At 37.4% G+C, this 64461-nt stretch overlaps 1 protein-coding gene across 1 annotated transcript; it reads left to right on the top strand.

Annotated features, from left to right (window-relative positions):
* The first annotated feature begins 9231 nt into the window (after window positions 1-9231).
* On the top strand, window positions 9232-11014 carry LOC128661421 (tigger transposable element-derived protein 1-like). The gene has a single exon (XM_053715676.1). The coding sequence runs from the start codon at window positions 9232-9234 to the stop codon at window positions 10999-11001; it is 1770 nt and encodes a 589-aa protein (XP_053571651.1). The 3' UTR covers window positions 11002-11014.
* The last annotated feature ends 53447 nt before the right edge of the window (window positions 11015-64461 follow it).

Raw genomic sequence — 64461 nt, 5'->3', positions numbered from 1 at the left:
CTGTATTATTTTCAGTTTTTAATAAAATAATACTTTTACTTTACATATCATGCAAAAAACTCTGTTTAAATGTTCCTTTTTTCATATGAATGCATTTTTTTAAACACAATATCCCTTTAATATCTGCACTGAAACTTTACCAGAGGTGCCAAGAGTCTGTTTTGACTTTCTTTTTGTAACGCTACAGGATGCAGTGTCACATACGTCACTTTCCTAAAAAGTCATTGGGTGTCAGATGAAGTAATGTCCTTTCCACGACACTGCAAAGTGGAAAATGCATACAAATTCTCCATCCATGAATTAACGCCTCGTTTTTTCTTGTTTTTTTTGTAGCTGGAGAAAGAGAAATAGTTCCTGATATGTCTTAAAATATTCTTAATACAAAGAATTTGTAAAATTTGAAAAAGTTGAAAATATAATTTCAATTGGTAATTTTAAAGATGTATTTTTTGAACATGTGAAAATACATTTTTGATAAATTTCAATATCTCACATCACAAAACTAAACTATTAAATTGCAGCCTCTCTAGGGCAGACTAAATATTAATTTGTGGAAATTGTACTTGTACTTGGGGAGAGCTGCACAACTTTATATGTAGTGTAGAACATGAATATTTATCAGCTAATATTATTTTGTGAATGGAAGATGTACGCATACAAATAACAAATTAAAGGGGCACTTAAATCAAAATTAAACTTTCATGATTCAGATAGAGTATGTAATTTTAAACAGCTTTCCAATTTACTTCTGATGTGCAGTCTTTTTATATTTACACTTTTTGAGTCACCACCTCCTAATATACGTATATGCATTTGTGATTGGCTGATGGATGTCACGTGCTACAGGGGGTGGTGGAAATAGACATAATATTGAAATTTGTCAGAAAAAAAATCTACTACTCATTTGAAGTTTAGACTACGTACTATTGCATCGTCTTTTTATCATTCATTTGTTGATTATGCAAATCTACTGTATTTACCGGTCCTTTAAGTGTTGATGGCAAACACATTATTTTGCCCAGTGCTGCTGTAGAGTGATATATTATATGCTGACATGTATGCTACTTATAACAGTAGTTCCAGCCCTAAAAATTTGGGCAGCTTATAAAGGTTGCCCCAGTGCTACGTTTCATATGTGGGGGGCTCATTGTTTCTTGAACTTATTAAATGAACGGACAGCAAACTTAAAACTTTTTCCAGTGTGACATAACTTATTGCAGTCTTTGATTCTAATTCCTGCTGTGATATTGACTAGGGCATATAGGGAATATATATTTTTTAATTAAGAGAGAGCCTAAGTTTCACCAGAGGAAGGGGCAGAATCCTGAATCGTTCTGTGACACCTTGGTCAGGCAAGCGGTATTGTTTCTTTAAAGTGATATTAAATCCTGGCGTTTCTGAAACACTAGGATTTACCAGTGCAACAAATAAAGGGGACTTTAAGTCATGAAATATAAACTACTTCATGTTGACAGTTCCTTTATTTGTCTATAGCGTTTGCTGCCCTGAGCCACGGCAGAACGCTATTTATCACTGAGGGGATATTAGCCAATAGCCGTGTGGGCCAGCTGGCATTATGATGGGTAGCTAGCATGCTATGGGCTAAAATCACCTCAGTGATAAATAGAGTTCTTCCGTAGGTGACCGGAGGCGCTCAATGCGGTGAACGCTGCAGACACATAAAGGAACCTTCAGCATGAAGTATTTTATACTTCATGACTGAAAGTTCCCTTTATTTGTTGCCTTGGTAAATCCTAGCGTTTCAGAAACGCTAGGATTTACAATCACTTAAAGTTTTTATATAGCTTTTATTAGTGTGTTATGTATGTGCCAACACCAATGTAACATTGCACATTGATAGTGGATTTGATACTTGTCCCAATAATTTTTAAAACTAATTTATTTTATATAAAAGTTTTTTTTCCCTTTCTATAAAGTGGGACCAGCGCTTTTAATATTGTATATAAAACACACACACACACATATATACACACACTACTACTACTAGGGATAGTAAAGAAGAATACAAATCTATTCTCTTATATTGTTAAATAAAAACATTTTAAAAAAAGGTAACTGAAATATTGTTTTTTTCCTATTTCTGCTAATGTGTTTTACATTAAGGTGCTGCTTGAATAGACTGTGATTATTGTTTCAGGACTTGGACTCCAAGTAATGTTTATATATACCTTGCCTGCTGTGACAATAATAATATGCCAGTTATAGACTGAGGTGATTATTGAGGTAACTGGACAACAATTACTGGAAGTAAAAAGGCCTAAGTTTCCCGATTGTGGTCCCTTAATTAATTTGGATTACTTGTTTTTTTAATACTTTCATTTAAAAAAAGAAAACTTTGAAGAGACTCCTCAGAGATTTGACAGCAGATGTCTGTAGTCATAGAAATGTGAACAAATATAAAAGGAACAGATGAGGAGCGTTTATATTACCATTTGCCTTCTCATTTTAAAGTATTAATTACACCAGCTACAGGAAACCATCCCTTCCTCAACTGTTGCAAACTTTATGAATTGGCCCCATATGGAAGCTAAAGATTATTGAGAGAATGATTTCTTCAAGTAACTCTACAAAATGTTAACTTTTATTTTATAAATGTATTTTCAAACAACATAGAAACTTAAAACTACAATGATATAACAGACATTTTAAAAAATATTGCTGGATGTGTAAGTAATGGACAGGCTAGTTAAACTGACGGATATACTTTATAAAGAGACACTCAAGTCTACAAAAAAATCATTTTTATTGTAAAGTAATCCCTGCTATAATTATTTTATTTATGATTCTTGAAAACTCTATTTCTTAATGCTGCAAAATCACTGTATTCATTTAGCTAGCACCATGAACAGTAGAAAATTGTATAACAGAATTCTCTGTTCTATTAATTTATAAACCAGGTCTTTTTGTTTTGATTGATAACAATTAACAGATTGTGTTCCTTAAAGGGACACTGAACCCACATTTTTCTTTTGTGATTCAGATAGAGCATGCAGTTTTAAGCAACTTTCTAATATACTCCTATTATCAAATTTTCTTCATTCTCTTGGTATCTTTATTTTAAATGCAAGAATGTAAGTTTAAATGCCAGCCCATTTTTGGTGAACAACCTGGGTTGTTCTTGCTGATTGGTGGATAAATTAATCCACCAACAAAAAAGTTCTACCCAGTGTGCTGAACCAAAAATAATCTTAGATGACTTCTTTTTCAAATAAAGATAGCAAGAGAACGAAGAAAATTTGATAATAGGAATAAATTAGAAAGTTGCTTAAAATTGCATGCTCTATCGGAAAGTTAGACGAAAGAAAAAAATTGAGTTCAGTGTCCCTTAAACTATGTAAGTAAAGCTTATTACCATTTAAGGTCTAGTTTACAAGTGGCACACTATTTATCACTCCTGCTCAAGAAAAAAACCTTCTGCTAGAAGTAAACTTTTTGCGAGTGCGGGTTAGTGTGCATATTACAAGTTGAAAGTAAAAGTTTGCGTGCGAGCAAATCCTGACGCATGCTAACTGCAGAACCTCAGATATTGTGACCGCACAAACTTTTTCTCTCCATAGACTTTAATGGAGAGCGCAGAAGAAAAACAAACACTTATCACTTGCACGCCAACCAGACAAGAGTTATTTATATGTCACATTCCAATATTCTTCACATATAGGACAATGTTATTTTTATTTTTAAAAAAAATTACAAAAATTATATATATATATATATATATATATATATATATATATATATATATATATATATATATATATATATATATATATATATCTGTATGTACCTATACCTGTATATCTATTCCTATGGATATATAGGTATAGATATTTATTTTGCATTAACATCACATATATATATATATATAGAGATATATATTTAATAAAAAAATGACATTTTGTCTATGTGAAGAACATAGGAATGTAAAATATGCATAACACACACAGCGCACATGAAATATTTGTTATCTTAAAGTGCGTTATTGAAATACTAAATTTAAAATATTTTTACAGCAGCCAGAATAATTTTAAAGGGACAGTCTAGGCCAAAATAAACTTTCATGATTCAGATAGAGCATGTAATTTTAAACAATTTTCCAATTTACTTTTATCACCAATTTTGCTTTGTTCTCTTGCTATTCTTAGTTGAAAGCTTAACCTAGGAGGTTCATATGCTAATTTCTTAGACCTTGAAGCCCACCTCTTTCAGATTGCATTTTAACAGTTTTTCACCACTAGAGGGTGTTAGTTCACATATTTCATATAGATAACACTGTGCTCGTGCACGTGAAGTAATCTGGGAGCAGGCACTGATTGGCTAGACTGCAATCTGAAAAAAGGGGCAGTTTGCAGAGGCTTAGATACAAGATAATCACAGAGGGTTAAAAGTATATTATTATAACTGTGTTGGTTGTGCAAAACTGGGGAATGGGTAATAAAGGGATTATCTATCTTTTAAAACAATAAAAATTCTGGTGTAGACTGTCCCTTTAAGTACATATTATTAATGTTTTTTTTATTATTTTATATTTTACATTCCTATGTTTTTTTTTATAACTAAATATATATTTATAGTTACATGTAATAATGTTAAAGTAAAATATGTATCTATACCTATATAGGTATATGTATATACAGATATATACAGAAATATGCATTCAAAATAAAAATAACATTGTCCTGTATGTGAAGAACATTGAAATGTTAACGGGACATTAAACCCACATTTTTTCATTCATGATTCAGATAGAGAATACAATTTTAAACAACATTCCAATTTACTTCTATAATCTAATTTGTTCATTCTTTAGATATCCTTTGTTAAAGAAATAGCATGGGTGAGCCAATCATACGAGGCATCTATGTGCAACAACCAATCAGTGGCTATTGAGCCTATCTAGATATGCTTTTCAGAAAAGAACATCAAGAGAATTAAGCAAATTAGATAATAGAAGTAAATTAGAAAGTTGTTAAAATTGTATTCTCTATCTGAATCATTAAAGAAAAAATTTGGGTTTCATGTCCCTTTAAATATTTACAGTAAATACACAGTAAAACACCTTATGAAATATTATTATATAATTATTATTATAGCCCTTTAGCATCAAATACATTGCTATATACCATATACATTTTAACACTTATAACACTTTTTTATTAATATTTCTATGAATAATTTGTATCAGATAGTTTATATGTTTGTGTAACAGTATAATTTAATGTAATTATGTTGTGTTTAATGCAACTTTTTAGCCCTAACTTGTGATACGCATGCAAATTAACGCACTTGCGATATTTTACAAACGTTAGTGCTGAATTTGTTTGGCCGTGCTATTCTCTTAATAAAATCACTTCAATGCATTTTGTAAACATCAGTACATCACTATGTAAATTCCCCAACACAGTTGAGACAGGACTTAACAATATTTTCATTTTGATGATGCATCTTGCATTGTTTTATTAAGGAATACTTTTTTTTACCTTGCAGAAAATTAAAGGTAATTCTAGATACATGAATGCAGCTTTTTTGGAAATAGGGAAGTGAAATGTAGCAATACATATTAAAGGGACATTAAGGCAAAATTAAACATGTGATTCATATTGAACATGCAGTTTTAAATAACTTCCAGTTTGCTTCTATTATACAATTTGTTTTGTTCTCTTAATATCCTTTGTTTGGAGTAAACATTGGTAGGTTAATAGGAGCTTGCACACGTGTCTGTAGCAGTGTTTGTAACTATGCATAAGATTGCTATAAATGATTGTTTCTCAACCACGGACCTCGAGTACCCCCAACAGGCCCGGTTTTCATTATAGCTGAACCAGTGCACAGGTGAAATAATCAGCTGATGAGTGAGAGCTGGTTAGTAACCATGGTAAACATACATTATTAAGGCATTAGCATAATCTAATAGCTGAGAGGCAACAGCTCTGGACACAGAGTCAGAGCCTTTCTGTAGAGACGTATGTATTATAACCATAATGTACTAAGATAAGACTTAGTTAAACAGTTGCATTAAAAGAGAATCTTGTCTGCTGAGTAAAGTATGAATCTAGATAAACTACATTTTTCAGGTTGTGAACAATTAGGCAGTTAAGTAAATATGTAACTAAACAATTAAACAGTCAAACATTGAGATCTTAGAACATAGAAATGGCTTGTCTATCAAGTTATTAAGTAATTTATGTACCAGTGTACCAGCCGTTGAAAAAGGAATGGTTACCTTGATTTGGTTGGAGGCACTCCTTTGAAGATCAGTTAGGCTAAGAGGTAGAAGGACCAACTGTACCCTAAAACTCATATTAGTATTATAATTAAAATTATGAAATTATAAGAGGGGTCAAGGGGTATGGGGTCTATCATATTTGTCATCTTTCAGCACCCTGTGCTACGCCGGGTTTGTATTTAAATATTCTTCCCACAAAAATGTAATGGAGTGATAATCGTCCTGTCGGTTTGTGTATCCGTAATGATATTTTTCTAACCGTAGGCGATGTGTTACTGATTGTGGGAAGGTCTGCTTTTTTCCAGTTTAGCGGTATTAATTTTTTTGTGGAATTGATCATTAGGGTTAATAATGCTAGTCTGAACTTACATTTAATCTTAGGGAAATGGTTGAACAAATACGTCCAGAATGTGTAAGGTAGAGGGACTGTTATTATTGATTAAATTTCTGTTCTGATAGATTCCCAATATTTCTCAACAATTGGGCATTGCCACCATATATGAAACATGGTGCCCATTTCTTTACAGCCTCTCCAGCATGTCGCTGGGGTGGTAGGAAAAAGTCGGTGTAATCTCATAGGGGTGTAGTACCATCTACATAACAATTTCATATTCATTTCTAATGTGGATATGGAGGACGAGGATCTGCTCATATGCAGAAAGATATCTAGCCATGTTTGTGGGGGTAGGGTATTCTTCACTTCTGCTTCCCATTTAGCAACATAGGAGGGCAAGGTATTTGAATATGTTGTAGTTATCTGCTTATAAGTGAGCGAGAGAATGCCTCTGCTAGGATGCTCTGTCCTACATAGGTTTTCAAAGGGGGTAAGGGTACGTATTAAATAAGTCTTGGAAGGGTGTGTTGTTAGGTAGTGTATTACCTGTGAATATGTTAGCCAGCTCGAGAATTTATCTCCACAGCTGGATGTGACGTCTGCCTGAGTTTGCTCTTTCCCGTTTTGAAAGAAGATATATGCAGGTAGGGCCTCTCGAATTCCTGCACTGTTAATGTTATGTGGTTTGAATTGTACTGGGCAGGATGGATTCCCCACGAGAGGGGTGAGAGATGAGTATATTGTAGATATATGCTTATGTTTTGTTATAATCTTATCCCACATTTTATAAGTTTCTCTTGTGGAAGTGGGGGTTGTGTGCTGTAAGGTTCTTCGATTGGGCGGAAGCCAACATTGACCACTAAGCGTGGTGTCGTTAGTTAAGTGGTGTTCCAATTGAACCCATTCTTTATTGGAAGCGTGTTTGCACCAGTCCACTACTCTGGTTAAAAAGGTCGCCTGTCTATACTGTTGCAAGTTCGGGGCACCTAGGCCTCCTAGTTCTTTAGAGCGATATATCGTGGCTGTCGCGATGCGTGGCCTCTTGTGGGACCATATGAAAGAGTTTAATATTTTTTGAAGTTGGAATGTCATGCGGTCAGGGAGGGGTATCGGTAAGGTCTGCATAAGATACAATATTTTAGGTAGGACTTTGCAGGCTGTGATATAGGAATAAAGGTTCTGAATATGAGCCTCGGGGGGGGGGGGGTTTCGTTATATTATAAAGGTCGGTGTAATAGTCATGAAAAGTACGTAGTATGTCTTGTGTTGTGACTGCTGGTGATTTATGATGCGGGCGCTGAATTTCATAGATAAATGATTTGAACCTTCTATTGCTTTCGTAATAAAATAAGCTATTTGTCTTCCTACGTAGTGTCTGATATTCTATGTCTAAAAAGTTATCTAAAGCTGCTCGTGCTGATTGATATTCTTGTTCTATAATGACATCAGTCAGGGTCATTTTTAGTTTATGGTCTAGTCGCAAAAGAGTTTCAGAGAGATCTTTATATTGCTGGCGTGTATGGCGTTGAACTTGGGCTTTCAATTTTATTAGTTCCCCCTGAATGACACATTTGTGCGCTTCCCAGATCTTATAATGGTCTGCTATAGAGTTAGTGTTAATTGTAAAGTATTCTGATATAAGGGAGGCAAGTTTGGTGACATGGTTGGGGTCATTCAGAAGGGTTTCATCTAATTTCCATATATATGGCTCTGTTGGGGTTTCTGGCCACGAGAATTTTAATTTGACCGCTGAATGGTCAGACCAGGATGTAGGAGAAATGTCACAGCTATGCATAAAGGGAAGGCCTTTCTGATTTGTAAATACAGGTATACCCCGCTTTACGTCGATTCGCTTTACGTCGTTTCGCTAATACGTCGCCGCCGCAAACCCGGAAGTAGTTTCTCGGCGTGGCACAGCTCAGGACTTAGACAAGGAGTAAGGAGAAAAATTGCATGCGGTTTTACAGAGTACGTTGGGAAGACTTTAGGGTTGCTAAAACTGTGCAGTACAGTATTGTACTGTACCAGATACTGTAATTTGGTAAGTCCAGTACAGTATACCGGTCTTCATAAGCATTACAGTATTTTTTGTACAATTAAAGGTACAGTACTGTACAGGATTATTTGTTAAATCCATACAGTAATTGTACCGTACACACAAGTCTAGTTCTTCATAAGCAGTATTTTTTGGCCAATAAAGGTACAGTACAAGTACCAGTATATGCTGTATACAGTATTATTGTCATAATACCTTTGTGCTTACCTTGAATAGTACAGGTAAGCATTTCATATGCCTCCATCTCATATACAGTACCATACCATAAAACATAACCTACTTTAGTACTGTACAGTATTGTTTGGCATGGTTTGAGATCTCCACATAAAATAAGGATCTGTCATACAGTACAGGTACAGTAGAGTACTGTACATTAGGTTATGGTATGGTACTGTATAGACTGTATGAGATGAAGGAGGCATATGAGATTATTACCTGTACTATTCAAGGTAAGCACAAAGGTAAAACCAATCATTGCAATAGGAGCAGACAATCTTTTTTTTTCATGTTTTTTTTTCATACAGTAATTTAAAAATTCACTCCCAGTATCATCTCTGTTTTGTATTTTAGTCTTTATTTTATTTCTACATTTCTACAATGGCCCTGGCTCCAGGTGATGAAAAAAAGAGGATCCGTAAGCCTCTTACATTGAATCAAAAGTTGGAAATGATAAAGATGAGTGAGCAAGGCATGTCCATCTCAGATATAGGCCGCAAGTTAGGTTTGGCTCGCACAACAGTTAGCACAGTGGTGAACGCTAAAGAAAAATACTTAAAAGAAGTAAAAAGTGCTACTCCAGTGCACACAAAAGTGATTCGCAAGAGAGACAACCTTATTGCTGAAATGGAGAAGCTGCTAGTGGTTTGGATAGAAGATCAAACCAGCCACAATGTTCCTTTAAGCCAAGCCATTATTCAAAGCAAGGCACTATCCTTGTTTAATGCAATGAAGACTGATAGAGGTGAGAGTGCTAAAGATGAAAATTTTGAAGCTAGCAGAGGTTGGTTTAACAGGTTTAAGGAAAGAAGTCATCTGCACAACATTAAAGTGCAAGGGGAAGCAGCTAGTGCAGATGTTGAATCTGCAGAGGCTTTTCCAGAAGAGCTGGCTAAAATTATAGAAGATGGTGGTTACACCACACAGCAAATATTTAATGTTGATGAAACAGGCCTTTTCTGGAAAAAAATGCCATCTAGGACATTCATTGCAAAGGAGGAAAAGTTAATGCCAGGATTCAAAGCTGCAAAGGATCGACTAACACTGCTTTTAGGTGCTAATGCAGCTGGTGATTTGAAGCTGAAGCCTATTATGATCTACCATTCTGAGAATCCCAGGGCTCTGAAAAACTATGCTAAATCTAGCCTGCCTGTTTACTACAAATCAAACACTAAAGCCTGGATGACTGCAAGTCTATTTACAACATGGTTTACAGATTATTTTAAACCCACAGTTGAAGCCTACTGCAAGGAAAAAAAAATTCCTTTTAAAATTTTAATGCTTACTGACAATGCACCTTCTCACCCACGAGCATTAATGGAAATGTACAATGAGATTCAAGTTGTTTTCTTGCCTGCAAACACCACATCTATTCTTCAGCCTATGGATCAGGGAGTGATTGCAACCTTCAAAGCATATTATTTGAAGAAGACATTTACTGCTGCTATAACTGCCTTAGATAGCGATGCATCTGATGGTGCTACACAGAACAAATTAAAAGCCTTCTGGAAAGGATTTACAATTCTAGATGCTATTAAAGCAATTAGAGATTCCTGGAATGAAGTTTCAGAATCAGCATTGAGACGTGTGTGGAAAAAGCTAATCCCCACCTTTATGGATGATGTTCCCGGCCTTGAGACTTCGGTAGAGGAAGTCAATGCTAGCGTTGTGGACATGGCTAGACAACTGGAACTAGAAGTGGAGCCTGAAGATGTTACAGAATTGCTTGCATCTCATGACCAGCCATTGACAGATGAAGATTTGATTATGATTGAAGAGCAAAGAAGACTGTTTCTTGAAACTGATGGTTCTACTGATGAAGACCCAGTTTGCATTAGGGAAATGCCAACAAAAGAATTAGAGGAATATGTCAATTTAATTGAAACGGGTTTGGCAGGTTTGGAGCAGATTGATGGCAATTTTGAAAGAAGTTCTTCAGTTAATAAAATTGTGTCAAATGGAATTGCATGTTATAAAGAAATACTTCGAGAAAGGAAGCGTCAGTCCATGAAGCAAACTTCTTTGCTATCATATTTTAATAAAGTCCCACAGCCATCATCATCACCTTCAACATCAAGACCTGATGAATCTTTGTCAAGTTCTCCACCTTCAAAACTGATTTGCATTGAAAACTCAGATGATGAATCATAAGCAAAGATAAGCAATAAAGCACATACCACTGTATTGTACTGCATGTTGTACTGTACAGTACCTGTATACAGTATATGTATCCCTTTCTACTGTCTGCATAACTGAATACAGTAGTGTACTGTCTTTTGTTGTTATTAAACTAAACTTAGCACTATTGCACACCTATATATGTTATTTCAAACATGTTTTTAAGCTTGTAAACACACTGGCAAGTGAAAAACAAGTAAAAAATGCATTGACTCACTTTAAGTCGGTTTTCACTTTACAGCGGGGCTCCGGTCCCTAACCCGCTGTATGAGCGGGGTATACCTGTATGTAATCAAGTCTGCTGTACGTTTTGTTCGGATGTGAGAAGAAGGTGTTGTCTTTTTTATCAGTATGTATTAGACGCCATGTGTCGTATAGGGTTAGCTCTTTTAAATTTTTCCACAAGTATGTGGTGGTTTTCTTTGAGACCGAAATATTGGGGTTGGAACTATCCTTCATTGGTTGAAGAGGGAGGTTGAAGTCCCCAGCCAGAAACACTGGGCCAGTTGCTAAATCCAGTATTTTCTTGAACATAGTTCGGAAAAAAGGCAACTGTTTGGAGTTTGGGGCATATGCGTTCACTAATGTTAAAGGGCGACCGTACAGCTGTCCTGTCAGTCCTAAAAACCTGCCGTCCCGGTCTCTATCTATACGGGTCACTGAAAATGGGAGGTCCTTTTTAATTAATATGCTAACTCCGGCTTTCTTATTAGGCCCTGAACTATGAAAATGTAAGGCATATGCTTTCCCAAAATATTTCGGTTCTTTTTTTAATTGAAAGTGGGTCTCTTGCAGAAACACTATATCTACTTGTCTCTTGACTAAATCTGAAAGGGCTTTAGAACGTTTAGATGGCAAATTTAACCCCTTGGCATTTTGTGTTAAAAGGGTCAGATGATGTCTGGTGTTACCTTTGAATTGTGTCATATCTACCTACTTGTGGCGCTGAAATTATCAGGAGTGCGGCATGGTACCTGGTACAGAGTCTGAAAAATATCACTGTGTGAAATCCATTTCCTAGAAGATAAAGAACATCAGTACAAACATAGTAAACAATATTAACAATGAACATATATAAAGAAAAACTAAAAGGGCATATTAAATTAGGATTCGGATCTCTCGTCCTAATATAGGGCATACTGAGAGTGTTTAATAGGGGTGCGAACTACAAACCCTATTGACATTTCTATAAAAATATCACACAGTCTGGTAAATATGCAAGATAGATGATACATTCTAACGTATCTGTAACTAACTATTTTAGGGGGGAGGGGAGTGGTTTGGCAGTATAGCATCATAGGAAAATATAGACATTATAGCACTTTCAGAAAATTTTATCTCATGTGGTTGCCATACTTCTATTATAAGGAAGGCGGATTTGTAGGATTCAAGATGTATTAGATGACTAATAGCAAACTAAAGATAATTTAAGCAAACTTTAGATATTCAGTGCAAACATAGGTAAAGTACTTGCTGCCATGCTGTAACCCCAGCATGCAGGAATGAAGATCCACATATTTTAGGGTAAGTTAGCAAGAGTGTCTCAGGTAGATGAGCCGGGCTTGGTTGGTGAGGTTGTCACAGATTTTCCCTTCTTTGCGACAACCGTATGCCAGCTTGATATCATCTCGCTTGGTCGTTTGTTGGGAGGTTGTAAAGAACCATTCACAGCCGGAGGTTCAATAGGGTCAAGTCCCAAGGATGAACAGAAGTCTGGAATGTTCTCCGGTGTTCTACAGATTAATCTAGTGTTGTTCCTAAGGACCCATATCTGTGCTGGGAATCCCCATCTATAGGGAATCTTTTTGTTTCGGAGTAATGTTGTTAGTTGCGAGAATTATTTTCTTCTTTGTAAGGTCTCATATGACAAATCCTGATAAAACTGGAGTACAGTTCCTCTAAATCTTATCGGTTGGTTCTTGTGGGACTGATTTAATATCATTTCTTTGTCTAAAAAGTTTTTGAATCTAATAATGATGTCCCTAGGTGGGGCTGTATCAGGAGGTTTAGGGCGGAGTGCACGGTTTGCTCTCACCCATTGTATGTCCGTTGTGTGGGATGTTTCCTTTACATGCTGGAACAAGGCTGGCAAGTATACCGGAAAGTCTCGTGGTAGTACGTCTTCAGGAACTCCCCTGATTCTCAAGTTCTTTCGCCTACTACGGTTTTCCAAATCCTCCAGTTTTTCTTGGAGACCTTGTATAATTTCTTGTTGTGTGGAGACTTGTTCAGTTAGAGTGTTAACATCTCCCCTGAGCTGGTCATGGTTGTTTTCTAGCGACTCCATCTGAAACCCTAGGGTGTGAATGTCTTGCGATAGCACAGCCATTTCTTCCCTTATACACATTCAAACTATGTCCGCTATGTCTTGCTTGTCTTGCTTAGATGGTAAATTATTCAGTAAAGATGCGGAAAGCTGTGTTTCTGAGGTTGGCTGTGTTGCATTAGATTGAGAACTAGCTCTAGGGGACTGCTCACTCTGACTCATTTCAACACGTGAGGTCTCCGTAGGGTCAGTTGTATGCAAAAAAGAAGTCATTGTGAGAGTTTTAATAGGAGTACTTTTGATAGATTTATCTGTTCTGACAGTGCGTCTTGCCGCCATTTCTGGTATATACACTATAAAAGTGAAGAAGTAAATGCACTATAAAGTGAAGAAGTAAATCAGGGAGAAAACTGAGCTGCAGTTAAAGGATTCAATGTCACTTGCACCTTTTGATATGCGTGGAGTCCACTGTGTCGTTATGGGATTTGCTCTAAAGTCCACACTATTTTAAACCCTGCACTGTTGATGATTCCATTAGTCTCTTTTCGCATTTATGAAAGCGTGCAGAGTGTGAATTCTGAGAATTCTATTATTGTCCCTTAGGCGCACCACATGAAGTTCAGTATGTGTGATTCCTTGATCTGTCCCCAGCTTTAAGCAAACATCCCATTAGTGAGACCACTCAATAAATTATTTATGCATCTGCCCCGGCTATGAGGTGTAACACGGGAGTCTCCGGTAAGTTAATGTGGGCCACGTGGTTGTGCACATAGTCTCACCTTTTGTTCTTACCGAGCAACAGTACCCGGTTTCCAGAGTTGCCAGAAGCGGAGGTGAAGACTTGTCTGCTGTGCCGCTTGCCTTAGTGAGGTCGTCCGATGGCTGTGTCTCATCCGGTGGTCTGTGTGTGCTGGGGCAGGCCTTGTCGCGGCGATGGTGTGTCCGTATCACTTCCGGTAGAGGCAGTGGCGCAGTTAGTTAGGGAGCGTTGGAAATATATTGATAGATACCTAATCACTGCTCACATTGCAGGTTAAGAGGGCTCAATCTTGTCAGCAGGGGTTCACACGTCCAGAGTGACCCTCCATTGTCAGAGATGAGAGTATAATACCAGGTTTAAACTCTTAATACAGGGCTTGGTTCACGGAGCTCCGGATTTACACTGCTCTCATGGCAGCTTCCGGCTCCGCCCCTCCTATTTATATTGTTTTTATATTGTATTTTCTGATCTTGTGAGTTTGTTATTGCATTATTATTTATAGTTTAAGTGTTTGAAAGATTTCTATTTGTGAATTCACACTTACATATATACTAATATTCTACATATATGAGAGGCCGTTAGGGACATAATTCAGCTTTGCTTATACTTAGCTTTCGTCACAGAATTGGTTACATTATATAGTGAGAAATGGATTGTGCATGATATAATGAAATGCATAGTCTATATAGTGAAATCCATATGTCATATACTGAAATCCATGTATTATATAATGAAATTGATATACTATATACTGAAATCCATATATTATATACTGAAATTAATATATCATATACTGGTATTCAGATTTTTTTGTGCCTAATACAAAATATTAAACTAAAATAGTTTTATAGTTGGACAGCTAGAAAATAATCAGATGATGTTGAGAGTTAAAAAGAGAAAGGAATATTGTCATATTTATGTTAAAATTACTCAGTATCAATTCTTTCATGTTTCTTGACGATTTTATTAAAAAAAAAAAGAAGAAGATAATAAACAGAAAAGAAATTTATTTATTGCTAAAAATTACATTATGCCTGTTAGTATCTAAAAGCATTTGTATTGTCTAACTCTGAAAGAGATCTGAATTTTCAGGTCTTGGATATCAATATGTAACTGATATAGCTAAAGGTATATAGCAATATGTTGTGTACTTAAAAGATACATTTGAAGAGAATTTTTAACTAATATAATAATAGACAACCAAGGTCTACAGCTCATGGTTTGCTACCTCTGAACCCAACTAAACCGGATCTGGAAGGAAGAAAAACATTGCCTGAGGTGCAGGAGAAAGAAAATGGTGGAACTGAAACTACTATGAAACACTGCACAATTAAAGTATATAACAACACACACTGAATTGTAGAAAAAAAAATAAAAACAAGAAATTTATTGAAACATATGAAAAAAGGCAAACACATGAAAGAGAACTTTAATACTGACATTATAATGCTATATATTGTCTTCATGACTATTGCTTATTCTATAGAAAATGAAATAAGATGGAATTAGACTTCCAAGTAGTGATGTCGCGAACCTAAAATTTTGCGTTCGCGAATGGCGAACGCAGAACTTCCTCAACTGTTCGCGAATGGGCGAACCGGGCGAAACGCCATAGACTTCAATAGGCAGGCGAATTTTAAAACCCACAGGGACTCTTTCTGGCCACAATAGTGATGGAAAAGTTGTTTCAAGGGGACTAACACCTGGACTGTGGCATGCCGGAGGGGGATCCATGGCAAACTCCCATGGAAAATTACATAGTTGATGCAGAGTCTGTTTTTAAGCCATAAAGGGCATAAAGCACCTAACATTGCTAAATAGTTTGGAATAACATGCTTTAAAACATCAGGTATGATGTTGTATCGATCAGTAAGTGTAAGGGTTATGCCCGCTTCACAGTGACAGACCAAACTCCCAGTTTAAAGGGACAGTCTACACCAGAATTTTTATTGTTTTAAAAGATAGATAATCCCTTTATTACCCATTTCCCAGTTTTGCATAACTAAAACATTTATAATAATATACTTTTTTTTATTTTTTTTTTATTTTTTTAAACATAATTTTTTATTGAGGTTTAGTTAAAGGCATACATAGATCATAATAACCAAATCTTATATCAGATGAGGTAAAGCTTTCAATGTTACAGGAGTAATAAAATAGGCATAAAAAAGACATATAATATATAATAGCCGATAAGTTACAAAGCCTGCAAGCATTATACAAATAGAATACTGATCTTTCGGGAACCTTCTATATGACACATCAAATCACTTTTGAACCAACAAAAGAAACAGGTTGTAATAAAGCAAAAGAAGGAAATTGTACCTAAGGAGATCACTTTTGGATCTCATTAATAAACCTCAATTTTTTTTTTTTTAAGATTAACAACAGATTTGTTCTTGAGGTCCCGAGGACTCATACACCATAGAACTAGGAGGGTATTAACTGGGACTATTAATGAATCCCCAGGACTATTCATAAATTGTATAGATTATTAAGGTAAATAAGGGAAATATTGTGGGCTAAAATTAGCTTGTTGAATGGGTGCTTTTGGACCTGTTAGTGTAAAGTAGTTAAAGGTTGGTATTGTAAGCACCAATATGAGTAAATATATAGATTTGTTGTGTAGACATTATGGTGGAATATGCAGGTAAAGATAATTAAAGTATGGCATAGGCAAGATAAGCCATATAGATAGCCCTCCAACATTAGGGGGTACCTTAGGGGGGGGGGAGAGGAGGTGGTAAGCTGAATAAGGTTTATGCAATTTATATGGAATACCATAAATATGGTGTTAATAGTAACAGAGCAGGTCCAGCCTGCCCCAGGAACCTATCTACTGCGGCTATGTGGCAGAGCTGCAGATCACGATTGCTTTGGCACCTAAATCAGAATATTGGCTGTTTTTTGCCTTTTTAACTATCCAGCACACCTGAGCCAATTATATGTCCAAGGAAAGTAACTGTGTAACTTTATAACTGAATTTGTTACTGAAGAACTGTAAAGCTATTAGGATTGATACATTTGTGCCTTTTAAATATTTAATTCACCATTTATCTTAGAAATTTGTTGCTTGCCATATGTTATCTATAGAATTAATTCCTTTATACCTGAAATTCTAGGATTATATGGTTCTAGTCTGTTTTTATAAGTGTTGTATAAGGGAGACGTCCCTTTATTAATTAGGAAAAGCATTTGCTGTTGTTTTTATGTGTTATAAGAATTTTTAAATAAAATAGATTGTATTAAACATAAATTAGATTGGTATCATCATTTCCTAGCTTTTTTTAGCGCTGCTAAATAAACCCCATTTTTTCTTCTTATAGAGCTGCAGATCACGTCATAGTTCTAGCAGGCTTGCAGAAGACTTAAGCTGTAGTCCGATATCTTGACTACTATTTATGTGGCTTCAGAGGTTACGTTGCGGGAATAGAAGGGAGCATATATACATAGGTAACCCAAACCAGTTATTGATTTGTGAGGGTTGAAACTAACCCCTTATATTAAGATATGAGTAATTATGTTGCTCATGGCTCACCGCCTCGGCCGCCGGCAGTGGCACCATGCAAGACCAGTCAGCAGGGGTTGGAGGAGTATTTTTAAGTAGATATATAGCAGTCAAAGTTTATGAGAAATTGTGTTTAGAACTTAAACCATTCCTATGTGTAACATATTCTTTGACTGAGGAAAGTCTTCAACATTACTGCCATACAGCTGACTTGCAAACTAGAGGTACTGTTGGGTAGTTGAGAAATATAAATTAGAATGCTACCAGAGATATTTATGGGTACATATAGACATTAACCGTCAGGCAGGTGCTTAGCACCTCTGAACCAAGTGTATTAGGGTAAACATATAACTAGGAACTGTGTCATAACCTTAAAACCTTATGTAAACATTAATATTGTGCCAAAATAAAATGTGCATGGGATAGGTGATCTGTTTTGTAGGGGCTTACAGTATTTTAAAGCCCATTGGAGCTAGAAGTGTAGGATATCGCAAATAAACATGGTACTAAAGCATCAAGAACTGCAGGAAATAGAATATACAAAAACTCAATACATGTTGGCTCCACTATAATAAGAAGAGACTCTAAAATAGTGGCTAGTATAAACAAGTTAGAATTCAGAGAACGGTAATGTTAAGGGTAAGCAATTGCAAGCATTGGGATCATTAAAGTGAGAACATTGAATTGCAAACAAGTGTATACCCTGTACACTGCGGAGGTTAGATTAAAACAGGAAGCAAGGTAGAAGAAGTGAGCTCTTTGGATTGATGTGAATGGGTGCGGTCTACATTATGTTATGAGTGTGCTATAATTAATGCTCAGCACGTATGTATACCAGACAGAATTGGAGTTGTGAATTGCTCCTTTAAGCTCTACAACCTAGGTGGGAGTGTGGCCCTATGGAGAAAAGCTATCTGGAAGAGCTGTGAATGAAAGGCTGCACGGGCAATAATATAAACAACATGTACAAACATCTATATGCTCTGCAGCGGTATGACCTGATAGACTGAGCTCACTTCCCCTTTGCTGTAGTAATAATGCCTCGGTACCGTAGTCAGCCACAGGCCCACTTATATAGTGTGAAATATTGTCCCTGGAAACAATGAGCTCTCAACTCAAATATAGGGGCCACACATATGAAAGTCAGAGCATAGCGATATTAAAGGACAAAACAAGTCTATGGCAGTTGTACTAAAAGTAATTGTTATGGCTAAAGAAATGTAGCAGCACAATAGGCAGTCCCATTATTAAGTGTGCGGGAGGATGTTCAGACTGAAAATAGTTTTTATATATGCTGTAAATCAAGAGCTGCTAGCATAGTCATAAGGAGCTCCAAATTAGCCGATGCCACTTCTCAGGTTACCGGGAGCATATTGTACATGTGGTGTGAGGCCCATTAATGCACACCAACTTACAGTGCTCATTCTGTGCTGAGACTCCCAACATACACACAGCGCATAGGCTCTGAGACTATCTGTCCCTGTGTTGTGCGGTCCGTACCTCTCCAGTGGGTTCCAAGATGTCAGCAGGAATTTGCGCGGTCTCTGCCTTTGTGTCCAGCTGCAGCTGCTCCGTAGCGCATTTGTCTGCGGCGTTTCTCTAGAGGCTTCAAGGTGCGCAGCTGTTAGGGAATCGCCCAGATCATCCTCGGACTGCGATCCGCCGCCGGTATCCAGCTGAGTGAGCTCCCCGGTCCTCTCCACCAAGCTTTGTAGGTAAATGGGTGTCGGACTTGAAAGGGAAGATGGCGGCTGCCTCTGTTCTAAGTTGCTTTCTGTGCCTTCTGAGTTCCTCACATGAGTAGTCAAGGTGGGTAAGTAGTTAGCATGACTGGCGTGGGGCTTACAAAATTCAGACAATGTGTTACTCAGAGTCCCGCCATATCGGTCTATTAATACATGCATCTGACTCAAGATGGAGGCTGCAGTGTCGTCGCACATTGTAAGCCAGAGAGAATCAGAGAGCCCGAGACTCGAAAGACAGGGCGATAAGTGCTGTGCTGCTTTCCAAAAGTAGTGATAGATAGATCTTCCACATACACCCCTTAGGCAAAGTGAAAAGTGGAGAAAATAGGCAGTAGATCACTTGAAAATAATAAATATATCAGGAGCTCTGTGAAAGTGCGTCTTGTCTTAGTGAAGGTTGGCTCCTCCCCCCTAATAATATACTTTTAACCTCTGTGATTATATTGTATCTAAGCCTCTGCAAACTGACCCTTTTTTCAGTTCTTTTGACAGACTTGCAGTCTAGCCAATCAGTGCCTGCTCCCAGATAACTTCTCATGCACAAGCACAGTGTTATCTATATGAAATACGTGAACTAACACCCTCTAGTAGTGAAAAACTGTTAAAATGCAATCTGAAAGAGGTGGGCTTCAAGGTCTAAGAAATTAGCATATGAACTTCCTAGGTTAAGCTTTCAACTAAGAATACCAAGAGAACAAAGCAAAATTGGTGATAAAAGTAAATTGGAAAATTGTTTAAAATTACATGCTCTATCTGAATCATGAAAGTTTATTTTGGCCTAGACTGTCCCTTTAACGCACCGCAAACAACCGCAAACAGTCCATTTGCACAACCGCAAACTCCCCATTGGCACAAGGTTGGATACCAAGCTAGCCTTGTCCCGTTCCTTGTCCTCACTCATGACATTGAAGGTCTCTTCCTCCAACCAGCCACGTACAACACCAAGGGTCCCCGAAAGGTGACAACAAGCCCCCTGGGACGCCTGCTGTGTTTGGTCTTCCACCTCCTCAAAGCCACCTTCCTCCTCTGACTCCTCTTCTTCAGACTCCTCTCTCTGCGTTGCCTCTCTCTGCATTATTATAAGGTGTGTTAAGTAGTACTATTCCTATCAATTTAATCCCTGTTACGTCCCCTATCAGGGGACGTGTATATGGCATGGATTTTAGGAACTGGGAGATGGAAAAAGATGCTTGGTCGGTCCTCCTACTTCAAATTTGGGGCACTACGCGTGCAATCTACTGTGCCACCAGATATGAGTGGTGTGTTAAGTAGTACTATTCTGATCAGTTTAATCCCTGTTACGTCCCCTATCATAGGACGTGTATATGGCATGGATTTTAGGAACCGGGAGATGGAAAAAGATGCTTGGTCGGTCCTCCTACTTCAAATTTGGGGCACTGCACGTGCAATCTAGTGTGCCACCAGATAGGAGTGGTGTGTCAAGTAATACTATTCTGATCAGTTTAATCCCTGTTATGTCCCCTATCAGGGGACGTGTATATGGCATGGAATTTAGGAACAGGGAGATGGAAAAAGATGCTTGGTCGGTCCTCCTACTTCAAATTTGGGGCACTGCGCGTGCAATCTAATGTGCCACCAGATAGGAGTGGTGTGTCAAGTAGTACTATTCCGATCAGTTTAATCCCTGTTACGTGCCTTTTTTTTGGTTTGTTTTTTGAAGCCACAGTGCAGCACAAGAAGGCCAGAAAAATTTGGGATGTAGACATGCCTGAAAAATTAGTTATTGTTGCAGCCGCTGCTGTAGCAGTGGCCAGAAATATTGATGTTTGTTTCCCAGGCAGAAAGTGCCCTAAAACATTGCGGCTTGAACCCTAGTTCTTGGTGTATAAGTCAAGCAAGTCATCCGGCATTCGAAGATAAAATACAGCAGCGTGTGGACCATTTTTAGCCCAAGGCAGCTCATCTCATCAGGCCTTTTTTACTCGAATATATCGCCCAATGTCAGTCCCTTCGGGATCCATCCCTCATTCATCTTAATAAAGGTGAGGTAATCTAGACTTTTTTGACCTAGGCGACTTCTCTTCTCAGTGACAATACCTCCTGCTGCACTGAAGGTCCTTTCTGACAGGACACTTGAAGTGGGGCAGGCCAGAAGTTCTATCGCAAATTGGGATAGCTCAGGCCACAGGTCAAGCCTGCACACCCAGTAGTCAAGGGGTTCATCGCTCCTCAGAGTGTCAAGATCTGCAGTTAAGGCGAGGTAGTCTGCTACCTGTCGGTCGAGTCGTTCTCTGAGGGTGGACCCCGAAGGGCTGTGGTGATGCATAGGACTTAAAAAGCTCTGCATGTCCTCCATCAACAACACGTCTGTAAAGCGTCCTGTCCTTGCTGGCGTGGTCATGGGAGTCGGAGAATTACTTTCACCTCTTCCCCTGTTAGATTCCCGTTGTGCTGTGACATCACCCTTATACGCTGTCTAAAGCCTACTTTTTAATTTATTTTGGAACTGCTGCATCCTTTCCGACTTGCGGTAATTCGATAACATTTCAGGCACTTTATGCTTATACCTGGGGTCTAGTAGCGTGGACACCCAGTACAGGTTGTTCTCCTTCAGCTTTTTTCTACGAGGGTCCCTCAACAGGCAGGACAGCATGAAAGACCCCATTTGCACAAGGTTGGATGCCGAGCTACTCATGTCCCGTTCCTCATCCTCAGTGATCTCACTGAAGGTATCTTCTTCCCCCCAGCCACGTACAACACCACGGGTACCAGATAGGTGACAATGAGCACCCTGGGATGCCTGTTGTGGTTGGTCTTCCTCCTCCTCCTCCTCAAAGCCACATTTCTCCTCTGACTCCTCTTCCTCACAATCCTCTTCCAGCATTGCCGCTGGTCCAGCAAGTGATGCTGATAAGGCTGTTTCTGGTGGTGATGGTGACCACAACTCTTCCTCTTCCTCTTCAAGCTCATCTATGGCCTGATCCAGCACTCTTCGCAGGGCATGCTCCAGGAAGAAAACAAATGGTATGATGTCACTGATGGTGCCTTCGGTGCGACTGACTAGGTTTGTCACCTCCTCAAAAGGACGCATGAGCCTACAGGCATTGCGCATGAGCGTCCAGTAACGTGGCAAAAAAATTCCCAGCTCCGCAGAGGCTGTCCTAGCACCCTGGTCATACAAATACTCGTTAACGGCTTTTTCTTGTTGGATCAGGCGGTCGAACATTAGGAGTGTTGAATTCCAACGTGTCGGGCTGTCGCAAATCAAGCGCCTCACTGGCATTTTGTTTCGCCGTTGGATATCTGAAAAGTGCGCCATGGACCTGAAGGAACGCCTCAAATGGCCACACACCTTCCTGGCCTGCTTCAGGACGTCCTGCAAGCCTGGGTACTTATGCACAAAGCGTTGTACGATCAGATTACACACATGTGCCATGCACGGCACATGTGTCAACTTGCCCAATTTCAATGCCGCCACCAAATTACTTCCGTTGTCAGAAACCACTTTGCCGATCTCCAGTTGGTGCGGAGTCAGCCACTGATCCACCTGTGCATTCAGGGCGGACAGGAGTGCTGGTCCGGTGTGACTCTCTGCTTTCAGGCAAGTCAACCCCAAGACGGCGTGACACTGCCGTATCCGGGATGTGGAATAGTACCTGGGGAGCTGGGGGGTGCCGTTGATGAGGAGCAAGACGCAGCAGCAGAAGAGGACTCAGCCGAGGAGGTTATGGAAGAGGATGGAGTAGGAGGAGTAGAGGAGGTGGCAGCAGGCCTGTCTGCAAGTCGTGGCGGTGTCACCAACTCCTCTGCAGAGCCACGCATTCCATGCTTGGCAGCCGTCAGCAGGTTTACTCAATGCACAGTGTAGGTGATATACCTGCCCTGACCATGCTTTGCAGACCAGCTATCAGTGGTCAGATAGACCCTTGCCCCAACACTGTGTGCAAGAAATGCCATTACTTCCTTTCACACACTCGAGTACAGGTTGGGGATTGCCTTTTGTGCAAAGAAATTTCGGCCGGGTACCTTCCACTGCGGTGTCCCAATAGCTATAAATTTTTGGAACGCCTCAGACTCCACCAGCTTGTATGGTAAAAGCTGGCTGGCTAAGAGTTCAGACAAGCCAGCTGTCAGACGCCGGGCAAGGGGGTGACTTTGTGACATTGGCTTCTTACGCTCAAACATGTCCTTGACAGACACCTGACTGTGGGCTGATGAGCAGGAACTGCTCAAGGCGAGAGACGGAGTGGTGGATGGTTGAGAGGGGGTAAGGAGGACAGCAGTGTTTGACGTGGCTGAAGATGCTGGACCAGTAGGAGGATGGCGGCTTTGAGTTTGTGTGCTGCTTGTACTCATGTGTTGATCCCATAGGCGTTTGTGATGTGCGATCATGTGCCTTCGCAAAGCAGTTGTACCTAGGTGGGTGTTGGACTTCCCACAACTCAGTTTCTTTTAGCACAGGTTGCAAATGGCATCGCTGTTGTCAGAGGCAGACACACAAAAAAAATGCCACACTGCTGAGCTCTGCGATGACGGCATTCTGGTGGTGGCAACAGCATGCGTTGATTGGCGTGCTGTCTGGCTGACCCCGGGTGCCGATGCATGCTGTCTGACTGTGCCTCTAGCTCCTTGCGACGACCTCCCTCTGCTTCCAACTCGTCTCCTCCTCCTCCTCTCTGTCTCCCCATCTGAACTTTCCCCCTGTTCTTCTTCTCTTCTAGCGGGCACCCACGTGACATCCACGGATGCATCGTCATCATCAACTGCTTCACTTGTATCTGACAACTCAACAAAGGAAGCAGCAGCGGGTACAACATCATCATCATCACACCGTATGTCCATGTCTGTTATGCTGCCTGACTGAGACATATCACTGTTATCTACATCCTCTGTCAATGATGGTTGCGCATCACTCATTTCTTCCAACTAATGTGTAAATAACTCCTCTGACAGATCAAGTGAAGTGGCTGTGGTGCTAGTGTTGGTGGTGGCGGCAGGCGGGCGAGTGGTAACTTGAGAGGTGCCCGAAGCTAAGCTGGAGGAGGATGGTGCGTCAAGGTTCTGAGCGGATGCTGTAGAAGATTGGGTGTCCTGTGTTAGCCAGTCAACTATGTCCTCAGAACTGTTCGAGTTCAGGGTACGTGGCCTCTGAACACTGGGCATTATTCTAGGGCCAAAGGCAATCACAGCACCACGACCACGACGGCACCTGCGGGGTGGCCTGCCTCTGCCTGTATTTTTTTTTAAATGTACACTTACACTACTATTAAACAAGATATGAGTGGTGGCACTGGGCAAGTGGGCACAGTATACGCTGTGAGCCTGACACAAAAAAGCAGACTGATGTTTCACAGTCAAAAAAGTATTTTATTTTTTAAAATGTACACTTACACTACTATTAAACAAGATATGAGTGGTGCCACTGGGCAAGTGGGCACAGTATACGCTGTGAGCCTGACACAAAAAAGCAGACTGATGTTTCACAGTCCAAAAAGTTTTTTTTTTAAATGTACACTTACACTACTATTAAACAAGATATGAGTGGTGCCACTGGGCAAGTGGGCACAGTATACACTGTGAGCCTGACAAAAAAAAGCAGACTGATGTTTCACAGTCCAAAAAGTTTTTTTTGTTTTAAATGTACACTTACACTACTATTAAACAAGATATGAGTGGTGCCACTGGGCAAGTGGGCACAGTATATGCTGTGAGCCTGACACAAAAAAGCAGACTGATGTTTCACAGTCCAAAAAGTTTTTTTTTTTTTAAATGTACACTTACACTACTATTAAACAAGAAATGAGTGGTGCCACTGGGCAAGTGGGCACAGTATACACTGTGAGCCTGACACAAAAAAGCAGACTGATGTTTCACAGTCCAAAAAGTTTTTTTTTTTTAAATGTACACTTACACTAATATTAAATAAGATATGAGTGGTGGCACTGGGCAAGTGGGCACAGTATATGCTGTGAGCCTGGCACACACGCTGGCAGGCAGGCAACTGCAATTAGATTACACAAGCAGACTGATGTTTCACAGTCAAAAAAGTTTTTTTTTTTTTAAATTTACACTACTGTTACACCAGATATGAGTGGTGGCACTGGGCAAGTGGGCCTGGCACACACGCTGGCAGGCAGGCAGGCAGGCAACTGCAATTAGATTACACAAGCAGACTGATGTTTCACAGTCAAAAAAGTTTTTTTTTTTTTAAATTTACACTACTGTTACACCAGATATGAGTGGTGGCACTGGACAAGTGGGCCTGGCGCACACGCTAGCAGGCAGGCAACTGCAATTAGATTACACAAGCAGACTGATGTTTCACAGTCAAAAAAGTTTTTTTTTTTAAATTTACACTACTGTTACACCAGATATGAGTGGTGGCACTGGGCAAGTGGGCACAGTATACGCTGTGAGCCTGGCACACACGCTGGCAGGCAGGCAACTGCAATTATATTACACAAGCAGACTGATGTTTCACAGTCAAAAAAGTTTTTTTTTTTAAATTTACACTACTGTTACACCAGATTTGAGTGGTGGCACTGGGCAAGTGGGCACAGTATACGCTGTGAGCCTGGCACACACGCTGGCAGGCAACTGCAATTAGATTACACTAGCAGACTGATGTTTCACAGTCAAAAAAGTTTTTTTTTTTAAATTTACACTACTGTTACACCAGATATGAGTGGTGGCACTGGGCAAGAGGCTTGGCAGGCAGGCAACTGCAATTAGACTACACAGGAAAAAAAAAACAGACTGATGTTCTAGCCCTAAAAAGGCATAGATCAGATGAGTCCTTCAGGACTGTAGTGGACACTGAATACACTAGCCTAGCTATCAATTTCCCTATTAAATCAGCAGCAGCTACACTGTCCCTCCTCTCACTAAGAATGCAGCTTTCGAATGAATCTAAAATGGCTGCTGTCCAGGAGCTGGGAGGGTCTGGGAGGGAGGGTCTGCTGCTGATTGGCTGGAATGTGTCTGCAGACTGTGAGATACAGGGTCAAAGTTTACTCAATGATGACGAATAGGGGGTGGATCGAACATCGCATATGTTCGCCCGCCATTGCAAATGCGAACAAGCTATATTCGCCGGGAAATTTTCGCCGGCGAACAATTTGCAACATCACTACTTCCAAGTAGCAGTCATTATAGTCTGTGATAATGAGAGATGAGAATAACATTTCATTACTGAATCATGTTGGAATCCAGTTTCATTCAGAAAACAAATTAAGTTATCTCTGATATTGGTTTAAAGTTAACCTCAGAATTGCTGTACCTGTTGAGGCCCTCTGCTAATGTTAGGGGGTATGGGGCTATTGTTAACCCTGTCCCATCTGCATTTACTTTGTATCTAGTTGGCTGCAGATTTGCTCTACATCAGGGATTAGGTTTTTGTACTCTAGTTGGGACATAATATTTTCCCATATTTGCATCAGTGTTTTCAATTATAGAGCTTCTAGATTTTTAGACCAATATAGAAGGAGATATGGGTTAAAGGTTTGGTGCACCATAAATGAACCACCTGCCATCATTCTTTACATTGGTGGACTGAGTGAGACTTTTGGCCACCTGGATCTAATGTAGTAATTCACTGAGTTTGTTGAAGCTCTAGTATGTGCATAGTGTTCTCTGTCTAATAACTGAACTAAGGGCATGTACACATTACAGATACCAACCCTGCATCTACTTTATTATGTGCAACCTTTTAAGGGTCCACATATTCTTTATATTAAGCTTATAATTAATGAAGTAAACCAAACATGGCTGCCTTACTTTAACACATGTGGGGCATAGATCAAAATTTTAGAAATATTAATGGTCATATATCCCAGTGAAGCATTTACAACCATTTGTGCCATAATTGCAAAAGCTGTTTGTAAATAATTTCAGTGAGAAACATAATGTTTGTGAAAAAGTTTGTGAAAAAGGGAACAATTTTTTTTTATTTGATGGCATTTGGCTGTGAAATGGTGGCATGAAATATACCAAAATGGGTCTAGATCAATACTACTGTGTTGTCTACTACCCTACACTAAAGCTAAAATTAACCCTACAAGCTCCCTAATTAACCCCTTTACTGCTGGGCATAATACACATGTGGTGCACAACGGCATTTAGGGGCCTTCTAATTACCAAAAAGCAATGCCAAAGCCATATATGTCTGCTATTTCTGAACAAAGGGGATCCCAGAGAAGCATTTACAACCATTTGCGCCATAATTGCACAAGCTGTTTGTAAATAATTTCAGTGAGAAACCTAAAATTGTGAAAAATGTAACATTTTTAATTTGATCGCATTTGGCGGTGAAATGGTGGCATGAAATATACCAAGATGGGCCTAGTTCAATACTTTGTGTTGTCTACTACACTACACTAAAGCGAAAATTAACTCTACAAGCTCCCTAATTAACCCCTTTACTGCTGGGCATTATACATATGTGGTGTGCAGCGGCATTTAAGGGCCTTCTAATTACCAAAAAACAACACCAAAGCCATATATGTCTGCTATTTCTGAACAAAGGGGATCCCATAGAAGCATTTACAACCATTTGTACCATAATTGCACAAGTTGTTTGTAAATAATTTTAGTGAGAAACCTAAAGTTTGTGAAAAAATTTGCGAAAAAGTGAACGATTTTTTTTTATTTGATCGCATTTGGCTGTGAAATGGTGGCATGAAATATACCAAAATTGGCCTAGATCAATACTTTGGGATGTCTGCTAAAAAAAAAAATAGAGATGTAAAGGGATATTCAGGGATTCCTTAAAGATATCAGTGTTTTAATGTAACTATCGCTAATTTTGAAAAAAAGTGGTTTGGAAATAGCAAAGTGCTCCTTGTATTTATTGCCGTATAATTGCAAAAAAAGCAAAGAACATGTAAACATTGGGTATTTCTAAACTAAGGACAAAATTTAGAAACTATTTAGCATGGGAGTTTTTTGGTGGTTGTAGATGTGTAACAGATTTTGGGGGTCAAAGTTAGAAAAAGTGTGTTTTTTTCCATATGTTTCCTCGTATTTTATAAGTTTTTATAGTAAATTATAAGATATGATGAAAATAATGGTATCTTTAGAAAGTCCATTTAATGGCAAGAAAAACAGTATATAATATGTGTGGGTACAGTAAATGAGTTAGAGGAAAATTACAGCTAAACACAAACACCGCAGAAATGTAAAAATAGCCTTGGTCCTAAACGGTCAGAAAATGGAAAAGTGCTTTGGTCACTAAGGGGTTAAGTAGATGAAAACAGGTAAAAGCATATTTATGCAATATTCATATTTAATTAAGTGTTATACTATGTATGTACTGTAAACACTTCACATTCCAATGTTCTGCACATAGCAGAATATGTTCTATGTATTTATAAATTATTTATAAAATATTTTACCAGGAAGGATACATTGAGATTTCTCTCGTTTTCAAGTATGTCCTGGGTCCACAAAACATTGCATTGATACAATAGGGTACAATAAAATACAAAAACAATATTAATACACAATATATACAAAATGTAACATAGAACAGGTAGGAAATATATAATCAACCATGACAGTTGCATTCTGTTTTGAGATATGTAGAGAGGGATTTCTTAAAGGATTTTAGGCTTGGGGAAGGTTTTAAAGTGTGCGGGAGGTCGTTCCGTAATTGTGGTGCTCTGTAGGAAAAGGAGGATCAAGCTGCTTTCTTTTTGTATGGAGGCAAACTAAATAATGTGCTGGTACTGGATATATATTCCTATATATATATCTGTATATATCTATACCTATATATAATCATGTATATATATAGGTTATAAATATATATTTGTGCAAAAACACAAACACACATATATATGAATAAATAGAACATATTCTTCTTTGTGAAGAATATTGGAATGGTAAATATTTATATTTTCATGTCAAGTTAGCGCAATTGAGAATATGCGACTGTGTTTGCATGCGAGTAGGGTGTTAGTTTTTTTCCACTTTTGTTGCACCATTGATTTCTATGGGGGAAAAGGTTATCGTGCGTGTGATATTCAAAGTTCGGCTTAGCGTGCAAGCGAAAACAGTTTATTTTCAACTTATAATACGAGCTCAACCCGACGCGTTCAAAATGTTTACTTCTAGCAGAGTTAACGCTCGAGCGGGAGTATTAAATAGTGCTCCATTTGTAATCTGGCCCATCGTTATCTGTACGTTTTTGCTTTGATACTTGTTTAATATATTTAAATTGTGTTGCACTATATATATACACACATATATATTCACTCATTTATGTATATATATATATATATATACACACACACATATATATTCACTCATTTTATATATATATATATATATATATATATATATATATATATATATATATATACACACACATATATTCACTCATTTATATATATATATATACACACACATATATATTCACTCATTTATATATATATACAGGGAATGCAGAATTATTAGGCAAGTTGTATTTTTGAGGATTAATTTTATTATTGAACAACAACTATGTTCTCAATGAACCCAAAAAACTCATTAATATCAAAGCTGAATAGTTTTGGAAGTAGTTTTTAGTTTGTTTTTAGTTATAGCTATTTTAGGGGGATATCTGTGTGTGCAGGTGACTATTACTGTGCATAATTATTAGGCAACTTAACAAAAAACAAATATATACCCATTTCAATTATTTATTTTTAGCAGTGAAACCAATATAACATCTCAACATTCACAAATATACATTTCTGACATTCAAAAACAAAACAAAAACAAATCAGTGACCAATATAGCCACCTTTCTTTGCAAGGACACTCAAAAGCCTGCCATCCATGGATTCTGTCAGTGTTTTGATCTGTTCACCATCAACATTGCGTGCAGCAGCAACCACAGCCTCCCAGACACTGTTCAGAGAGGTGTACTGTTTTCCCTCCTTATAAATCTCACATTTGATGATGGACCACAGGTTCTCAATGGGGTTCAGATCAGGTGAACAAGGAGGCCATGTCATTAGATTTTCTTCTTTTATACCCTTTCTTGCCAGCCACGCTGTGGAGTACTTGGACGCGTGTGATGGAGCATTGTCCTGCATGAAAATCATGTTTTTCTTGAAGGATGCAGACTTCTTCCTGTACCACTGCTTGAAGAAGGTGTCTTCCAGAAACTGGCAGTAGGACTGGGAGTTGAGCTTGACTCCATCCTCAACCCGAAAAGGCCCCACAAGCTCATCTTTGATGATACCAGCCCAAACCAGTACTCCACCTCCACCTTGCTGGCATCTGAGTCGGACTGGAGCTCTCTGCCCTTTACCAATCCAGCCACGGGCCCATCCATCTGGCCCATCAAGACTCACTCTCATTTCATCAGTCCATAAAACCTTAGAAAAATCAGTCTTGAGATATTTCTTGGCCCAGTCTTGACGTTTCAGCTTGTGTGTCTTGTTCAGTGGTGGTCGTCTTTCAGCCTTACCTTGGCCATGTCTCTGAGTATTGCACACCTTGTGCTTTTGGGCACTCCAGTGATGTTGCAGCTCTGAAATATGGCCAAACTGGTGGCAAGTGGCATCTTGGCAGCTGCACGCTTGACTTTTCTCAGTTCATGGGCAGTTATTTTGCGCCTTGGATTTTCCACACGCTTCTTGCGACCCTGTTGACTATTTTGAATGAAACGCTTGATTGTTCGATGATCACGCTTCAGAAGCTTTGCAATTTTAAGAGTGCTGCATCCCTCTGCAAGATATCTCACTATTTTTTACTTTTCTGAGCCTGTCAAGTCCTTCTTTTGACCCATTTTGCCAAAGGAAAGGAAGTTGCCTAATAATTATGCACACCTGATATAGGGTGTTGATGTCATTAGACCACACCCCTTCTCATTACAGAGATGCACATCACCTAATATGCTTAATTGGTAGTAGGCTTTCGAGCCTATACAGCTTGGAGTAAAACAACATGCATAAAGAGGATGATGTGGTCAAAATACTCATTTGCCTAATAATTCTGCACTCCCTGTATATATACACACACATATATATTCACTCATTTATATATATATATATATATATACACACACATATATATTCACTCATTTATATATATATATATATATATATATATATATATATATATACACACACATATATATTCACTCATTTATGTATATATATATATATACACACACATATATATTCACTCATTTATGTATATATATATATATACACACACATATATATTCACTCATTTATATATACATATATATATATATATACACACACATATATATTCACTCATTTATATATATATATATACACACACATATATATTCACTCATTTTTATATATATATATATATATATATACACACACATATATATTCACTCATTTATATATATATATATATATACACACACATATATATTCACTCATTTATATATATATATATATATATATATATATATATACACACACATATATATTCACTCATTTATATATATATATATATATATATATACACACACATATATATTCACTCATTTATATATATATATATATATATATATATACACACACACATATATATTCACTCATTTATGTATATATATATACATATACACACACATATATATTCACTCATTTATGTATATATATATATATATACACACACATATATATTCACTCATTTATGTATATATATATATATATACACACACATATATATTCACTCATTTATATATATATATATATATATATATACACACACATATATATTCACTCATTTATATATATATATATATATACACACACATATATATTCACTCATTTATATATATATATATATATACACACACATATATATTCACTCATTTATGTATATATATATATATATATATATATATATATATATACACACACATATATATTCACTCATTTATGTATATATATACACACACATATATATTCACTCATTTATGTATATATATATATACACACACATATATATTCACTCATTTATGTATATATATATATATATATATATATATATATACACACACATATATATTCACTCATTTATGTATATATATATATATACACACACACACATATATATTCACTCATTTATGTATATATATATATACACACACATATATATTCACTCATTTATATATATATATATATATATATATATATATATATATATATATATATATATATATATATATATATACACACACATATATATTCACTCATTTATATATATATATATATATATATATATATATACACACACATATATATTCACTCATTTATATATACACTGCTCAAAAAAATAAAGGGAACACTAAAATAACACATCCTAGATCTGAATGAATTAAATATTCTAATGAAATACTTTGTTCTTTACATAGTTGAATGTGCTGACAACAAAATCACACAAAAATTAAAAAATGGAAATCAAATTTTTCAACCCATGGAGGTCTGGATTTGGAGTCACACTCAAAATTAAAGTGGAAAAACACACTACAGGCTGATACAACTTTGATGTAATGTCCTTAAAACAAGTCAACATGAGGCTCAGTAGTGTGTGTGTGGCCTCCACTTGCCTGTGTGACCTCCCTACAATGCCTGTGCATGCTCCTGATGAGGTGGCGGATGGTCTCCTGAGGGATCTCCTCCCAGACCTGGACTAAAGCATCTGCCAACTCCTGGACAGTCTGTGGTGCAACGTAAAGTTGGTGGATGGAGTGAGACATGATGTCCCAGATGTGCTCAATTGGATTCAGGTCTGGGGAACGGACGGGCCAGTCCATAGCATCAATGCCTTCGTCTTGCAGGAACTGCTGACACACTCCAGCCACATGAGGTCTAGCATTGTCTTGCATTAGGAGGAACCCAGGGCCAACTGCACCAGCATATGGTCTCACAAGGGGTCTGAGGATCTCATCTCAGTACCTAATGGCAGTCAGGCTACCTCTGGCGAGCACATGGAGGGCTGTGCGGCCCCCCAAAGAAATGCCACCCCACACCATTACTGACCCACTGCCAAACCGGTCATGCTGGAGGATGTTGCAGGCAGCAGAATGTTCTCCACAGCGTTTCCAGACTCTGTCACGTCTGTCACATGTGCTCAGTGTGAACCTGCTTTCATCTGTGAAGAGCACAAGGCGGCAGTGGCGAATTTGCCAATCTTGGTGTTCTCTGGCAAATGCCAAACGTCCTGCACGGTGTTGGGCTGTAAGCACAAACCCCACCTGTGGACGTCGGGCCCTCATACCATCCTCATGGAGTCTGTTTATGACCGTTTGAGCAGACACATGCACATTTGTGGCCTGCTGGAGGTAATTTTGCAGGGCTCTGGCAGTGCTCCTCCTGTTCTTCCTTGCACAAAGGCGGAGGTAGCGGTCCTGCTGCTGTGTTGTTGCCCTCCTAAGGCCTCCTCCACGTCTCCTGATGTACTGGCCTGTCTCCTGGTAGTGCCTCCATGCTCTGGACACTACGCTTACAGACACAGCAAACCTTCTTGCCACAGCTCGCATTGATGTGCCATCCTGGATGAGCTGCACTACCTGAGCCACTTGTGTGGGTTGTAGACTCCGTCTCATGCTACCACTAGAGTGAAAGCACCGCCAGCATTCAAAAGTTACCAAAACATCAGCCAGAAAGCATAGGAACTGAGAAGTGGTCTGTGGTCACCACCTGCAGAACCACTCCTTTATTGGGGGTGTCTTGCTAATTGCCTATAATTTCCACCTATTGTCTATCCCATTTGCACAACAGTATGTGAAATTGATTGTCACTCAGTGTTGCTTCCTAAGTGGACAGTTTCATTTCACAGAAGTGTGATTGACTTGGAGTTACATTGTGTTGTTTAAGTGTTCCCTTTATTTTTTTGAGCAGTGTATATATACACACACATATATATTCACTCATTTATGTATATATACACACACATATATATTCACTCATTTATGTATATATATATATATATATACACACACATATATATTCACTCATTTATGTATATATATATATACACACACATATATATTCACTCATTTATGTATATATATATATACACACACATATATATTCACTCATTTATATATATATATATATATATATATATATATATATATATATATATATATATATATATATATATATATATATATATATATATATATATATGAGATAAGCAGCACGATAGCATGGCATTACATGTTTTTTAATGCATGATCAGAATCAGGTTACATAAGTTTTTCTGCCAGGGGAGACTTTCTATTGTGTTGAGTAAGAAAAGAAGTTTCTCAGGTAATGACGAGTTAAGGAACAAGTGACTGCTGTTCTAACAACCTTTTTCTTTCTCTTCAGTAGCATAAACCATGATTGAAAAGATCTTTGTCCTCGAGCTTTACAGGGTTAGACTCACCTGCATTATAGTACAAAAGCTAAGGTTGCCATCTGGCACTACAATAAAGCAGCACATTTAGCTAGAAGATTTTACACTCGGATGAAGGACAGAAAACCTTGAACCGGCTCAAGTTGTTCTGACGGAAGTCTCTGGAAGTTCAGATTTATATTCTGCTCACCTCGATGGGCAAACAAAATAGCTGTGTTTGAAGTTGCCTATTAACTATTCAATTTAATATAGTGGCAACGTAGATTTGATTTCTAATAGCTAAATGAAACTAAGCACGTCTCTTTTATTTGTCAAGATAATTTTATCACAGTGCACTGGGTATACAGCAAATTGAAAAAAAAATTAAAACAATATATTTCATTTTCTTTAAACCTGTGCCTCATGGAAACAGGATATATATACTGTGTGTATATATATATATATATATATATATATATATATATATATATATATATATATATATATATATATATATGTATACACGAAAGTTCATAGGAATTTGCACTCTCACCTATTAAGATATGAGCCAGGGTGTCAGAAACAGCAATATCCAATTCCAAGTAATAAATTCACACTCACTGGACTTTTAAAAAAACAATAGTTTATTGTGTACAGTGATATTTCGGGGAGCCAACTGTCCGCTACATCAGACCAGGTCTGATGAAGAGGACAGATGGCTCCCCGAAACGTCACTGTACACAATAAAATATTGTTTTTTGAAAGTCCAGCAAGTGTGGATCTATTACTTGGAATTATATATATATAGTCCCATTCACTAGATATCTCCCTTATCTCCCTTTATGATGTTAGGTCTGGAAGAAGAAAAGTGAGATGAGCCCCCCCCCCTCCAGATCTAGCCAACTACTAAAAATGTTTGGAACTTTTCTTGAAATAGAGGAAGGGTGAAAAAATGGAGGGGAGAAAAGAATCAGAAATGGGATATAATAACAACATTTACTTTCAATAGAACCCATGGATAGACGAGGTCCTGTCCTGCGTCCCTCAAGTCCCTTTTCTCCGAGGTTTCTTCCTCTCATTCTCTCTTTCTATACCAACAAAGTCCAACCCCTCCCACGTCTTTCTTTCCACATTATCCAAGGTTCCCATATTTTTAAAAAAAATCATCTCTATGATACTGTATATATTTTAAGATATTGTTAACAATATGCATTATAATTCCACTATTATTTCCACAATAATCACTATATACTTCATTTTTTTAAGCAAACAAGCAATTACAATTTTTATTTCAATATAGCACGAGGCGGAATTGTAACAGGTATATAATACAGCAGTGTAAAACTTTGAAAATGTATGCAAAAAATATATTATAAATATTAGGATCTATTTACAAAGATGCAAGCTGAGTCCCAAATTGTGTATGGCAACAAGTTAGGTAAACTTGGAGATATGAAGGCAGCCAAAAGTTCAGCTATCAACATAATAAATTCATGCTATCAAAAAATAAAATTGATTTTCGCCAACGCAATCTAAAGTCAGTAGGTATGAGTTTTAAACCTCTGCACTCCCGCCTTGCAAACACTAGTTAAATATTATTAACCCCTAATCTGCTGTCCCTAACATCGCCGCAACCTAAATTACAGTTATTAACCACTAATCTGCCGCCCACAACGTCGCTGCCACTATACTAAATTTATTAACCCCTAAACCGAAGTCTAACCCTAACCCTAACACCCCCTAACTTAAATATAATTAAAATAAATCTAAATAAAAATTCCTATCATTACCTAAATAATTCCTATTTAAAACTAAATACTTACCTATAATATAAACCCTAAGCTAGCTACAATATAACTAATAGTTACATTGTATCTAGCTTAGGGTTTATTTTTATTTTACAGGAAAGTTTGTTTTTATTTTATCTAGGTAGAATAGTTACTAAATAGTTATTAACTATTTACTAACTACCTAACTAAAATAAATACAAATTTACCTGCAAAATAAAACCTAACCTGAGTTACACTAACACCTAACCTTACACTACAATTAAATAAATTACCTAAATTAAATACAATTACCTAAATTAAATACAAATACCTAAATTACAAAAACAAACACTAAATTACACAAAATAAAAAAAGAAATGATCAGATATTTAAACTAATTACACCTAATCTAATAGCCCTATCAAAATAAAAAAGCCCCCCAAAATAAAAAAAAACCCTAGCCTAAACTAAACTACCAATAGCCCTTAAAAGGAACTTTTGCGGGGCATTGCCCCAAAGAAATGAGCTCTTTTACCTGTAAAAAAAAAAAATAATACAAGGGACACTCAGGTTTTATTAAATTTTCATGATTCAGATACAGCATGTAATTTAAACAACTTTCCAATTTATTTCCATTAAAAAAAAACGTGCACATTCTTTTATATTTACACTTTTTTTGAGTCACCAGCTCCTACTGAGCATGTGCAAGAACTCAGACTATAAGTATATGCATTTGCGATTGGCTGATTGCTATCACATGGTACAGGGGGAGTGGAAATATACATAACTTTGAAATATGTTAGAAAATAATCTACTACTTATTTGAAATTCAGAGTAAATGCTATTGTATTGCCTTGTTATCTTGCATTTGCTGAGTATGCAAATCTACTGTGTTTACTGTTAAGTCCCTTCATATATTTGAAGGTTTCTATCATGTCACCTCTTACCCTTCTATCCTCTAAGCTATACATATTTAGATCATAGAGTCTTTCTTTTGTACGTTTTATATTTTAGACCATGTACCATTTTAGTAGCCCTTCTTTGGACAGCTTTTAGTTTATTTATATCTTTCTGAAGATATGGTCTCCGGAACTGTATACAGTATTCCAGATTTGGTCTAACTAATGATCTGTAAAGTGGCATAAGAACCTTGCTATTTCTGCTACTAATATACAGAAGATTTCCTGAAAAATCTCAGATTTTGAACAGAAAATTTTGGGAAAAGGGGTATGAAAATCAAGTTTTAGAGGTTTTGAAGAAAAAGAGCTTTGAAACAAAATAGGAATCATTTAATAAAATCTACTTCAAAGGTTATTGATCATCACATATTGAAAGTATCAATATTCTTTTTAGCATTGTATTTTATATCTCAACATATGCGCTAGCTATTGAAATTAAATTCCATGTATATATTTTTTCATAATACCCATTTTTCATGAACTTATATATACATATATATATATACAAAATCAGAAACAGACCTTGCACTCGCTGGATTTTTTAACAAACTTTTTTACTTGGCAAAAATAGTGACGTTTCGGGGACAGTGTATCCCCTTCCTCAGACAGTGAATGCTTCAAACTTAGGTGAATTTATACAAACAAATAAATAACCCCTCCCCCCAATTAGCAAAAAAACCGCCAAAAGTGTTGCTATGGTGACCATATGTCACAAAGTGAACATCGTATATACATTATAATATAAGCAATCAAAGCTATGACAGTGAAGATGATCAAATTAAAAGACCTGTAGTAAAATGAACATGGTAAACAACTTAACATTTCAAGTACTGGTATTCTTAACAAATCCCTAATGTCCGTTATTGTCCGGGGAGCCAGCCAATATTGGAAACCTTATATGTTGTAGCCTAGGTGGTCAGGCATAAAATACACACTCAAAACCTACCAAGATGGGAAAACAAAGTTCTAATGTAGATCGCCGTGTCCCACGCCATCGCAACACGCCCGCACTAGGTAGAACAGACAAACCCGGAAGTGCATCGGCCGATCACGTGTCTGGCCATGCACCAATCACTCGGGTTGCGGTTGGGGTTGTCATGGCAATGGGTCACAACGATCCAAATAGCAACAAAGAAGCATATCGGACAAATCAGCTACTAAGCATAACATTGTAATAGTACACATCAATAGATACTTGTAATAAGTGCTGCTACAAGTGCTATACCACTGCCGTAAATATAACCAGTAAATCATATATATAGAGCCATCTTGCCGTATTCTGATGGGGGTATAATAATATCATACATTCTCCCTAGAGCGCATCTATATCATAGTGGACGCTGCTACAGGGACTATATCACTAAGGTGCATTCACTATCCAATATGCACAGTGTACCATGATGGAGAATATGTACAAATTTATACACAGTAATATCACCCATTAAAGAAGGTGAACTGGGATGGCATGACCAATGAGAGAGTACCAAACGCCCCAAAGAAAAGAACCAAAATAAACCCCACCAATACTTAAATACAAGGAAACCGAATAAAGAATGGTGTTAGTGAAAAAAATAATGTTAGTGAAAAAAAGGGAGGGGAGAAACAGACGAATGAAAATAAACTGTAAAGATAAATAAATATAAAAATAAAAATAAAATTAAAATAAAATAAAATAAAATTAAAATAGAAATAAATATAAAAAAATAAAAGTAAATATAAATATAAAAAATAATAATAATAATAAAAATAAAAATAAAAATAAGATAAAATAGAATAAAAATTAATAAATAATAAATAATAAATAATAAATAAATGAAAATAAAATGAGAATAGAGTGTGGATCTGGATAACATGGACTCCCATGGTAAATAGGCAGATCTCCCTAAGAGCTGGGTCTAATTTACAAGAAACAATGCCAGTCAAACATAGTATTAAGTCCATGTGGTTGCAGGGTATTCAAACGAAAAATCCATTTGGCCTCAACTTGCAGGAGAAGTGTATCCCTATCACCACCCCGCCTTAATGGGGGGACATGATCAATTAAGGTGAATCTCAGATCATGTTAAGTTTGAAGCATTCACTGTCTGAGGAAGGGGATACACTGTCCCCGAAACGTCACTATTTTTGCCAAGTAAAAAAGTTTGTTAAAAAATCCAGCGAGTGCAAGGTCTGTTTCTGATTTTGTATCTAATTTCACTAGCACCCTGGTTGTTGCATATAAGTGAGAGTGCACATCTTTGCTAAACGGATATCAATTTGTTGTTGCACCCACATGATAGAAACCTCTCTCCAATTAGACATTTGTCTATTCACCACCAACACTTCACACTACACCTGACCTGTGGCAATTGACAATGGAACCTGATGTAGAAAGCACACAGACCCTAACCTTTATGGTGGATGACGCAGCCAGAATTCTCTTTAACCCTGAAGAGGAGACTACCGGTGGCAACACGGCACAAGCCATCTATTTGGCTTTGGTGAAATTGAAAAAGAAGGAAGTTGATTTACGACTACATGGGGTCTATCTCTCAGAGTATTATAGGAAGCTCATGATTCCTAGGGGCTTCAGGATACGTAATCAACCCACTATTGGACGCAACAACCCTGAGTTTTGCAAGCGCTGGTGCGCAATACTTAATAAATGTTCCTTGGATCTTATCCTCTTGGTCACAGAAGAGGTGAGAAATCAACTTGAAAGAGTTAAAGTGGAAATACAGGAATGGGAAAGAGATAAGATTGCAGTACTGACCGAGGACTCATCTGAACAGTGGCTTGACAAATTGTCTTCCCAGATTAAAGAATACAAAGAGACCCTTGTGCAATTCAAGAACAGAAAGTTGCAGACAGTAATTGAAGACCATAAGGATAAAACGGTTTATCGATGGTTAAACAGTGGCGAGAACAGAAGACCATTCCCCCCGCGGTGTAGGAGACAAAGATTCCACACAAAACAATCTCTCCAAACTGTAGACAGCAGCTCTGGATCTGATACAGAAGCACCATTGACCCAAGATAGAACAAGTGGGGGCCAACCCTCCGGGCAACAGGTTTTTCAGGGGGTCACTACCAGAGCCGGCCAGAGAGGACGAGGAAGAGGCCACACATACGGAGGGGGGGCTGGAGAGAGAAAACCGCCACTCCCGACCAGAAAATAACAACCACTGGTCCTGTTGAGGACCTAGTGGTTAACATTAGTGACAGAGTTTTAACCACGGTAGAGAGAAGGGTGCTAAACAGAGGCTTGAGCTTTGTACCCTCTGCTAAGAGTGATGAGTTCACCAATTATATCGATTGCCAGAAATTCCAGCGGTCTCTGCGACTAAAAGAATTCTTCAATGTCCAGTCCGCGGATGGTGACATACACAAATTTAAGAACAAAAGCTCGTTTGACCCCTCAAGTAACAACGCAAGCATCAAAACATACATGAGATTGGTCTCTCAAGATCTGAGAAGATATGAGTCCAATAAATTTCATACTAATCTGAGTCCAGAAGAAAAGGCTGCTATCACAACGTTGTCTAGGGACCCTGACATTGTGATCCGCACCGCGGATAAGGGCGGTGCGGTGGTTGTATTAAATTACAAATACTATAGTGATGAAATCAAACAGCAACTCAGTGACATTACGACATACCAGCCACTTCAAAGGGATCCGACTAACAATTTCCAAATTCTGATACAGCAGGCGGTCCAAGAAGGATTGAATGAAGGGTGGATCGATGAAGACATTGCTGGTTTCTTAAGGATTAAATATCCAGTCTGTCCCATACTGTACACACTTCCCAAAATCCACAAGGTTTTGGAGAAGCCTCCCGGGAGGCCAATTGTCTCTGCCAGGAATTCCATCACCTCTAGGTTGGCTATATATGTGGACCATTTTCTTCAGCCCCTTGTGAGAAATATGAGGTCATACCTTAGGGATTCGTCACAGCTGATTGCAGAACTGAAAACTATCAAGTTCGATGAACCATACATCTTGGCCACAGCAGATGTAAATAGCTTATACACAATCATCCCACATGAGACTGGGAAACAGTATGTGGCTGATGCTTTGGACAAATATCCCTATATTGGTCCACCTAGAGACTTCCTGATAAATCTGTTAGACCTGAGCCTACGTCTCAATTATTTCAGGTTCGAGGGAAAGTACCACCAACAAATATCAGGTACGGCCATGGGATCAAACGTGGCCCCCTCATTGGCCAATCTATACATGGAGCATTACGAACTACATGTGATGAAGATATACCAGAATCCAGGAATGATATATTACAAACGGTATATTGACGACCTGTTAATCATTTGGAGGGGTACAGCTACAGAGTTGGAAAGATGGTTTGAAGAATTGAATTCACTCAATCATCCAGTGAAACTCAAACTCAAATATGATTTGGAAAACATTGAGTTCCTGGACCTAAACATCTTTAAAACAGAGAGTGGTTATTTGGGTACCTCGTTGTTTAGGAAACCCACGGACAGGAACTCTATTCTACACGCCACAAGTAACCATCCGACTGCACTTCTCAGGGCTATTCCGAAAGCCCAACTACAGCGGGCCGCAAGAAATAATAGTGATGAGACCAGAAGACACCAACAACTGGATGAGATGCAGCAACGATTTGTACAACGAGGATATAATCCGCACCTTGTTAAACAAAGTAGAATGGGAGTGGAAAGCGATACCACTATGTCTACCCGAACCGATCCTAAAGACGATCAGCGGATGACCTTTACTACGGTATACAGTCCTTCGACTAGAGCCTTAGGCATAACACTAAGAGAACACTGGCACATCGTACAAGGTGACCCCTCTCTTCCATTTAACAAGTGGCAACCTCCGAGAGTGGGTTATAAACGTGACAAAAATTTAAAAGATCTGTTGATGCTCACGGACCCCACACATTGCTATAACCCTGAGACATGGCTGACACAGAGAAAGAAACCAGGATGCTATAGGTGTGTGGGATGTACCACCTGTAATTCCATGATTCCAGGGCCAACGTTTGGACATCCCCATCGCAATCAGAGGTTCAAGATTAGGCATGTGCTAACGTGCACCACCTCTCATGTGGTATATCTATTAAACTGCAGCTGTGGGCGGTTCTATGTGGGAAAAACAACTGACGATGCCCGGACCAGGTTCGCTAACCACAGATCATCCATCAGAACGGCCCTTAAGAAGGGCTCTAGTGACCAACCTGTGGCCCGGCACTTTGTGGAGAAAGGCCATGGACTCCATGATCTGAGATTCACCTTAATTGATCATGTCCCCCCATTAAGGCGGGGGTGGTGATAGGGATACACTTCTCCTGCAAGTTGAGGCCAAATGGATTTTTCGTTTGAATACCCTGCAACCACATGGACTTAATACTATGTTTGACTGGCATTGTTTCTTGTAAATTAGACCCAGCTCTTAGGGAGATCTGCCTATTTACCATGGGAGTCCATGTTATCCAGATTTTTTCTACTTGAGAGTCCACACTCTATTCTCATTTTATTTTCATTTATTTATTATTTATTATTTATTATTTATTAATTTTTATTCTATTTTATCTTATTTTTATTTTTTTATATTTATATTTACTTTTATTTTTTTATATTTATTTCTATTTTAATTTTATTTTATTTTATTTTAATTTTATTTTTATTTTTATATTTATTTATCTTTACAGTTTATTTTCATTCGTCTGTTTCTCCCCTCCCTTTTTTTCACTAACATTCTTTTTTTCACTAACACCATTCTTTATTCGGTTTCCTTGTATTTAGTATTGGTGGGGTTTATTTTGGTTCTTTTCTTTGGGGCGTTTGGTACTCTCTCATTGGTCATGCCATCCCAGTTCACCTTCTTTAATGGGTGATATTACCGTGTATAAATTTGTACATATTCTCCATCATGGTACACTGTGCATATTGGATAGTGAATGCACATTAGTGATATAGTCCCTGTAGCAGCGTCCACTATGATATAGATGCGCTCTAGGGAGAATGTATGATATTATTATACCCCCATCAGAATACGGCAAGATGGCTCTATATATATGATTTACTGGTTATATTTACGGCAGTGGTATAGCACTTGTAGCAGCACTTATTACAAGTATCTATTGATGTGTACTATTACAATGTTATGCTTAGTAGCTGATTTGTCCGATATGCTTCTTTGTTGCTATTTGGATCGTTGTGACCCATTGCCATGACAACCCCAACCGCAACCCGAGTGATTGGTGCATGGCCAGACACGTGATCGGCCGATGCACTTCCGGGTTTGTCTGTTCTACCTAGTGCGGGCGTGTTGCGATGGCGTGGGACACGGCGATCTACATTAGAACTTTGTTTTCCCATCTTGGTAGGTTTTGAGTGTGTATTTTATGCCTGACCACCTAGGCTACAACATATAAGGTTTCCAATATTGGCTGGCTCCCCGGACAATAACGGACATTAGGGATTTGTTAAGAATACCAGTACTTGAAATGTTAAGTTGTTTACCATGTTCATTTTACTACAGGTCTTTTAATTTGATCATCTTCACTGTCATAGCTTTGATTGCTTATATTATAATGTATATACGATGTTCACTTTGTGACATATGGTCACCATAGCAACACTTTTGGCGGTTTTTTTGCTAATTGGGGGGAGGGGTTATTTATTTGTTTGTATAAATTCACCTAAGTTTGAAGCATTCACTGTCTGAGGAAGGGGATACACTGTCCCCGAAACGTCACTATTTTTGCCAAGTAAAAAAGTTTGTTAAAAAATCCAGCGAGTGCAAGGTCTGTTTCTGATTTTGTATCTAATTTCACTAGCACCCTGGTTGTTGCATATAAGTGAGAGTGCACATCTTTGCTAAACGTATATATATATATATATATATATATATTTATATTTATTTATATATATTATACATTGGTTTACAACTGGTCAATACTTGCAAAACAACAAAATGTTGGAATAGTATATTGACCTCTAATTACAATTACAAGAGACAATAAAAGTCTATGCTAATGGCTATATGCATTATTCATGCTTAAAGGGACAGTCAACACTAAAATTGTTATTGTTTAAAAAGATAGACAACACCTTTACTACCCATTCCCCAGCTTTGCATAACCAAGATTGTTATATTAATATACTTTATAACATTTAATCCTCTAAATATCTGCCTGTTTCTAAGCTACTACAGAAAGCCTATTATCACATACTTTTTTATTTGCTTTTTACAACAGCAGACTGCTAGTTCATGTGGGTATATAGATAACATTGTGCTCACACCTGTTGAGTTATTTAAGAGTCAGCACAACACAGCACTAAATGGCTAAAATGCAAGTCAATAAAAAATAAATAAAAAGTCATGTGATCAGGGGGCTGTCAGAAGATGCTTAGATACAAGGTAATCACAGAGGTAAAAAGTGTATTATTATAACTGTGTTGGTTATGCAAAGCTGGGGAATGGGTAATAAAGAGATTGTCTATCTTTTAAAACAATAACAATTCTGGTGTAAACTGTCCTATTGGCTGATTTGTTCCTAGATAGCTCCGCTCCACGCCGCCGGGATCAAGATAGAAGACGCCCACGCGATGGATGAAGATGTTGCCTGGATAAAGACTTCTAGCTGCCTGGATGAAGACTTCTCGCAGCCTGGATGGAGATGGATGTCCGGACTTCAGGAACCATGAGTAGATATTCTGGGGTTAGTGTGGGTTGTTTTTTAAGATTAGGGCTTTGGGCACTGTAAAAGAGCTGAATTCCCTTTTAAGGGCAGTAAAAGAGCTGGATGCCCTTTTAAGGGCAATGCCCATACAAATGCCCCTTTAGGGGCAAGGGGTAGTTTAGTTTTTTTTTAGACTTAGGTTTTTTTATTTTGGGGGTTTGGTTGGGTGGGAGGTTTTACTGTTGGGGGAACTTTGCATTTTTTTTCTAGGTAAAAGAGCTTTTTAACTTAGGGCAATGCCCTACAAAAGGCCCTTTTAAGGGCTATTGGTTGTTTATTGTAAGTTAGGCAGTGTATTTATTTTTGGGGGCTTTTTTATTTTTATAGGGCTATTAGATTAGGTTTAATTGTTTTTATTTTTGATAATTTCGTTTATTATTTTTTGTAATCTTAGAGTTTTTTATTTTTCGTAATTTTGTGTTTATTATTTTTTGTAATGTTAGATTTTATTTTTTTCGTAGTATTAGGTTTTTTTAAATTTGTAGTTTAGGTTTTTAAATTGGTATTTTTTTTATTTTTTTAGAACAGTTATGTTAGGTTAATTTATAGTTTATTCTTGATTTTTTAAAATTTCACAGGTAAGTTTTTATTTATTTTTGGTTGTTATATTGTAACTATTAAATTAAAGTTGGGGGTGTTAGGTTAATTGAGTGTTTTGCGATGTGCGGGGGGGGGGCGGCGGTTTAAGGGTTAATACGTTTATTTTATTTGTTACGATGTGGGGGCTGGCGGTTTAGGGGTTAATAGGTTTATTTAATGTTGGCAATGTCAGGGGCGGCAGAGTAGGGGTTAATAGGTTTATTTAATAGTCGGGGCTGTCGAGGAGTGGCGGATTAGGGGTTACTAGATTTATTTAGTGTTGGCGATGTGGGTGGGCAGCGTATTAGGGGTTAATAGGTTTATTTAATAGTCGCAATGTGGGCGGCAGATTAGGGGTTAATAGGTGTAATATAGTATTTGCGATGCGGGAGGGTGGCAGTTTAGGGGTTCATAGGTAGTTTATGGGTGTTAGTGTACTTTGTAACATTTTAGTTATGAGTTTTGTGAAACATTTTTGTTTTGAAAAATCCATAACTACTGGTCTCAGATAGTGGAATGGATCGTGTCGGTATAGGCTGTAACACAAGCATTTTAGCCGGACTGCACAACCTGTAATACGGCGCTATGAAAAATCCTGAACTCAAACTTCATTTTTTGAGTGTGGAATGGACGTTACGTTACAGTCTAAAATGCTTGCCGTATAGCTATACCTCCGTGACTCGTAGTATGCATTAATGGCGATACCACGGGCAATGGCCAATTTTTCAGCGGTATAGCTGTACCACACCATAACGCAAAACTCGTAACCTAGGCCAGTGTGTGCTATGCAAAACTGGGGAATGGTAATAGAGGGATTATCTATCTTTTTACACAATAACAATTTTCAAATATACTCTCCCTTTAATGTAATTCTGCAAACTCAGCAGATCAATTAAGTGCTCTCAATGACATAGGTACAATTTTCCTGGGGCAGTTTGTTTACAATTTGCAAATTCAAAAACTTTAAAGATTTATTTTGTTTGCAAACAGACTTAATTATTCTTTGGGGGTCCCACTAAAATCATTAAGACTCCATAATCAGTGTAATGGAAGTGCAATGTCTTCCATTAACATGCAAATGAATATAAACTTACACAACTAAGTAATGTACACAATTACAATATAATGAAACACTGTGACCTATATTCTGCTGCACAATATATATTATACACAAATCCTTTAGGCTTATATCCTAATGGTCCATCTGCTATACTTCAGATATTGTCAAAGAAGAGAAAAGCAAAAAAAAAAAAGGAATGATAAAGTTCTCTTTACTGCAATTTACTGTAAATAAGACCCCAAACAAACAAAAACAAAACAAGACTGTAATATAGACTTTGTACAATAAACATGATGTGTCTCTGTGTTCCCTCTATTTATCAAAGACAATCCATAATATTGGGGGGTTGTTTATGTAAGATTATTAAGCATTTTAAGCAGGAGGTAAGTTCATACTGTGGTTGCCTCCCCCTCGATATCCGTCAGTCATGGGGGCCGATTTAACATGCTGTGAAGGCAGCAGTTTCCGCAAAAATCGTCAGGCTTGCCGGAAACATAAGTTAAGAAGCAGCGGTCTTAAAGGGACAGTTAACCCCAAATTTTCTCCCCTTTAAATTATTCCCAATGATCCTTTTAACCTGCTAGAGTGTATTAAATTGGTTACAAGTAGCTCATTTACTCCTATTTCAGCATTTGAAATAGCTAATTTAGCCTCTGGTATTGCCACCTATACTGAACAAATTAATACTGGAGTATAGGCTATTGAATAGCCTAAGCATACACAGCCAGCAGAAGAGATTACACTCTCAGTGGGATGCAGGATAGTTAAAGGACCAGTCAACACAGTAGATTTGCATAATCAACAATTGCAAGATAACAAGACAATGCAATAGCACTTAGTATAAACTTCAAATGAGTATTAGATTTTTTTTTCTGACAATTTTAAAAGTGATGTCTTTTTCCACTCCCCCTGTACCATGTGACAGCCATCAGCCAATCACAAATGCATACACGTACCATGTGACAGCCATCAGCCATTTGCAAATGCATACACACTTATTCTTGCACATGCTCAGTAGGAGCTGGTGACTCAAAAAGTTTAAATATAAAAAGACTGTGCACATTTAGTTAATGGAAGTAAATTGGAAAGTTGTTTAAAATGGCAAGCTCTATCTGAATAATGAAAGTTTAATTTTGATTGAGTGTCCCTTTAAGTAATAAAATGATCATTTTCAATTGTTCTCTCTATGTATTGAGCTTTGGTGTTCCAGCCAAAAAAAAGATAAGGAAGCAAGTCTGTTTACACAAACTTAGAACATAATGAGATCTGATATCACCTTTAAGTTCAACCCATTGTAAAAGGCTGTGGTTTCAAAGCACAAAATCAGCTACTTCATATACACAAATTAGCATGAAAATGGAATTTCTCAAATATTTTATACTCTGCAGTTGGTATAACAAGTCATTTAAAATACATTAATGGCAAAATTATTTTTACAGTGTACTGTCCCTTTAAGACCGCTGCTCCTCTGAGGCGGCGGACAGCAATCAGCCCGAACAGATACAATTGGGATGATTGACACCCCCTGCTAGCAGCCAATCTGCAGGGGGCGGCATTGCACTAGCATTTCACTAGAAATGCTTGTGCAATGTTAAATGCCAACAGCGTATGCTGTCGGCATTTAGCAATGTCCGCCCGCATCATAATAAATCGGCCCCATGCTATCTATGTCATGTGCTAGGTTTCCCCATCTTTAATCCTCATATGGTTTTTTGAGAAAACAGATTAATGTGTTTTGCTAATTTTATCACCCACTATAGACTAACAGGAATTTTAGAGATGGTGACAATAGTGGCCTCTTATGTTGCTTACAGAATGGGAACAATAAAGAGCTGCAAGATAATGTGTAGCGTAGCAGTATAATGTAAAAAAGTTCTCCCTTTTAATGTGTTCCACAATAATCCATTTTACCTTCTGGTATGTGTTAAATGTTTACTAATAGCAAATTTACCTTTGATTTGTCCATTGAAATTGTAGTTTTTGCCTGTTGAATCTGACACCTGTACTGAACATTTCCATACTGCAGTGATGGCTACATCAGAGCTACGTAAACAAAAGCAAGTAGAAGTATTGGGCTGTCTTTACACATACAAAGATATGATATTGAGGTAAAGAAGTATGCAGTCCTTGCAATCTCATTCCTTTTGAATGGGTTGTGGTTTCAAAGGGCAAGAATATCAATTTAATTTACCAAAATAAACCCAAAGGAGCAATTTCCCATACATTTTTTATGTATGGAAACAACAGTCAAAACAATTTTACAGTACAATGTCTTTTTAACAAAAATTTCACATAGAATCTTCTACAGGGAGTGCAGAATTATTAGGCAAATGAGTATTTTGATCACATCATCCTCTTTATGCATGTTGTCTTACTCCAAGCTGTATAGGCTCGAAAGCCTACTACCAATTAAGCATATTAGGTGATGTGCATCTCTGTAATGAGAAGGGGTGTGGTCTAATGACATCAACACCCTATATCAGGTGTGCATAATTATTAGGCAACTTCCTTTCCTTTGGCAAAATGGGTCAAAAGAAGGACTTGACAGGCTCAGAAAAGTCAAAAATAGTGAGATATCTTGCAGAGGGATGCAGCACTCTTAAAATTGCAAAGCTTCTGAAGCGTGATCATCGAACAATTAAGCGTTTCATTCAAAATAGTCAACAGGGTCGCAAGAAGTGTGTGGAAAAACCAAGGCGCAAAATAACTGCCCATGAACTGAGAAAAGTCAAGCGTGCAGCTGCCAAGATGCCACTTGCCACCAGTTTGGCCATATTTCAGAGCTGCAACAGCACTGGAGTGCCCAAAAGCACAAGGTGTGCAATACTCAGAGACATGGCCAAGGTAAGAAAGGCTGAAAGACGACCACCACTGAACAAGACACACAAGCTGAAACGTCAAGACTGGGCCAAGAAATATCTCAAGACTGATTTTTCTAAGGTTTTATGGACTGATGAAATGAGAGTGAGTCTTGATGGGCCAGATGGATGGGCCTGTGGCTGGATTGGTAAAGGGCAGAGAGCTCCAGTCCGACTCAGACGCCAGCAAGGTGGAGGTGGAGTACTGGTTTGGGCTGGTATCATCAAAGATGAGCTTGTGGGGCCTTTTCGGGTTGAGGATGGAGTCAAGCTCAACTCCCAGTCCTACTGCCAGTTTCTGGAAGACACCTTCTTCAAGCAGTGGTACAGGAAGAAGTCTGCATCCTTCAAGAAAAACATGATTTTCATGCAGGACAATGCTCCATCACACGCGTCCAAGTACTCCACAGCGTGGCTGGCAAGAAAGGGTATAAAAGAAGAAAATCTAATGACATGGCCTCCTTGTTCACCTGATCTGAACCCCATTGAGAACCTGTGGTCCATCATCAAATGTGAGATTTACAAGGAGGGAAAACAGTACACCTCTCTGAACAGTGTCTGGGAGGCTGTGGTTGCTGCTGCACGCAATGTTGATGGTGAACAGATCAAAACACTGACACAATCCATGGATGGCAGGCTTTTGAGTGTCCTTGCAAAGAAAGGTGGCTATATTGATCACTGATTTGTTTTTGTTTTGTTTTTGAATGTCAGAAATGTATATTTGTGAATGTTGAGATGTTATATTGGTTTCACTGGTAAAAATAAATAATTGAAATGGGTATATATTTGTTTTTTGTTAAGTTGCCTAATAATTATGCACAGTAATAGTCACCTGCACACACAGATATCCCCCTAAAATAGCTAAAACTAAAAACAAACTAAAAACTACTTCCAAAACTATTCAGCTTTGATATTAATGAGTTTTTTGGGTTCATTGAGAACATGGTTGTTGTTCAATAATAAAATTAATCCTCAAAAATACAACTTGCCTAATAATTCTGCACTCCCTGTATATCCAGGCTATAATTTGTGTTTAATAATAACACAATTTCATATAACCCATCGGAATACTGAATTAATGTACCTAATGACTAAAGCGCATGCCTTGCCACTTCAAAATCCCATTTTGTGATTCACATTTCACATTTCGATTTGATAGAGTTACTTGAGAGGTCCTTGGTCTAATGAAGGGCTCATTGTCTGTAATCACCTTGACTTTTCTTTTTGCCTTTTGTGTTCAAAGTAAATATTAAGAAGTTCTCATACTCTGATCATGGAAATATTTTGTGCCCTTTTACAATACCCCTGAGTTGCTATAAGTAACAGATGTGCCATGTTTAAAAAAACAACAACCTAGGTTCTCCTTATCTAATATCTTCTTCTAAAGGGATCAATAAAGTGTGCAAACAATTACTGTGCGTGGAGTATAGCAATGTTAAAAGGATTTTAATAGATGCCTTAAAGGGCCATAATAGTCAAAAAATGACATGCTCTAATTTGTTAGAGCATGTAATTTTAAGACTATTGACCCTACACTACTGTGTGTTTAACCCCTGCCAGGGGGTTAAACACAAAGTAGAAGTGCAGCTTGAGAACAGCAGTGTTCTGGAACCACCACCCACCCATTCAGCAGTGCTGGTTGCACAGCACTGGTGTTCCCAAGTGGTACTTCTACTGTGTGTTTAACTCATTTGCAAGGATAAAAACACACAATAGTGGCAGAGTAGAGCATGTATTTTTTAATTTTTATGGCCCTTTAACATGGTATTTTCCACAAACAGCCATTGTTTTCTCACTTTATCTGTTCCCTGTTGTCCTCAACAGAATAGTTTAGATAAGAAAAACTAGGTTTCAATATGGCAGCATCAATTGCTGTATAGCAACTAAAGTACTTCATAAAAACTAAAACTTTACACTTATTTCTTCTATAATTAAAAAATAAAATCTAAACATTATTCTCATGTTAATTTTCTTATAAATCCATCATTTTATCTAATATGTATTTCCTTTTTTCTGTTCTTTTAAATGCAAAATAATTTTCCTGATGTATTGCTACTTTTCTGTCATTAAAAATAATGTGACATAAATATACATGACTAAATATTCTCCTAGATTGAAGGATGTTTACAGATAGTCATATAAATTGCAAAAGGGAAGTTACACCTATCATTACCATAGGTAGCTTACAAATCTTTATGTCTTGACTAAAGTGTAGTAAGTGCTTAGCATGTCTGTCAAACTAATACAAGATAATAACTGGATTCCTCCTGTGCAGTTCCATCTCTCTAACAAGAATATGTAATACCCCCAGCACAATGGCAACTTGTACATTGGAAATGATTCCCCCGCTGTAAATGTGTTGTTCTAAGGAACTCTCATTACTAGTGGCAATTTGTAGGGCAGTATTACTCCATGGAGAGTGGCCAAGGTTGTTTTTTTTCTGCCTGCTGCAGGGATAAATAACTTACCCTTGATGAACAAGTTAATAATTAGGAAAACATATTTTATCTGATTTTTTCTTGCTAAAATTCTACCCCAGGCTACTAAGTACTGGTTAACCGGAACTGCTAATTCAATCTTGTCTGAGCAGATCCCTTCTAGCAGATTGTATTGCAAGAAGTGGCTTGTTATTAGGGCAAAAGAGGAAGGTACCTTAGATAACACCAATGATTACAACTATAACTCATAGCACAGTGACAAGCAGATGTCAACAACAAAAAAAACAGCAGAAACAAAAGTACAAAATCGATATTAAAAAGGAAATAAGGATTGTTATAAATGTAAAGTTGATAAGTTTGTATGATATTCCGCTCCTGTTTGGTAAACAATGACATTAAAGTTTTAAATAGTTTTATTAGGGTCCTTAAAATTAGCCAGAAAGTGTCTGTAAGGGCATAATTGTCAAGATTAAAATAAATAAATAAATAAATAAATAAATAAATAATGTAAAATATAGGGTGACCTGATTCTGAGACTGAAAAAAAAGAAGTTTGAACATCATGAAAAAGGGAAGGAGGCCAGTTTTATATAGTCTGTGTTTATTTACGTCATGTTAGGCCTTTGTTACCACCAGTCCACTGTTCAGTGGCTGCTATTTTCCTCCACTACCAGGCTGCTTCAAAGCCACACAGTCTGCACCTCATACTATTTTTCTTGCAACAATGTGCACTGAACTCTCCCCTTCCTATTGCAGTGCGGCCTACATTGAACTGTACTTTTCGGGCATGAGACTGGTGAAAATCTAAAGCGGAACGTCAAGTGCGATGCAATTACATGACAACACCTGCCAGGAGATAGATCCTGCAAGTACAAATATACAACTAAATATAAAAAGAACATTTAGTCCCACTTAAGATTTTCTGGGGATAATGGGACCAGTTACTGAAAAAAGGGACCATTCCGTTAAAAAGTGGATGTCTGGTCATCCCAGTGTAGGATACTTAGTTGCCACAGTATGTACAAATAACTATATATATATCAAATGAACAAAAATGTTTTACATTGTTTTGTAGACTCCTGGGAAAATCACACCACTGGCTAGGATGAAAAAAACTGCCACTGTCCAGGGAAAATAAGGACAGTTTATAAGGGTTGTTCTCTTCTTAAAAATTAAGTCATTTTATAGAACTTTACTACTGAGCATGTGCAAAAGTTCACAATATATGCATATTTGCATTTTGTGATTGGCTAATGGGTGTCACAGGACACAGTGGACTAGGAAATTGGAAATAACTTTGAAAATGTTCATAAAAAGCTATAACAAGTGCTACTGCATTGCATTTTATTATGGATTTGTTGTTTATTAGCTTCTACTTTATTTAATGGTCCTTTAACAACTCTTTACTTCTAGTACATACCTCAGAATAAAAAAATGATTGTTTTGAGCAGAATTTGTCCATGCACCTCCTCATCTTTACATAGGAATATTTTCACATCTGCAGCAAAAGCACGCAGAAATTACTTTGGAAAAATGGGTGTTTCTGTGAAATCCCAGCTGTTTTTGGTGAATTTTTGTTTGATTCAACAACATTTTCAAGTAAATTTAAGAAGTGTGAATGAGTGTGTGGAAACGGAAAATTACCTCATGCAATTAATACACGTGGAGCCACTGCCAAATAATAAATAAATAAAAAGAACGTTTTACAACAAAAAAAAAGACTTGAGCAAACATTTTTTGCCGGACAAGCATTTTAGTGAAACATTAGATTGCAGAGAGGCATTTCTGAGAAAACAAATTGGTATGGTGGCTTTTTTCCACATCAAAATGTGTCCCTACCAATAAAAATAAAGTCATCTTTTTTATTTATGTATCATTTGCTTAAAGCAATTAAAGGACCACTCAATGCAATAGAAATACATAATTATCAAGTGCATAATAAAAAGACAATGATTTAACACTTACTCGTCCACTGCAATTTCTAATTAGTGGACCACTGGGAATTTCAAGCTATATATAAATATATATACATGCAAAAAAACTGATTGGGACCAGAAAGGGTTAGGATCTAGGCAATATGTCATAATTGAGCTTATACATGTAAAATATAGGTAGTTTTATATAATATTTAAAGGGATATTCCAGCCAAAATTGGAAACCACATGGGTGCTTTTCGGTATTGAACAGAAGCAATTTTGTAATATAGATGCATTAGCAAAAATGCTTCTAATAAAAGCTAAAGCTGTTTCAAAAGTGTATTTAAGTATGCACCGTGCACCAGCATTTTAAACACAGCACTTGCTCAGATAGCCTAAGGTGCTTGTACATCTGGTAATGACTCAATTTGTTAATTGCTGACATGATACATGCCCCACTAGCACTCTGATCAGCTGCATTATTTAAAATATGGCTGCAGTAACAATATCTAGCTATGCTTCACATGCACATGCAGAGAAAAATGTTAACACTAAAACAGCGATAACTTTTACAAGAAGCATTTTTGCTAATCTATGTATATTGCAAATAGGTTTCTATTGAAAGATTTAATTAATCTATGTGCATTTACATTTTGACTGGAATGTATCTTTAATACCTTTGTATACACAGTACCTTTATTTGTTGTTTTAAATAAATATAGACTATTACTTGCATTTTAGAACACAACAACCAAACCAAAGGCAGAAAAGATTGCGACCCACAGATGGAGAAACAGTAATTTTTGATAGTTTTATTTTTTAAAACAATATCAATTAAAAGTCTGGATAATTTGTAATATATATATGTGTGTGTATATGTATTATTTATTTATTTATTTTGCATACAATTTCTTCCTAGTTTTATAAAGACTCTGAAAACTGCACATTATTTCCATCCTATGAAGTAGCATAAGTCTAACATGAATATATGCCCTGCACTCTATTTGTTCTGCAGGTTGTTTTCTCTTCTCTGTACTGTTAAACAATTCTGCTCTATAAATATTTGATTTACTACTGAAGATAGCTAGTTGAGTAAATGTTTACAGGAACACTGTTACCTGTAAATAATCATGGTGTTAAGGGAAGACATAATGTGTGTAAACATTTGTAAATGGGCTTTTAACTTGCCTCATGCTGCTATACATTAAATCATCATATTAGGCTTTTTCATTATATCCTGCAAGATCCTTTGGAAAACCTCAAAACAACATGATTTTGGGTCAGAATTCTTCTCTTTTACATGTAACAAAAGTGTGTTTTAGATTAAAGGCTATTTAAATCCATTAGAAAAACAGGTTATCTGGTACTTTTCCATTGGCTTCACATTGTATTAAAGGGACATTCTTGTATAAAACTTAAAGGATTACTTTCTGTTATAATTTTTAAGCTAAACAACTAATATATTAAAGTTAATAAACATTAATTAAAACCTACTGACCTATATTTTCTCCAAAACGAAGTTTCATAACGTTCTAAAAGTTATATCTTTTATTCGCCGATGATGTCACGTTATCCTGCCCACTATTTTCAGTACTGAGTGTTCAAAATACTTAAACCAATAACTTTGTGTTTGAAGCGCAATTTTGAAACCTAGGTATTGTAAACGGATTGGTACAGAGCAAAGGATACCCACGGAGTGGGTTTGGAAAACAATTAAATTTGCAGACAAGATTTCTGATATACAGTAGAGATATGTTAATGAAATGCTATTGATAAAAAGCGTATTTGGGGTAGTTAGTTAGTAACAGGCATAGAAAATATTTACTTACAGTGGCCCTTTAAATGCACTATTTTGTCAGAGCATTTTAAAAACAATAAAAACAAAATACATTATTTTACAGTGTAAGTAACCCCTGTAAAGTAGTAAAACGTCTAGCCAAAGTTTTGTGTCTGTGGCACTCTAGATAAGGCTATAGCTGATGAGACGAGCAGGAGCGTTTAATTAGCTTTCAAAATTAAAGGGACATGAAACACATTTTTTTTTCTTTCATGATTTAGAAAGAACATAGAATTTTAAACAACTTTCTAATTTACTTCTATTATCTAATTTGCTTAATTCTCTTGATATCCTTTGCTGAAAAAGCATATCTAGATAGGCTCAGTAGCTTCTTATTGGTGGCTGCACATAGAGGCCTCATGTGATTGACTCATTCATATGCATTGCTATTTCCTTAACAAAGGATATCTAAAGAATGAAGCAAATTAGATAATAGAAGTAAACTGGAATATTGTTTAAAATTGTATTCTCTACCTGAATCATGACATTTTTTTTTGGGGGGTTTAGCGTCCCTTTAAGGAAAGCATATTAAAGGGGCATACATCTCAAAATAAAATATACATGAATTTAAACTTTGTATAAAATACTTTTTTTCCAGTGCACAGATATAAGCAAAATATTATATCTGTTTCAGTAATAGCTGTTTCTGTGCATGCATCATGCACCTTCACACTGGGCTCCATGTACTATGAGGCGGGCGGACAGCTTCTTAACTCGCGAAGCTGTCCGCCTGCCTCCGCTACACACGGGCAGCAGATCTATTGATCCGCTTTCCAGTATGTATCATTACACACTCAGCGGAGTGTGTAATGCCCGCCCCTTCAGTCGCGCGACAAATCACGCGACTGAAGGGGCTGTCAATCACCGAGAGCGAGCGTGCTCTCTGTGATTTTGCTTCGCCACCTAAGAGGTGGCGTAGGGTGTAGGAAGCAGCCGTCTAATGACCGCTGCTTCTTACATTGCGGGAAGCAGGCTCGCATATGCGAACCTGCCCCGCAAAGGCTCCGGAGCAGCTTTCGCTGCTTCGTACATGGAGCCCACTGTCTGAATATAGGTGCATATATGTACATTTCATATATGCTCAGTAAAATCTATCACAGAAACACTGATATCATTTACTGGAGCCGGCAGGCCGGAAGGGGCGGAGACACGCAAGATAGCAGCGTGTTGTGACTCTGTTGGGAACGAGTCAGACCGCAAGAACCAGCAAGCAGCAGACCCAGTCCTTGGGGCCACTTTTTCCTTTGTCGGCCCACGGACATCAGAGTTCCTATACTGGGACTCACCTGCTCAATACCCGGCCTATACCTCAGGTGTATGGGGGCTCGCCACCTGGGCCTACTGAGTACCATCGGAAGCGACGCCAGAGGTGGGCGTGAGTTTAACGCCAATACAGCACCTGGGAACCGTACCTAGCCTGCAAAGAGCCGTGACGATAGAGACACGGAGGTGACTTCCCGCACAGCGTTTTTTACATTACAACAAGCCACTTGCCGAGAGGAATCCCCCCCGCGTGTTTGTGGACTCTGGTAAGGATATCAGAGAGGGGAGCCAATACAGCGGCCAAGAGAGGTGAGCGCAGTTTTGGTCACTGAACTCAACAAGATTACTGTTTCACACATCTACCAGCTACACATAAGGTACTGTTACTGTTCAATAAGAGAAACCTTGAGAGGGGCACAAATTTGTGATTGCAAGTGTGTTGGAGTTCAAGAGAGAGTTCCAGCAAAGTCATTCTAGTAAAGGGTAAAGGAAGGAAAAGTTGGTATAAAGCCCAGTACAAGTACCCTGCACAGGCCCAGTTGTACTCTCTACTTTTCAGCTAATAACTTGGAGACTGTCTGGCTAATAACAACTGAGACTGCCCCAGAAAAAGGTCCTTTCTTTTTTTTGTGCTTGCTTGCCTCTCACAGGGACAATAACGTTCTGAAAAATTCCTAAATACTGAAGGAACTGACTATATCAGAACTGTGATATCTTCTTGTCCACACTGCATCTTGCCTACCAGTGGTGCCCTCACACAGTATATGTATGCGCACTCTTGTGTACAGAACGCCACCCCCTGCGATCTGCTTGTGCACCTCGATGTGAATAGTGATAGATAAATAATAAGGGCAATGTTTGACTGTAATTAGACATCACGATTGGCATTTGGATAAGTTTGCTTGTTATGTAAAAAAAAAATATATAGATCTAATATCGATAACTGCAAATACGTTAACTTGAGTTATCCCCACTGCTAGATACAGGCGATTGTATACTGTGTTCACCAATACCTCCTTAATATTTCTCTCTGCTTTCCCCTAAACGGGAAAGGGTGCCTCTACTAATTGTATTAGAACAAATATTGACCATACATAGCAAATTGGTTATAGACTGATGTTAACGGTATTTTAATAAGGTAAATGTAAATGTATGACCACAAATAACAAAATACCCTATAATTATTTCTTACTTCATGTAACAGTGTATAAACAAATGGATAGATAATGCAAAAGGGTTAAACGTATATTGTTCTATACAGATTTACTAATATTAGTCAAAGTACGCCAAAGTGATACTAGTTAGGGCTAGTGCTCAACACTGGTACATGGGATATAACCATAATCTGTTATCTACAAGGGCCAATTGATTATCTGGCTAATTGCTTCAACGGGAAAGTATATAACACTAGAAAGGGAACCCCTTTTTGACCTCACAGCCCCCCTGTGCCTCTTTTTCCCTCCCCCTCTTCTCTCTATCGTGTTTCTGTTTTTTGCCAAAATAGCTCGAAAATAATAAGAGTCTCACTCAAGCTATAGGTCTATCTAAGTAGTCAAACCTACTCCTGTAAAAGAACTTGCACAATCTACAGGTAAGCTTCTGCAACCTGTAAGAACTACTATAGTTTTGAACCACAATCCAATCACACCAAAACACAACTTAACAAATATATTCACATAGATAAAACACCTAAACACCTAAACACCTACCGTAGTGTAAATACACTTAGTTAGATAATACATACACATGTTTTCCTCTTCTTAATAAGGGGAAAAAATCCTTTTCTTTTTTGTTTTTTTTTCTCTTCTTTCACTGCACCCTGTTCACTTCTTCTGCACTCCTCTTGCCCCCCCCTCTCTTCTACATGGAGAGGTTTATGACCAATTATAAAACACAATCATCAAACATGCCGGCCAAAACAAGAGATCAAAAAAAAAACAGAACTAGCATGGATAATACTGTAAATACCCCATTACTAGGTACCAGTACAGATGCCTCTAATTTCGAACCACAGGACATAGTGAAGCAGATAGCCGAACTTATGTTACCACAATTTGAACAAATTAAGACAGATATTAGTAATCTAACGGTAGAAATTAAACAATTCACAATGAGGCTAAACGAGGCAGAACAACGCATCTCCGATTTGGAAGATGCAAATATAGCACAGCATCAAACTTTGAAGGATCAAGGTACATATATAACAAATCTACAAAATAAGCTAAACGATCTAGAAGATCGTGCCCGTAGGAATAATGTGAGATTCCTGGGGATACCAGAGACAAGTATGAACCAAGACCTAGACAAGCTTATTTCAATGATTATTCCGCAGGAAATAGGAATAGCAATTAATGAGTTGCCCTTTGTAATTGAAAGAGTACACCGTATAGGCTCACTAAAAACATTACCTGATGGCACAATTAAGAGCAGACCAATTATAGCCAGGTTTCTTAACTTCCAAGACAAGGTAAAGTTAATGCAACAATATAGACAGAAGGCCCCATTTTCAAGGGAAGGCAAATCTATTTTAATGTTCCAAGATTACTCAATAGAGACCTCATTAAAACGCAGAGAAATTACGCCCCTATGCACAAAGCTAATTCAGGTAGGGATAAAAGCCACGGTTATATACCCTGCTAAAATTAAAATCTTGACAGATGGCGAAAATAAGATTCTGCACACACCCGAGGAAGTTAGGGAATACGCAAAATTGAAAGCCATTTCACTCTGAGAACGTGATAGATAAATTGACTGTGCCAGATAACTTTAATCTCTAGATCATGCTGCCTTTGGAATATGTACAGGTGAAAGAACCAGATGATGCTCAAATATTTTTTTCTTTTTTGCAGGGTCTTACGTACCCTCTTGTTTTGTGTTACTTTTTTTTTTTTTTTCTTTCCCCCTCCCTACCACCGTCTCTTCTCGCCCCCCGGCGCCACCAGGCCTTTTAGAGCCCTAAATATACAAGAGTCAGGCTGGGATGATACCCCATGTTATAGTTAAATGATTAACTCTATTAATTTTGCCTCATGGAATGTAGGGGGTATTACATCACCACATAAACGAAAAAAGATACTAGCACAATTAAAAAGACATAAAATAGACGTCGCACTCCTACAAGAAACACACTTAAACGACATCGAGCTGAGTAAACTTAAATCCGACTGGGTGGGGGAAGTCATAGGCACACCATGCGCAAATAGGAAAAAGGGGGTGACATTCCTGTTCCATAAAAAGCTTCAATATAAAATTACAGGAAAAGAGCTAGACCCAGAAGAAAGATACCTTATTATACAATTGGAAATAGCAGGTATCAGTCTAATAGTGTGCAACATCTATGGCCCTAATAAAATAGATAGAACTTTCTGGGCAAACCTGCAGACCAAGTTAATTTCTATTGCTGCTGATAATCTGATTATTGCGGGGGATTTTAATATAGTCAGGCACCCCACCCTAGATAGACTGCGACCATCACTAAATAGGAACAGCAAACAAGAAATTAATATTTACAAGAACTTCTGTAATTCATTATGTCTTAAAGACATCTGGCGGGTGCAAAACCCAGACACAAGAAAATACACGTGTGAATCATATGCACATCGCACAATGTATAGGATAGATTATTTTCTAATAAGCGAAAAATTGTTGAAATTAGAGATGAAGGCTGAAATTCAAGAAATAATTATCTCAGATCACGCCATCATTACACTAAACCTTAAAATAAGAAACCCACAAGAAGGTAATTTAAGCAGATTCTTTTTCCCCAGATATTTAGTGGCCAACACACAATTTAAGACATGGCTAAGAATAAAATGGGTAGAGTTTTTACAAACCAATGCATCACCAGATATAAAAATGGAAATTTTATGGGAGACTTTTAAAGCGGTGATAAGAGGCGAAATTAAAGCATACTTGGTAATCCTAAAACGCAAATACACGGCTAGAGATATTGAGTTGGCTTCACAATTGCGTAATGCATATAATTCATACATTAGCGACCCCTCTAGGGTACTATGGTTAACTTACCAAAGAGCTAAAAAAGAAAGAGAGCTATTCTTTACACAGAAAGCTGCACAAGATGATCTTAAAAAGAGGCTTTTTTTCTATAGGCATGGAGGGAAAGCCGGTAAATTTCTTGCAAATATAACCAAACAGCAAAAAAAGAGAGTCACAATTGGCTCCATCAAGACCACAACAGGGCGAATTACAAATATTAAAGAAGTTCAAAATTACATCTCCTCATATTTTCAGGAAGTTTATGCTGAAACAACAGTTAATACACAAGTGAAAAAGAAATTTTGGAAGGAAGTTCAGGTCCCAAGACTTGAGCGGGCTTGTTTAGATGAATTAAACTCCCCTATTACAATTACTGAAGTAATGAATGCCATTAAAAAAATGGCAACAAACAAAGCCGCAGGGCCTGACCAGCTCCCTGCAGAGCTATATAAAATTCTCGCTGAAGACATTGCCCCATCGCTAACATCTCTGTTTAATCAATATTACATTGAAAATACTAATTGCTCAAAATATTTTGCTGCATCTCTAGTTGTTTTGATTCTTAAAAAAAACAAAAACCCAGAAGAAGTAGGGTCGTATAGACCGATCTCGTTGCTAAACAGCGACTATAAAATACTGATGTCAATAATAGCTCACAGAATCAAACAACTTATTGGCCCTCTAATACATAAAGATCAAGTCGGCTTCATGCCAAGAAGAAGCTGTACACGTAATCTCCGCAAATTACAACTAATACTTAATCAGTACCAAAAACAACCAGACATGAGAGAGGTCAAATCAGGACCAGATGCGGCAATAGTCTCAATCGATGCAGAGAAGGCCTTCGACTCCATCATTTGGGATCACCTCTTTACAGCATTACAAAAGTATGGAGTCGAGGGCCCTTTTCTCCAATTTATTTCTTTAACATACAAATCGGCTACAGCTGCCGTCATTGTAAATGATACCCCGTCAAAATATTTCACTATACAAAAGGGAGTTAGACAGGGATGCCCATTGTCCCCTTACCTATTTAATCTTGCTCTAGAACCCTTGGCCACACAACTTAGGAAAGAATTAGACGGGATTAGGATAGGTAAAAGGAGAGCAACAATATTACTATACGCTGACGACTTACTAGTATTAACCTCCAACACCAGAAAAAATGTTCCACTTTTAATACAAATGCTTCAAGATTTCAGTGCCTTTACAGGCTATAAAATTAATTCTTCAAAGTCAGAAATTTATTGGTTACATAAAAATATAAAATCTGCACAATCCTTCCCTTTCAAGGAAGCAAAAGATTTTTTTGTGTACTTGGGTATTAAATTATTGATCAACTCTGGAGAGTGGTACGACCTTAACTACCCCCTAATCTTCTTGAAAATAAAACATGATCTGGAAAAATGGGCAAAATTCAAACTTACCCTAACTGGTAAAATAAATTTAATAAAAATGTTATTGTTCCCTAAACTATTATACTTAATGCAAAACTTACCGATCTTGATAAAAAAACAGGACCTTAAGGCATTTAAACAAGCCTGCTTACAGTTTTTATGGGACAAGAAAAGAAGGGCAATAGCATATAAAAAGCTCTCATTACCCAGAAGAGAGGGAGGTTTTGCATTACCAGACATAGAGATTTATAATATAAGTTGTATCGGAAAGATAGCCCTGGACTGGCTAACGGGTGCGGACTATTACACAGCTTTACATACCGAAGAATCCTTGTTATACCCATACTCGCTTACCGCCTTACTACACACTCCCCTTGACAAATGCCCACTTAAGATTAAAGGATTCCCTGTCATACAGATGGTGATTAAAACATGACAAAGGATACTTAAACAGCTAAACATGGCAATACCATACTCCAAATACCTACCTATTCAAGATAATCCTAATTTTACACCAGGAATAAACTCAAAGATTTTTAAAAATTGGGCATCGAAAGGGCTTAATAAGGTTATACAACTATTAGATAGTGAATTAGGAGTATGTAAATCCTTTGCCCAAATCCAACAAGATTTTGAGATAACAAATAAGGAATTTTATGCATTTCTACAATGCCGACATTACTTACAAGGTATACTGCAGAATAGTGTAGAAATAGAGAACTGGGATAAAATAGAACCTGCCATAACTCTTTTCCGGGCAGGGAAGTACAATATTTCAACTTTATATAAACTTATTAACAACATCCACGGGCAGAATAATTTGCAAAGACTAGCAGACATATGGCAGACTACAACAGAGCAAATCCAAACAAGCTTTAACCGGGTTGATAGAACTACAATTGCCACTTCCTGGAGAGAATCACACACAAAAATTATAAATAGAACATATATCACCCCACAAATAAAGGCCAGATGGGATAAAACTTCAACATGCTGCCAGAAATGCAAAACTACAAATGCAGACCTAGAACATTGTTTTTGGAGTTGTAGAAAAATTAAAAAATTCTGGTATAAAGTTATAAATTGGGCGTGTAAAATTAACAAATGCAATATACAGTTCAAGGTTAAGCACATCTTTTTCCTAATAAGTCAAGAGGAGTCAATATATAAAAACACCCGCCAATTAAATACCCTAATCATCACGGGAAGACTTATGATATTAAAATATTGGAAGGCGCAGAAAGCCCCAAGTCTGAAGGAATTTATACAAAAACTTAAAAACCAATTAGTACTAGAACAAATGGACACGTCAATAGACTCAGAATACAAAATTAAGCTATTTTTCCATAAATGGAAAAACATCATTATCAGCTTCCCCATAGAAATTCAAAAACAAATAATTGCCCCCTTTAGGGGTACTATCTACATGGAAACAGCTATTGCCAATGGTGACTACGATCTCATGTAGTTAGGTGGCGTAGGGGTGCTGGAGAGGAGACGGGGGGTCTTGTTACCTTTTTTTTTTTTTTTCTTTTCTCCGTGTTTTGTTTTACTTTGTCGTTTCTCTTTTTTTTGCTTTTTTTATGCTATGATAAAAAAGTCAAAATTCAGCAATGTATTGTGTAATTATAAACATATGTCTGTTTTCTTTTTTTTTTGTGTCAAAATTGAAGGCAAATCTAATCCTTGTGTTTTCAGATTATTTGTAATCTATTTCTCAATGCCTAATTGTTAAGACATTTACTTGGTATTTGTTGTCACATTGCTGTCTTTTTCACAAAATAAATATTTAAAAAAAAAAAAAAACATTTACTGGAAGGATTTTGGTAAAGGAACTGTATTTTAAAAGTCTTTATATTCAAAACTGAAATACATTCATATCAATTTTCAATTTTGAATTAATATCCCTTAAAAATGTTATTCTGAAGACAAGTGAGGTATATGTTTTACAGTGCAGAGTTTGGTTGCCAGACAATATGAGAAAGGTTATCTGCTTCTGTATATTTTTTACTTTATATTAAACTGATATTTGTCAGATTAGTTCAGAAGAAAAC

This window comes from Bombina bombina, chromosome 5, assembly GCF_027579735.1.
Source record: "Bombina bombina isolate aBomBom1 chromosome 5, aBomBom1.pri, whole genome shotgun sequence".
Lineage (NCBI taxonomy): Eukaryota > Metazoa > Chordata > Amphibia > Anura > Bombinatoridae > Bombina > Bombina bombina.
This window is presented reverse-complemented; position numbering and strand designations above follow the sequence as displayed.

Coding starts and splice junctions, on each gene's coding strand:
- LOC128661421 (XM_053715676.1), top strand. CDS start 9,232: ATGGCCCTGGCTCCAGGTGATGAAAAAAAGAGGATCCGTAAGCCTCTT.